General features: G+C 41.9%; 1 protein-coding gene across 1 annotated transcript; it reads right to left on the bottom strand.

Moving 5' to 3' along the window:
* Positions 1 to 36,464: 36,464 nt before the first annotated feature.
* On the bottom strand, positions 36,465 to 57,387 carry EDA2R (ectodysplasin A2 receptor). Its single transcript, XM_089675335.1, has 9 exons — positions 57,343 to 57,387; positions 57,134 to 57,244; positions 52,733 to 52,905; positions 50,936 to 51,021; positions 50,684 to 50,857; positions 46,657 to 46,794; positions 43,165 to 43,658; positions 40,713 to 40,755; positions 36,465 to 38,101 (listed from the first exon to the last, which is right to left on the bottom strand). The coding sequence occupies exons 1-9, from the start codon at positions 57,385 to 57,387 to the stop codon at positions 37,833 to 37,835; spliced, it is 1,533 nt and encodes a 510-aa protein (XP_089531461.1). The 3' UTR covers positions 36,465 to 37,832.
* Between the last annotated feature and the right edge of the window lie 14,702 nt (positions 57,388 to 72,089).

The following is a 72,089-nucleotide window of genomic DNA, read 5'->3' on the forward strand; positions in this document are numbered from 1 at the left end:
TTTTATTTATTTTTTTAAGTAATTGATTTTGCAATAAAAAGAATGATTTTGGTGAGATTTTGTTGGCAGAAACTTTCAAATTTCATTCCATTAAGCTACTAAGTTAAAATTGATATTCTTTTTTTGTTTGCTTTCAATTAGGGTAGTTATACATATATATATTTGTGGTTTCTTTTTTTTCGTGCATAGTGGATTGTAGGTTATTTACACTTCAAACATTTTTAGTATCTTTGTTATGTTTTTCATATATCTATCTACACACACACACACACACACACATACAGTGGGGCAAAAAAGTATTTAGTCAGCTACCAGTTGTGCAAGTTCTGCCACTTAAAAAGATGAGAGAGGCCTGTAATTGGCATCATAGGTAGACCTCAACTATGAGAGACAAAATGAGAAAAAAAATCCAGACAATCACATTGGCTGATTTGGAAAGAATTTATTTGCAAATTATGGTGGAAAATAAGTATTTGGTCACCTACAAACAAGCAAGATTTCTGGCTCTCACAGACCTGTACCTTCTTCTTTAAGAGGCTCCTCTGTCCTGCACTCATTACCTGTATCAATGGCACCTGTTTGAACTTGTTATCAGTATAAAAGACACCTGTCCACAACCTCAAACAGTCACACTCCAAACTCCACTATGGTGAAGACCAAAGAGCTGTCGAAGGACACCAGAAACAAAATTGTAGACCTGCACCAGGCTGGGAAGACTGAATCTGCAATAGGCAAGCAGCTTGGTGTGAACAAATCAACTGTGGGAGCAATAATTAGAAAATGGAAGACATACAAGACCACTGATAATCTCCCTCGATCTGGGGCTCCAGGGTCAAAATGATCACAAGAACGGTGAGCAAAAATCCCAGGACCACACGGGGGGACCTAGTGAATGACCTGCAGAGAGCTGGGACCAACGTAACAAAGGCTATCATCAGTAACACACTACGCCGCCAGGGACTCAGATCCTGCAGTGCCAGACGTGTCCCCCTGCTTAAGCCAGTACATGTCCGGGCCCGTCTGAAGTTTGCTAGAGAACATTTGGATGATCCAGAAGAGAATTGGGAGAATGGCATATGGCCAGATGAAACCAAAATAGAACTGTTTGGTAGAAACACAACTCGTCATGTTTGGAGGAGAGAGAATGCTGAGTTGCTTCCAAAGAACACCATACCTACTGTGAAGCATGGGGGTGGCAACATCATGCTTTGGGGCTGTTTCTCCGCAAAGGGACCAGGACGACTGATCCATGTACAGGACAGAATGAATGGGGCCATGTATCGTGAGATTTTGAGTGCAAACCTCCTTCCATCAGCAAGGGCATTGAAGATGAAACGTGGCTGGGTCTTCCAACATGACAATGATCCCAAACATACCGCCCGGGCAACGAAGAAGTGGCTTCGTAAGAAGCATTTCAAGGTCCTGGAGTGGCCTAGCCAGTCTCCAGATCTCAACCCCATAGAAAACCTTTGGAGGGAGTTGAAAGTCCGTGTTGCCCAGCGACAGCCCCAAAACATCACTGCTCTAGAGGAGATCTGCATGGAGGAATGGGCCAACATACCAGCAACAGTGTGTGCCAACCTTGTGAAGACTTACAGGAAACGTTTGACCTCTGTCATTGCCAACAAAGGATATATAAAAGTATTGAGATGAACTTTTGATATTGACCAAATACTTATTTTCCACCATAATTTGCAAATAAATTCTTTCCAAATCAGCCAATGTGATTGTCTGGATTTTTTTTTCTCATTTTGTCTCTCATAGTTGAGGCCTACCTGTGATGCCAATTACAGGCCTCTCTCATCTTTTTAAGTGGGAGAACTTGCACAATTGGTGGCTGACTAAATACTTTTTTGCCCCACTGTATATATATTATATATACATACACACACACACACACACACTATATTATACACACACCTACTATGTGATTTCTAATCAGCCAATCACATGGCAGCAACTCAATGCATTTAGGCATGTAGACATGGTGAAGACAACTTGCTCAAGTTCAAACCGAGCATCAGAATGGGGAAAAAAGGCGATTTAAGTGACTTAAGTGACTTAAGTGAACGTGGCACAGTTGTTGATGCCAGATGAGCTGGTCTGAGTATTTCAAAAACTACTGATCTATTGGGATTTTCATGCACAACCATCTCTAGGGTTTACAGAGAATAGTCCGAAAGAGAGAAAATATCTGGTGAGCGGCAGTTGTGTGGACAAAAATGCCTTGTTGATATCAGAGGTCAGAGGAGAATGGGCAGACTGGTTTGAGATGATAGAAAGGCCACACTAACTCAAAAAGCCACTCGTTACAACCAAGGTATGCAGAATGCCATCTCTGAACGCACAGCACGTCGAACCTTGAAGCAGAAGACCACATCGGGGAGCAAGGTGTACCTAATAAAGTGGCCAGTGTGTGAGCTCATGCATGCATGCATATGCGAAGCATTAACAACCTGGAAAGGAACCTGGATATTACCCAGCAGGTGCTGGTGGGGACCAGTAGAGAGGGGGGTGGGGATATGGAGATACAGGAGCTAGAGGTAGGTAGCTGGATGACAGAAGGAGGGGCAGAGGTAAGAGCCTGAGAGAGGCAAGTCCCGAGTTGGTTCATCCCAATAAATATGCCAAGCTGCACGATGTTTGGGATATCAGCTCAGGGGTGGCTGGAGCAGATCTCCTCCCCAAGCTGCCAGGGGAAAGATTGCTCTAGTAAGGAGGGAGGAAAGGTTAGGCAGATACTGGTGGTAGGGGACTCAAATTTTAAACTGACAGATAGGACAATCTGTCACAAAGATTGTGATCACCAAACAGCACTTGAGCTTGGCATATCGCAGATCGGATGGAAGGATTGTTGGGTGAGGCAGGGGAGAACTCCGCTGTCATGGTACATTTTGGAACCAATGACAAAGTAAGAGGTAGGTGGAGAGTCCAAAAAATGATTTCAAGGACTTAGGGGCTTAACTGAAGAAAAGGATCTTCAAGGTGGTATTCTCAGAGATACTGCCTGTACCTCGAGCCAACCCAGAGAGGCAGAAGGAGCTAAGAGAACGTAACAAGTGGCTGAGGAATTGGTGCAGGAAAGAGTTTCAGGTTCCTGGAGAACTGGACTGACTTCTTAGTTGGCTATTGGCTCTTTAGCAGTGACGGACTGTATCTTAATGGAGAGGGTGCAGCTCTGTTGGGGGAGAGAATGGCCAAAAAGTTGGAAAGGCTTTTAAAACTAGGTGGTTGGGGGGCTAACAAAATGGAAGAACTGGAGCTGCCGATACACGAGAATTACGACTTTGTGGCAACATCAGAAACTTGGTTGGACAGCTCACATGACTGGTTAGCAACTATCCAGGGGTATTCCTTGTATCGGAGGGACAGGGAGGGTAGAAGGGGAGGAGGGCTATACCTGTATATCAAAATTTATTTGCTAGTGAACATGCAGGACATCATTGCAAATGGGGCATGAGGGGAGGTGGAGTCCCTGTGGGTATAACTTCAAAGAGAAGAAACTAGGTGGGAAAACATTAGTGGGAGTATGCTAGCCTGAAGGACGTGGAAGAGTTGGATCTCCTATCACAGTTAGAAATGGCAGTGAGGCAGGGCAGTGTCATCATAAATGGAGGACATCAACTATCCAGATATTGACTGGGCAGAGGGAACGGCTCACTCATTTAAATTTCTTACAGGACAACTTCATGTGCCAATTGGTGGATGCCCCAATACGAAAAAAAATTCATTACTAGATCATATAATTACAAGCCACACAGATCTTGTTGCAGATGTGCAAACACAGGATAACTTGGGAACCAGTGATCACAGGATAATTACATTCAGCATACAATCATAGGAGAGGGAGGCATAGGGGGTATAGTACAAGAACACACAAATTTCAAAAGAGCCAACTTTTTTAAACTGCGCACAATACTAGCCAATATTAAATGGGATCAAATCCTAGAAACATTGAACACTGAGGAAAAATGGTAGTGCTTTAGGACCATATTAAATAAAAAAGGTATCATCCAGTGCATTCCAATGGGCAATAAAATAAAAGAGGGAAAATGGGTGGTTAGACTGTAATGTAAAAAAAGACAGATGAAGGAAAAAAAAAAAAGGCCTTTAATAAATACAAGGCAGTTGGGACCTCATCGGCATTTCAACACTACAAGGAATGCAATAAGAAAGCAATCAGGGTGGCTAAAATAGACGAGAGAGACATAGTGGAGAATTAAAAAAAAAAAAATACCAAGGAATTTTAAAAATATATTAACAGTAAAAATGTGTGGTCAGAGCATATTGTTCCATAAAGGATGATGAAAGGAAGTTGGTTACAAATGGCAAGGAAAAGTAAACTGTACTAAATGCGTTCTTCTCCTCAGATCTTACTAAAGAAAAAGGAGGGATATAGTAGTCAAGACTGTATCATTAGCAACATATCACAGAGAGTACCCTTGTGGCTAACAGAAGCCGGTGTCCAAAAAAAAAGACTTGAAAAGCTTAATGCGATTAAGTCCCCAGGACCAGATGGCTTACACCCAAAAGACCTCAAAGAAGGTTATGCCAGACCGCTATTCCCAATTTTTATGGACAGCATACTGACAGGAATGGTCCCATCTGACTGGCGGAAGGGCCAACGTGGTTTCAATATTTAAAAAAGGGCCAAGATATATTCCTGGAAACCATGGGTCTGTCAGTCTAACATCAACAGTATGTAAACTATTGGAGGGGATGGGAAGGGATCATAACCAAGAATTTGCTGATGAAAACCAAATCATTAGTAGTAGGATCATGGATTTATAAAAGGTCATTATTGCCAAACAAATCTGTTAACCACATGCCGCCCAGCCACCGCATATAAACGGTGGCAGGGCGGCGCTCGTAGGCAAAAGCACGTTTTAAAACGGCTGCCTTTCAAACAGGTAGGGGGCGCGCCCGCCCTGCCTGTCCCGCAGGTGTAAGCAGCGGGTCTCCGCCGCCGGGTCAGGGCCGGTTTTTACCAGCCGTTTTCCAGCGATGAGCGGTAATCACTGACACAGAGCAGGGCTGCATTGTTTACACACAGCCTGCTCTGTGACAGTTCGCCGACAAGCTGCAGAGGGAGAGAAGAGTTTCTCTTCCTCGATCAGCTCCCCCCTCCCTCCCCCCATCCAGTACACACCCCCGCCCCCTAGTAAAACACTCCCCATACACAGCAAATTCTAAAAATGTTAACCCCTTCCTCCCCAGTGACATTAGTACAGTTTCAGTGTTTTTTTTTCACTGATCACTGTATTGGTGTCACTGGGGATGTCAGTGACCCCAAGTCAGTTCCGCCCCCAGTGTCAAAATGTCCGCCGCAGTCCCGCCATATGTCGCTGATTGCCGCTATAGGTCGCTGATCGGCGCCATTATTAGTATAAATAAAAATTCCAGTATCTTTCCCACCATTTGTAAACGCTATAACTTTCACGTAAACCAATTAATTTACACGTATTGGGTTTTTTTTTTAGTAAAGACATGTCACAGAATGCATTTTGGCAGAAATTTATGACTAAATTTGATTTTTGCATTTTTTTTTTACTGGACATGTTTTATAGCAAAAAGTCCAAAATATTGTTTTTTTTTCCTCAAAATTGTCAGTCTTTTTTTTTTTTTGGCAAAAAATAAAAAAAAAAATAAAAAAAACGCACAGGCGATCAAATACCACCAAAAGAAAGCTCAATTTGTGGGGAAAAAAAGAATGTAAATTTCATTTATGTACCGTATTGCATGACCGCGCAATTGTCCGTTAAACTAGCGCAGCGCTGTATAGCAGAAAAATGGCGTAAATTGCAGTATTTACACCATAGTTTGTAGATGCTATAACTTCCACACAAAGCAATCAATATACACTTATTGGGATTTTTTTTACCAAAAACATGTAGCAGAATACATTTTGGCCAAAATTTATAACCAACTTTGAGTTTACTATATATTTTTTATAGCAGAAAGTAAAAAAATATTGTTTTTCTTCAAAATTTTTGGCCTTTTTTTTGTTTATAGCGTGAAAAATAAAAAGCGCACAGGTGATCAAATTACACCGAAAGAAAGCTCTATTTGTGTGAAAAAAAGGACGTAAATTTCGTTTGGGTGCAGCATTGCATGACCGCGCAATTATCAGTTGAATTAGTGTAGCGCCGAGTAGCAAAAAGAGGCCTGGTCATTAAGGGGGGTAAATCCTCAGGAGCTCAAGTGGTTAACATCCTACAAGGAAGCAAGTTGCCATCTAGATAAAGGGAGGCCAGTGGTATATCTCAATTTTTCTAAAGCATTCGATACAGTCCCCCATAAAACGCTTAATCTACAAATCGAGGTCCGCAGTCATGGACCATAGGGTTTGTACATGGAGAGAAAACTGGTTACAGGGGCGCATCCAGATGATGGTGATAAATAGCGCATACTCAGACTGGTCCAGAGTGGTAAGTAGGGTACCTCAGCGCTCTGTACTGGGACTAGTTCTGTTAAATTTATTCATAAATGATATAAAGGGTGGAATAAATATCTCAGTTTCAGAGTTTGCTGATGATACAAAGCCAAGTAGGGAAATAACCTCACGACAGAATACAGAAACATTACAAGAAGACCTCAATAAAATAAAGGGGTGGGCAGATGCATGGCAAATTGGTTTAATGTTGAATAATGTAAAAATCTTAATGCAAGTTACACGCTAGTGGAGAACCTATGGGGGAATCCAGCATGGAAAAAGATCTGGGGGTTCTAGTGGATGACAGACTCAGCAATGGCATGCAATGCCAATCTGCAGCAAGCAAAGCCAGCAAAATATCAGCATGCATAAAAGGGGGAATTTACTCCAGATATAAAACTATTATCCTGCCACATGGTTCAGCCACATCTGGAGTATACCGTCCAGTTCTAGTCACCAATCTGCAGGAAAGATGTGCTGGAACTGGAGAGAGTGCAAAGAAGGCAGCAAAACTAGTAAAGGGACTGGAAGACCTCAGTTACGAGGAATGACTACAAACACTAAACATTCTCCCAGGAGCAAAGACGCTTAAGAGGAGATATGATAGCTATATACAACTACCTCAGTGGTGATTCTAGCATAGGAAATAAACTATTCAGTCTCAGGGAGTATAGGAAGACACAGGGTCACTCAATGAAACTGGAGGAGAGGTGGTTTAGCCTTTAACTGAGTAGGGGGTATTTCACGGTCAGGGTGGTAAGGATGTGGAACTCCCTTCCACAATCAGTGGTATCAGTGGGAAGTATTGATGATTTAAAAAAAAAAAAAAAAAAACTATTAGATGGGCATCTTAGTGAACACAATATACAGGGATTTAATTTTCAAAATGCACACACACAAATTGAACTGAATGTTGGATGTACCAATTATGTAACAAAATAAATATTTATACACACTTTTTATTTTAATTATTAAAATAAATATAAAAAAAGCACAAAATACAATTTTAAAATTACGTTGAGAGGACATGAATCATTCCAGGGTAGGCGAGATGAACTTGTGTAACACAGGCAAAATAATAAAAACTAACCACCTTAATTTTTGACTCCAACATTTTGCTGAAATCTCTCAATTTTCAGTAAAGTTTCAGTGAAAAAAGAAAACAGTCAGCCACGCTCCTATTGGATCTTCATGCATAATTTTTTAAATAATCAGCGCATTGACTGCATACATACATACATGCATGTCTCCATCCCAAAAGCAGCCTTGGACGCGTTTCACCACTCCTGGCTTGCTCACAAGGATGGGGGAAGTCCTTACGCATCCACATTTTAAATTTCAGGAAGCACTGTCAGACTGCCCTGTGTTTCAGAGCTGTTCTTCAACATTTGAGTAACCCATTTCCTATGTTCCCAGGGCATCAGGGACACACCCCCTAGGGGTTATCATGTGGTCCTGGGCTCGCAGAACAAAGCTTCCAAAAACAGCACTGGTGTCTTAATTTCAGAGAATACCACTGATGTCCATCCTTTAACATAAAAGAAGAGACAGACCCTATGCATCACGAGGTCGACCAGAATATAAAATTATAAAAGGATAGGGGGGGGTGAAGGAAAAAAAAAAAAGGGACTTGAATGGAATTTCATAATTATTTTCAAAAGCTCATGTATAGAGACTAATTTTTTAAAATGCTAAGCGAGAAAAAAAAAAATTAAAATGCAAGAAATGTGTTTTCTAAAATGATTTGAAAAGCCTAATAAATTAGTCAGTCATTCAGGCTTACTACATTAATATTTGTTATTTTTACCATTAGCACCTACACATTCACCACACAATTAAAACAAATACGAATATGAATCTATTTGCGATGATGTACAGTAAATTACAGTGGAAGGCAGTGAAATAGAAGATGTGTGTTGTGAATTAAAGGTAGTGGGGAAAAAAAAAAAATTGGAGAATTGTATACTTTCAAAGCCATAGATTATTGGTGACGAGTGCCACCTAGTGGATGCAGGTATTAAAAGTACACCTAAAAGTTGTCAACCCCAAACAATTGTTACAATCTCATATACATTATATTGCCAAAAGTATTGGGCCGCCTGCCTTTAACAGTTGTACAAATATATTGTTTATCTCCTTTTTTTATTTTTAATTATCATTTGTTTTGTATCTCAAAAGCCTCAGTTCCCTCTTTTGGGATCATACATGTGGAATGACATACCAGAATTTGTCATAGGAATATACACTATATTACCAAAAGTATTGGTCGGCCTACCTTTACACACACATGAACTTTAATGGCCCCCCAGTCTTAGTCCATAGGGTTCAATATTGACTTGGCCCGCCCTTTGCAGCTATAACAGCTTCAACTCTTCTGGGAAGGCCGTCCACAAGGTTTAGGAGTGTGTCTATGGGAAGGTTTGACCATTCTTCCAGAAGCACATTTGTGAGGTCAGGCACTGATGTCGGATGAGAAGGCCTGGCTTACAGTCTCCGTTCTAATTCATCCCAAAGGTGTTCTATGGGGTTGAGGTCAAGACTCTGTGCAGGCCAGTCAAGTTCCTCCACCCAAAACTCTCTCATCCATGTCTTTATGGACATTGCTTTGTGCACTGGTGCGCAGTCATGTTGGAACAGGAAGGGGCCATCCCCAACTCTTCCCACAAAATTGGGAGCATGAAATTGTCCAAAATGTCTTGGTATGCTGACACCTTAAGAGTTCCCTTCACTGGAACTAGGGGTTAAGTCCAACCCCTGAAAAACAACCCCACACTATAATCCCCCCTCCACCAAACATTACACTTGGCACAATGCAGTCAGGCAAGTACCGTTCTCCTGGCAACCGCCAAACCCAGACGGCCATCGGATTGCCAGAAAGAAAGGCATGATTGGTCACGCCAGAGAACACATCTTCACTGCTCTAGAGTCTAGTGGCAGTGTGCTTTACACCATGGGTCTCCAAACTTTCTAGACAAAGGGCCAGTTTACGGTCCTTCAGACTTTAGGGGGGGCCGGACTGTGACCTTTGAGAGAAGAAAAATCACTTTGTCAAATGAGCAAAAACAATGCCCCATCGTTGGCGTCATTGGGAGGAAAAGCGCGCCGTTGTTGGCGTCAGTAGGGGGAATCATGCCCCGTCATTGGCGTCAGTAGGGGGAATCATGCCCCGTCATTGGCGTCAGTAGGGGGAATCATGCCCCGTCATTGACGTCTGTAGGGGGAATCATGCCCCGTCATTGGCGTCAGTAGGGGGAATCATGCCCCGTCATTGGCGTCAGTAGGGGGAATCATGCCCCGTCATTGGCGTCAGTAGGGGGAATCATGCCCCGTCATTGGCGTCAGTAGGGGGAATCATGCCCTGTCATTGGCGTCAGTAGGCCCCATTGTTGGTGTTATGGGGAGGAATTGTGCCACCATCCTTAGTGTTATGGGGAGGAATTGTGCCACCATCCTTAGTGTTATGGGGAGGAATTGTGCCACCATCCTTAGTGTTATGGGGAGGAATTGTGCCCCATTGTTGGTATCAGTGGTTGGAATAGTGCCCCAAGGGCCAGATAAAAGCAAGATAAGGGCTGCATCTGGCCCTCGGGCTGCAGTTCGGAGACCACTGCATCCAATGCTTTACATTGCACTCAGGCAAATACCATTCTCCTGGCAACCTCCAAACCCAGACATGTCCATCGGATTGTTGGATTGTCAGACAGAGAAGCGCGAGTGGTCACTTCAGAGAACACGTCTCCACTGCTTTAGAGTCCAGTGGCAGCGTGCTTTACACCACTGCATCCGACGCTCTGCATTGTACTTGGTGATGTAAGGCTTGGATGCAGCTGCTCGGACATGGAAACCTATTCCATGAAGTTCTCTACGCACTATTGTTGTGCTAATCTGAAGGCCACACCAAGTTTGGAGGTCTTTAATTATTGACTCTGCAGACAGCGGGCGACTTCTGCGCACTGTGCGCTTCAGCATGCGCTGACTCCGCTCTGTCATGTGACGTGGCCTTCCACTTGGTGGCTGAGTTACTGTTGTTCCAAGTTGCTTCCACTTTGTTATAATCCCACTAACAGTTGAGCGTGGAATATTTAGAAGCCAGGAAATGTCACGGATGGACTAATTGCACAGGTGACAACCTATCACGGGACCACGCTTGGAGTCACTGAGCTCCTGAGAGTGACCCATTCTTTCACAAATGTTTGTAGAAGCAGTCTGCATGCCTAGGTGCTTGATTTTTCTACACCTGTGGCCATGGAGTGATTGGAACACCTGACACCAATGATTTGGAGGGCGGGCCCAATACTTAGGGCAATATAGTGTAAGCTTTAACAGTTTGGTGTTGTCTCAGAAGTCATTTTAATTAGACAACTTTCAAAGATTCCGCCATGAAGTTGCTTGCTCAAGCAGTTCCAGTTATGAGGTTACAATGCTCCATCACTGTCTTCCAGTTCTGCAACCGTGTTGTCACCCTGTCACTTGGACTTCTGATGGTGACTACAAATGGCCATTCCAAAACATGTACATAGGAATTGGCTGTAACGAGGCTGCAGGAGGAGACCAGCAGAACTGAGACCAGCATTAAAGGATAAAGGAAATATAAACAAGATTTATCTGTGTATTTCTTCCTTATTCAACAAAATGATGGTGCAAAAAGTGACCCGTGTATATTTTTGTTTGTTGTTCTATATAAAAAAAATCAATAAAAAATGCTGAAACTCGACTGAACAAAATATGTAAATGAAACAAAAGACTGCACTGGCCTAGCGTAAGGTTCTCAAAAAAAAGAATTGATCAAAACTGGAGCAGCCAGAATCCGCAGCAGCAGTGCATGGCAACCACTTAGCTTCTACCTTTCATTTTCAATGCTTAAAGTGAATCTAAAAAAAAAATAAAAAAAAAAAAAAAGGTAAAACCCACCCCCCCCCCAAAAAAAAAAAAACAAAGTCAACATGGTATACTTACCTGCTGTTTAATGCTTTTGCACAGAGTGACCCCAATCCTCCCGTTCTCAGGTCCGCTGCTGGTGCAAGCTTCCCCTATACAGAGTACCCCCATAGCAAGCCACTTGCTATGGGGGCACGAATGCGTTCTAACTCCCGAGTTGGCTCTGTGCGTCCATTGATACATAGAGCCAGCTTGACTCTACCACCCACCCCCTGCACTCCCCATATCCCGTGGCCCCGGACCCTGTATTTACTACATCCCATGGCCCCGGACCCCGCATTCACTACATCCCGTCGCCCCGGACCCGGCATTCACTATATCCGCTCTCCCCGGACCCCGCATTCACTATATTTATTTATATTAGCACTGATCATTGTATTGGTGTCACTGGGGATGTCAGTGACACCAAGTCAGTCCCCCCCGGTGTCAGAATGCCCGCTGCAGTCCTGCGATAAGTCGCTGATCGCCGCCATTACTAGTAAAAAATAAATGAAAATATCCCATTATATATACCGCCATTTGTAAACGCTATAGCTTTCAAGTAAACCAAATAATTTACACATATTGGGATTTTTTTTTTTAGCAAAGACATGGTGCACAATACATTTTGGCCTAAATTTATGACGAAATTTGATTTTTAAATTTTTTAGCAAAAAGTAAAAAATATATATTATTTTAAATTGTCGATTGTTTTTGGTTATAGCACAAAAAAAAAAAAAAAACCGCACAGGTGATCAAATACTAATGAAAGAAAGCTCAATTTGTGGGGAAAAAAAAGGACATAAATGTCATTTGGGTGCAGCGTTGCATGACCGCGCAAAGTAATGCAGCGCCATATCACAAAAAAAACAAAATGGCTTGGTCAGGAAGGGGGGGGGGGGTAAATCCTCTGGAGGGCAAGTGGTTATTAAAATCCCCTCCATAGTGTGTGTGTATGCGTGTGGGGGTATTGGGAAGGGGGGGGGGATTAAAGTAATATTTGGCCTAAAATGATTTTTTTTTATTATTATTAAAAGGTATGAAAAAAAAAAAGGCAAAAAGCGGCTCTGGCGGCAAAATCATTAAAAGTGAGTCTTTTAGGAAAGGATAAAACTCAGCAAAAATAACCAATTTCCATTTCTAAGCTTGTTTTATTCCAGTATACAAATCTATCCCTGCGTCTATTACTGTCCCGGAAACGCACGGTAATCCATACACTACTCTTAAATCTTCTTGAAGTAATTATCAGCTAGAGCTTTTATTGCTTAGTGCTCCCGGCTTTGTATGCTGGATATAATTGCTGGCATGTGTTCCTATTCTTCCTGTAAGAGCGGCAGCTCGCTACCGTCTATGCGTCATACCGCAGCAAGGATTTTCAATGTTCTGCACATACATTCTAGGATCTCATTCTGCCATGGGCAGTTTTCCTCTGAAAAGAGGTTGGTTGAGCATAAAGCTGGCCATGCCATAGAAAGAATGTTCCATTTACTAATAGTCAGTGGGGTCAACCTGTTCCTTTTTGACCGTAGTAACAAGAACATTTTTCTCGAACGAATTGATATCTTACAGCCAATGACATTCACACAAGCAAACAATTGACTGCTTAAAGCAAACATTCGTCAAGTCAATAGTACTGAACAGAATGTTCCTACGACAGGGGCGGACTGACCATTTGGAAACTCGGGCACTGCCCGAGGGCCCGGGGTCAGTAGGGGGCCCCATGAGATGCCCCTGGTACCTTTTTCATAGGCTTTTTTGAGTTTGGGCAAGGACACAGGGGCCCCATGATCCCCTATTGCCCGGGGGCCCCATGAGTTGTCAGTCCACCCCTGTCCTATGAATGTAAGCCTAACCATTTCCCCTGCCAGATCTGTTTTTGCAAATAAATAAATAAAAATTGTATGCTTGTAGACCTGAAGATTAGGTTACCCAACCCCCCCTTTCCAGTCCACACTTTTTTTTTCCTTTTTTTTTTTTAATACTTTTTGAAACCCGGGGGGGGGGGGGGGGGAGATATGGGTGTAACAGGTTATAGAAGGAGAACTTATTATAAGTGCTTGGGTAGAAGTACATTTTTTTTTAGACTTTAAATAAATACAATTTTTTTACTAAACTTGTTTTCTTCATATAATGACACAAAACTGTATGAGATGCATTTTTGGTAACAGGCGCCCTTTTTCTTTTTCCTTTCTGTTTAACTTTGACAGTTAGCAGGGGGAGACGATATGGGTGTAACAGGTTATAGAAGGAAAACTTATCCTTTAAGTGCTTGGGTAGAACTAAATTATTTTTACACTTTAAATAAATAAAAATTTTTTACTAAACTTGTTTTCTTCATCTAATAGACAAAAAGAACTATATGAGACGCATTTTTGGTACCAGGCACACCTTTTTTTTTTTTCCTTTCTTCTTAATTTTGACAGTTAGCAGGGGGAGACGATATGGGTGTGACAGGTTATGGAAGGCGAACTTATCCTTTAGATGCTTGGGTAGAACAAACATTTTTTTTTACACTTTAAATAAATAAAAAATTTTTACTAAACTTGTTATCTTCATATAATAGAAGACAAAAAGTACTGTATGAGACGCAGTTTTGGTGACAGGTGCTTTTTTTTTTTTTTTTTTAATATTTATACATTTTTATTTCTCTCTTTAGCAAAGTCCATAGTACAGAAAAAGGGGAAAGCGTCTGCCTGTCAAGGCGGAACAAAGACAGTCATAATGTAAACAACGAGAACAGTGAAAGAGTCAGAACCGTGTCATCTTGTACACCTCTTAGAGAAATGATTACATGGAAAACATTAGTGCAAAACAAGGCTCCTAGAACGTAATTTGTGACCACGCAATACAGGTACATATGTGGGGGGTCCGACCCATGCAGGCTGAAGCCAAAAGAGCAACTGAATTATAGCAGATATGAGGATCAGGGAAAAAAAGTGAAAAAAAGAAAAAAGAAAAAAAAAAAGAAGTGTGTGTGTGTAGGAATAGGGAGTACAAGGAGTGGTGGAACACAAGCACCATCTGGGTGTAGTAGTAAAAACAGCTCTCTCCCCCCCCCCCCCCCAGTCATCCAAAGTAGTGTGATTACAGTGAATCACAATCACAGAGCTTACAGTAAAACAGCACACAGTTAACCCTTTGATCGCCCCTTATGTTAACCCCTTCCTGCCCCGTGCCCTTAGTACATTGTCAGTGCTTTTTTTTTTTTAGCACTGATACTGTATTGGTGTCACTGAGGATGTCAGTGACACCAAGTCAGTTCCCCCCCCCTCCCGTCCCGCTATAAAAGTCACTGATCGCCACCATTACTAGTAAAAATTAAATCAACAAAAATAAAAAATATCTATACCGCCATTTGTAAATGCTATAGCTTTCACGTAAACCAGTCAATTTACATGTATTGAGATTTTTTTTTTTAGCAAAGACATGCAGCAGAATACATTTTGGCCTAAATTTATGAAGAAATGTGATTTTTAAAATTTTTTTTTTTAAATTGGTTTTTTTTGTTTATAAAAAATAAAAAAAATGCAGAGGCGATCAAATACCACAGAAAGAAAGCTCTATTTGTGGGGAAAAAAAGGACGTAAATTTCATTTGGGTGCAGCGCTGCATGACTGTGCAGTTAAAGTAACGCAGCGCCGTATCGTAAAAAATGGCCTGGTCAGGAAGGGGGGGGGGGGAGTAAATCTTTTGGAGGGCAAGGGGTTAATGGGACATCACGGGTCTGGAAAAAAAAAAAAACCCTGATGTCTCATCCGCTCTCCAATGAACCTGATGGAGTGCAGGTCGCACTTTATTATCTTCCTCCCCGGCCATCCTAGCTGAGGAAAAGGGACGATGGGGCAGTGTCCCGGAGTGGGGCTTTAAGAACCAGTCCAACTTTAGATAAATAATGTAAGGGAGGGTTATAATCCCCCTCTTTTTTTTTTGACAGCTGCATTCCTTCAGAGAGACTTCCCTTCACTTCCTGTCCCAGAGCCACAACAGGATACGAGAGGAAATCCCTGCAAAGTGAGGGTATCCCAGAACTATTGTCCTCATTGGAATATTTTCCAAGACGGCCAAAGACTGGCACATGGAAGAAGACAGCAAGGAACCTCATGGGCGTTGGACTTCAGAACGGGAAAAAGTATTGCTGCCCTTAGGCTCCATTCACACCAGGCATTTGTGGAATGCACACAGAAAATACATGCTTTGCCGCATGTTTCAGAAATACGCTGCAGGCCATCAATTACTTAAGGCACCCCAAGCAAATGGTACCACGCTAAAATGCACCAAAACATGCGGGGACGCAGAAAAAAAAAAAAGCACCGTGCTCCACTCCATAAAGGGTTCTAGAGCTTCTTCTGGGCGTATGTCGTGCTTTCACATGAATAGGCTGCCCTATCTGCAATGAGCGGAGATGTTCGGAGAAAAAAAAAAAACGCAAGCAGGAAAACGAGTCCCGGCTATGCTCAGATGTGAATGGTGCTCGTTCCATTTGAACAACTTAAGGACTATATGTACTGCAGATGGGCAGCCCATGCAGGCAAAGCAGTGTACTGGTACGTCGCTACCTGCTTCCAGGCTTAGAGACGTGTGCATACATGCCTCCCCACCAACGCCCGTTGTGATTGGACACAGCCGGAGTCTGTCAGCAGGTTCCAGTCCATGATTCATGGGCGGGATCTGCTGATCAGCTGTGTCCAATTACAGCCCAGAGCCCTGTGTTGACAATCAACACAGAAACTGTGTACAGAGGGATCGATCTCTGCGTTTCTTCTCCCTGCAAAGTGGAGAGGAGAAACAAAGAGATCTGTTAGTAAACACAGCACATAATACACACATTACACATGGTTAGGCACACATTTAGGCTCCATTCGACTTTAAAATCGTGCGATGTTCATTGCGACTTCAGAGTGCAACTTGATGCGAGTTTGGCTTTGACCAAGGATGATGGTTTGTGCTCTACAAATTCGCATACATATATATATACATACACATACATATATATATATATATATATACATACATATACATACACATATACATATATATACACATACATACACATACATATACACATACATATACATATACACATACATATACACATACATATATATATATACATACATATATACACACATACATATATACTGTATATACATACATATATACACATACATATATACACATACATATATATACAGTGGGGATCGAAAGTTTGGGCACCCCAGCTAAATATTTGTATTAATGTGCATAAAGAAGCCAAGGAAAGATGGAAAAATCTCCAAAAGGCATCAAATTACAGATTAGACATTCTTATAATATGTCAACAAAAGTTAGATTTTATTTCCATCATTTACACTTTCAAAATAACAGAAAACAAAAAAATGGCGCCTGCAAAAGTTTGGGCACCCTGCAGAATTTATAGCATGCACTGCCTCCTTTGCCAAGCTGAGACCTGCCAGTGTCATGGATTGTTCTCAATCATCGTCTGGGAAGACCAGGTGATGTCAATCTCAAAGGTTTTAAATGCCCAGACTCATCTGACCTTGCCCCAACAATCAGCACCATGGGTTCTTCTAAGCAGTTGTCTAGAAAACTGAAAATAGTTGACGCTCACAAAGCTGGAGAAGGCTATAAGAAGATAGCAAAGCGTTTTCAGATGTCAATATCCTCTGTTCGGAATGTAATTAAGAAATGGCAGTCTTCAGGAACAGTGGAAGTTAAAGCAAGATCTGGAAGACCAAGAAAAATATCAGACAGAACAGCTCGCAGGATTGTGAGAAAAACAATTCAAAACCCACGTTTGACTGCACGATCCCTCCAGAAAGATCTGGCAGACACTGGAGTTGTGGTACACTATTCCACTATAAAGAGATACTTGTACAAATATGGTCTTCATGGAAGAGTCATCAGAAGAAAACCTCTTCTACGTCCTCACCACAAAAATCATCGTTTGAACTTTGCAAATGAACATATAGACAAGCCTGATGCATTTTGGAAACAAGTTCTGTGGACCGATGAGGTTAAAATTGAACTTTTTGGCCGGAATAAGCAAAGGTACATTTGGAGAAGGGGCACAGAATTTAATGAAAAGAACCTCTGTCCAACTGTTCAGCATGGGGTTGGATCAATCATGCTTTGGGGTTGTGTTGCAGCCAGTGGCACAAGGAACATCTCACGAGTAGAAGGAAAAATGGATTCAATAAAATTTCAGCAAATTTTGGATGGTAACTTGATGCCATCTGTGAAAAAGCTGAAGTTAAAGAGAGGATGGCTTCTACAAATGGATAATGATCCTAAACACACCCCGAAATCCACGGGGGATTACATCAAGAAGCGTAAACTGAAGGTTTTGCCATGACCTTCACAATCTCCTGACCTCAACATAATTGAAAATCTATGGATAGACCTTAAAAGAGCAGTGCGTGACAGACAGCCCAGAAATCTCAAAGAACTGGAAGACTTTTGTAAGGAAGAATGGGCAAAGATACCTCAAACAAGAATTGAAAGACTCTTGGCTGGCTACAAAAAGCGTTTACAAGCTGTGATACTTGCCAAAGGGGGCAGTACAAGATATTAACTCTGCAGAGTGCCCAAACTTTTGCAGACGCCATTTTTTTGTTTTCTGTTATTTTGAAAGTGTAAATGATGGAAATAAAATCTAACTTTTGTTGACATATTATAAGAATGTCTAATCTGTAATTTGATGCCTTTTGGAGATTTTTCCATCTTTCCTTGGCTTCTTTATGCACATTAATACAAATTTTTAGCTGGGGTGCCAAAACTTTCCATCCCCACTGTATACACATACATATATATTTACTACGTGATTTTGCCGCCCACCTACCCGTGCTGTCATTGGCTCCCTGACATGCCAGTCAGTGGGTACCGGCCAATGATTCAACTGACAAGAGAGAGATCTGTGTTGGTTGGCTTTTGTCTCCCTGCAAAGCACATATCTCACACATCACACATAGTCAGGCAGCACACAGTTAACCCTTTGATCACCCCATATATTAACTCTTGACGCCGACGTCACACAAATATGCAGCCTCACGGAACTGGGCTTTTTTCCGTGGGACCGCATATTTGCGTACTTGTCTTTCTGCTGGGAGCGCGCTGCTCAGCACGCTCCCAGCACAAAGACCACGGTGTCACCGAGAGCCCCGGGTCACATGATCGCTGTGATAGCCTCTGATTGGCTATCACAGTGATCAGTCACTGTACAGCCCGACCCCTTGCTTTTTTCTCTCTCTATGAATAGAAAAGAGAGATACATTTGTCATGGAAATTTTGTATTTACAGGTTGAACTTTAAATGTGTCATATATTAGTGTTATTCATATGTCTCTCGTGTGGCTTAATTAAAGCTCTGAAGGCTGCAATTGGGCCATGCGCATTTACAATGTATGTATTACAGTACTCAGCTCGGTAACGGATGAGATGGCAGATCTGCGCTTATAGACCGGCGTGTATACCACCACGGCATTCGATGCGAATGCCGCCGGCGGTAGGTCGCGGGCCTGTATCCACATATCAGCAGCATAGTACCACATGGACTTCATACCGCAAGGCGCCAAGCAGTGCGAACTCTGTGTGTAGGCTCATGTATATCTTACAAGCCATTACCGACCTGAAACTGTATCTGGATGGATGTGTTTTAATAAAGATCGTATCGGGCCCATTCAGATACAGACTGACACTGTTTAATCTAGGGGATGCTTGTACAGAGAATTTACATACCACTAGGAGCTAATAGGAGGGGGAAGGTTGCTTCCCTCAGAGAGCTCATGGAGGGAGGGGAGGACTGGTGATAGATAGGAGGAAAGGCTACGCTCCAATCGGAATGTACATCCTGTGTATAGGCACTCCCCATGCATTGTTCTGTGGGAGGGGATTGACCTGTCTTATGTGGGGGGCGTGTGTGTGTTTGTAATAAAAATCGGAGGCTGGGGTTGGATCCGGCTCTATGTGAATTCCAACAGCAACCTAAGAGTGTCGTGTGATCATTCCTGGGTACCTGGAGCTCCATTTCCCCACATCTCGAGATAGCTAACCCAGTTGGAGGCGCAGGAATCGTGGAGTTTAGCTGCAGTCGCGGTAAGCGAGATTCGCACAGCTTTATGAGGGATTGCTGCGCATCCAACTGCGAGTACTCACGGTAAGGAGAAATTCATTAAAAGCGAATTTCCAAGACACATTGTATCTCTCTAACTCCTGGCATGGAGAAAAAAAAAAATGTTTGTTAAAAAAAAAAAAAGATAAATAAATAAATATTAAAAAAGAAAAGAAAAAAGAAAGAAAAATACCTAGATCAAGGTTTGATCTAGTTCAGTGTCAGGGTTAGTGTTTGCGTCAAGGTCAAAGGTTAAAGGTCAGGATTAAAAAAAAATTGGTAGCAGTGTCAGTCAGTTTAAATGTCAGTGTGTTTTAGGTAAAAAAAAAAAAAAAGAAAAAAACTAAATGTGCACTATTGTTTCTGGGCTGTACTACGGGTACAGACAACAAAAAACATACACATACTGTATATATATATATATATATATAGAGAGAGAGAGAGAGAATATATATATATTCTATGTTTGGGGGGGGATTCTATGTAATTTTCTAGCAAAAGAAAAAAAAAGAAGCATATTTTTACATGTATGACAGAATATTCAGAATTTGCTCGGGAAAGCTAGTTGTTAGGAAAAGAGCCAAAGAAAGAAAATGATTTTTATTTATACTGTTTATATTTGAAAACATTTTTTATAAATAACATACACATATATGATATCGCTGAGATCATCAAGAGCTGGAGAATTTATTTTGGGTTGTTCTTTGGTGGTAGGTTATGGTAGTAACAAGAAACACACAGCTAAATAAAAAAAATGTTTTTTTTTTTTACTATTTTGGGCCAGTTTTCCTTTGATAATAAAAAAAATCAGGAGCTATCCATTACCATTTACCGCCAAATGAAAGCCCAATTTGTCCTGAAAAAATCAAGGTATAATCCACCTGGATGTATAAAGTAGTTGTGATGATATGTACGGTTTTACTAACACATGTCAACGTTGCAAAATTGTGCTTAGGGATTTAGATTTGTTTTACCTTTAGGCATGAAGGGGTTAACCTCTTCCTGAGCAGGCCGATCTGCTGATGGGTCCACCCCATCTGAAACTCTGTCTGTCTCCTATTATCCTCCTTAGTTGTGTATTAGTACCGCCTTACCCCGCCCATATAGGCTTAGGCACCAATAGAAATGGGAATTGCCATCTTAGCCAATCAGGTTTGACAAAAGAGCTGATTGGTGCTCCGAAACACATTAAAAAAGAGGTTTGGTAAAGGAGCTGATTGGTGCTCGGAAACGTGCTACCTAGGCAATGGACTCACCTGCTTGACACCACTTCCGTCCACGGTGGGTTTTTGACATCACTTCCGGTCCACGGTGGGGGTTTGACATCACATCCAGTCCACGGTGGGTTTTTTACATCACTTACGGTCCATGGTGGGTTTTTGACATCACTTCCGGTCCACAGTGGGTTTTTGACATCACTTCCTGCCCACGGTGGGTTTTTGAATCACTTCCGGTCCACAGTGGGTTTTTGATATCACTTCCGGTCCACGGTGGGGTTTTTTTTTTACATCATTTCCGGTCCACAGTGGGTTTTTTACATCACTTCCGGTCCACGGTGGGTTTTTTTTTTACATCACTTCCAGTCCACAGTGGGTTTTGACATCACTTCCGGTCCACGGTGGGTTTTTTGACATCACTTCTGGTCCACGGTGGGTTTTTGACATCACTTCCGGTCCACGGTGGGTTTTTGATATCACTTCCAGTCCACGGTGTTTTTTTTACATCATTTCCGGTCCACGGTGGGTTTTTGACATCACTTCCGGTCCACGGTGGGTTTTTGACATCACTTCCGGTTCCGTGGTCCTTCCCAAACATAGGACCATCTGGTCCTGGATGCCGCTACATACACACCACCTGACCAGAGGCTTTGGTCCTCACACTTCTGGTTTTTTTTACTTCACACATGTGAGTGCTATATTTATGGTTCATTAAATTATTTTTAAATACGCCACTTAGAGTCATGTTGTGATCTTTTTAGCCAGTGTCAGAATGCCCTCTGTACTATCACATCCCCGCTACAAGTCGCCACCATTGCTAGTTAAAAAAAAAAAAGTTCCGGTATATATAACGTCATTTATGGATGCTATCATTTTCATGCAAATCAATTAATTTACATTTATCTGGATTTTTTTTTTCTTTGCCAAAGACGTGTAGCAGGATGCATTTAGACCTAACTTTGTGAAAAATTTATGTTTTTTAATTTTTTTAATGGGATATGTTATTTTAGCAAACAGTAAAAAATATTGTTTTTTTTTTCAAACTTTTTGGTCTTTTATTCATTTATAGGACAAGAAAAAAAAAGCCCAGTGGTGATCAAATATCACTAAAAGAAATTTCTACTTGTGTGAAAAAAATTATATAAATTTCATTTTGGTACAGCGTTGCATGACCGTATAGCAAAAAATGGCCTGGTCATGAAGGGGGTTCAATCTTCCGGAGTGCAGTATGCATATGGGTGCCATGTTCCCACATGGAAGAAAAATATATTTGAAATCTATTTTAAAAATATTCTTTCCAAATATATTGACATATATGTGAAATGCTACACTTTTGGCCATATTCAATATATTTCAAAATAGATTGCAACATATACATATACATATACACACACACACTGTATGTTGAAATGCTTTTTTTATTACAAAATATATGAAAAATATTTTTAAAAATATATTTCAAATATACTGTATGTCTTTAAAAATACAAATCTACATTTTTGGGATACATTTACAAATGTATATATATGTAAAAATATATGTTAAAGTGACTTTTTTATATGTTGAAAAAAAAATCTGAAGAATGTATATTAAAAAAGATATTTAAAAAAAATATTTTTTTAAATATATTCTTCAGATTTTTTTTAACATATAAAAAAGCCATTTTAACATATATTTTTACATATATTTGTAAATGCATTCCAAAAATGTAGATTTGTATTTTTAAAGACATACAGTATATTTGAAATGTATTTTTAAAAATATTTTTTGTATATTTTGTAATAAATATGCATTTCAACATGCAGTATATATATATTTATTGAAATATATTTTGAAATATATTGAATATGGCCAAAATTGTAGCATTTCAAATATATGTCAATATATTTGAGAAGAATATTTTTAAAATATATTTCAAATATATTTTTCTTCCATATGGTGTTTGGTGGGACTTCTGTGTCACCTGTGCGTCACTTCACTTGGGTAGTGCTCAGAGCAGAAGGATTTCACTAGGTAGTGCCAGATTGTATGCCGCTAGCGCCCCAGGGAGCGACTCATGGATGCAGGTTCCAGACAAGTGGTCTGAGTATCCTGGTCAGCAGACAGACAATTAGAGCAGAAGTAGACATAGTCTAGATCTGCAGGTAGGTACATGTTTGGTGGACCGACACACAGACTGGTGGAAACAGACCAGAGTGAAAGAGAACCTGTTGTTTAGACACAGGTTTGAAATTCTCACCTCACTATAAAGACAACTAATGAGGTCAGCTCAGTACTAAAGAAATCACAGCAGATAGTGGTAAAGACCAGGACCCAGCAACTCTTAGGCTAGATTTACACCTACGCAGGTTGCGCTTGACCCGTTTTTGCATTGCGTTTTTGCACCTGCATTTTTACCGCGTTTTAGATGCGTTTTGATTTTTTTCTCTTTTTTTTTCTTGTTGCTAGGCAGATTTAAAATGCATCAAAAACGCAATATGTGCTTTTCTGCAGCGTTTCTATTGCAATCTATTGAACCAAAAATGTAACTTTTTGCATTAAAAAAAGTCCCGACCCTTTCCAAAAAACGCAACAGGTGAAAACGCAGAGACGTGAACCTGTCCCATAGGAAATCATGTTAAATTGACTGTATTGCGTTTCTGCAAGATGCTGCGCAAAACGCTTAAGTGTGAACCTAGTGGTAAGGCTGGATTCACAGTTAAGCGATTTGTAGCTCGAAGCTCCAAAACTCTTGAGGAGGAAAAAAATCAATTATTCTCATTGGAGATGGTTCACCTCTCCTCTCCAAGTCACATGAAGCCAAATGCCTTAAGTTCAAAGTTCTGGAGCTTTTCTTTTCCGCTCAAATCGGGCAGATTTGTGCATTTTTGAGAGTTTTTATTTCTATAGAAATGAATGGAAATGCGTGTTTTTCTGCTCAAATGAAAAAATGTGTTAAAATAGTATATAGTAATATATGAATAACTAAATGTAAAATAAATACGCATATAAAAAAAAATCATAAATAATAAATAAAATAAATTATTAATATGTAATAATAAATAAATAATAATTAACCCCCTAACCCTTAAAGAAATTAAATAAATTGAGTTTATTTTGTGTTTGTGTATTTATTTAGTTATTATTAAAAATAATAATAATAATAAATTTTAAATGTTTTTAAGGATTAGGAGGTTAAGGTTAGTGGTTAATTATTCTTTGTTTAGTATTATTATTATATATGATTAATTTATTTTATTTATTATTATACATTATTCATCTGTTTTATTTATCTATCATTATTTTTATTTGTGTATTTATTTTACATTTATTTATTCATTTTTATTAATAATATTAACACTCTAACCCTAACAAAAAAATGTATAAATAATAAGACAATAAAATATTAACCCCTTACCCTAATCCTAACCTTAACTCTAACCCCTTACCCTAACCAAAGAAAGATAATAATAAAAAAATAAATAAAAGCTGATGGAAAAGCTAAAAAAGCTGAAAATCCTCGCAACAAATGAAGCAACAGTTGATTATTTTCTCTATTGGCTACTAAAAAAAATGCCAAAACTCAAAAACGCCTACAAAATGCTATACGAAAACGTGCATAAACATGCATAAATGCATGAAAAATGTTTAAGGACGCTATGGCCAAGTGTGAATCCAAAAAAAAAAGTGTACAGATACATGCAAAACTGCATGTACATTTATTCTTTGTGAATGCCAGAAAAACTGAATGCCACTAAACTATTTTCTCTCTGGGGCAGATGTTTTTCACCCATAAGGATAGCACGAATCAGGAAAGTTCGACATTATGGCTACTAAATGGAGCTGATGATCATAGTTTTTTTTATTAATCAATAGAGAAAAACATCATCTGTTGTATCATTTGTTGCGAGGTTTTTCAGCTTTTTTAACTTTTCCCTCAGCTTTTTTTATTTTATTATTATTATTATTATTATTAATTTATTATATTTATTATGATCATCAACTCCATCCAGTAGCCATAATGCAGTAAAAAAAAAATTATAACCCCCCCCCCACGAAGAAACAGCAAATAAAAATAATACAAAAACATGTATAAATAAAAAAAAAGGGGGGGGGAGCAGACTAGATGGACCACTTGGTCTTTTGTCTACTATCACTTTTCTTTGTTTCTATGTTTTTCTAAACCATTTTGCATGAATGAATAACATTCGACCTGAAGAGAAAATAGCCCAGGAACTTTCTAATTAAATTAAAACAGAAGGAGAATATCTGTAATTTCTCAGCGCTGTTAGTTCTATATTTTTTATGCACACACTGCGGACGTTTCAGACTGATCATTACAACTGTCATGGCCTAACTAGAGAACAGAGGCAAGTAAGGATCAGCAATAAAGGTTGCTTTGACATGAAGAGGATTGATTTTTCTCAAGAGGTCTTTCGCTTTACCTATCAAGAGGTTCAAGAAACTACCGAGAGGTTCAAGAAGAGATTAGAACATTCTACAGATGTGGAGAAAACACCTTCAATATTCTCCTCTTCATGTGCAAACGTGTCAATCAAACACTTGGACATAAAAAAAAACTCCCACAATGGATGTAAAAAAACTCACAGTTTATTTTAAAACAAAAAAATGTTTTTCTGTACATTTTGATCACATAAAACAAATGTCATTGGTATAAATCGAGGCTCACAATGAGATACAGTACAATCAGTCTATTCTTTACAACTCAAAAGCAAAAAATATGTCAGATGTAAATATATATATATATATATATATATATATATTTTATTTTTTTTTTTTTTTTTTTTTTACACAAGCGCCAATGTATTTCAAGATCTTGCACATTTTTATTAATTGCTTGTAAACATCATTCACAAAAAATTTGCGCATATGTCATAAAAAACAAAAAAAAAGATCAATCATTTGAAATGCATACAAGTTCAGTCAATTTTCCCCTTTACAGAAATTTTATTAAAATTAGCCTCAAATTTTGCCATGCTAACTGCTTAGTTTTATGTTTTTTTATATTTATGTTTTTTTGTTTGTTTTTTTTAATTACAAAGTAATGTGATCACCATGTCAGCAATTATGTGGTGATCACATGGCTTTGTTGATAAACAAAGACATATCACTGACAGCTGCCACTTTTTTTCTTGGTGCACTTTAGGAATATACTGTTCCAAATGTGGGCCAGCACCCAGTTAACAATATTATTAATAATAAAAGTAATTTTTAATTAAAAATGTATTTTTTTTTTTAGATTGTGGCCCTCACATTCCTTCTGTACTGAAATGTATTGTAATTGTACTGTCTTATTGTAAAGTGCTGCGCAAACTGTTTGGCGCTATAGAAATCCTGTATAATAATAATATTGTTTTTTCACAGAGTCTTTGTTAGGGATGCCAGCACCCAGTTAAAAATATTATTAGTTGTTTTTAAATTAAAAATCCTTTTTTTTAAAGGGCTGTGTTAGGGACACCAGCACTCAGGTAAAATAATAATAATAATTTTTGTTTTAAAATTAAAATATTTTTTTTCATAGGATCCGTGTTGGGGTTCCTGAATCTCTAAGCTTCCCAGGGGCCAATGTTTGGTATAAAATCATGTACAGGTTGGATTAGAGGAGCTTCTGCAATATTTTGGAGGAATGTAAAGCCTTTTTTACCCTTAAAATCCACCAAAAATCCCTTTATTTTCTCTTTCTCCCTTGATTGCAACATATTTTGGAAAAATGTGCCATTTAAATTCCACTGAACCCCTAAAATCCAACAAAAGTCCTTTGAATTTCTATTTCCTTTTGGTTCAAATGCATTTTTCCAAAAATGTGCCATTTAAGGCCCATTGTACCCTTAAAAACCACCAACAATCCATTGAATGTCTCTTTCTCTATTAACTCCAATGCATTTTACCAAAAATTGCCATTTAAAGCCCACTTGACCTACAGATTGGATTGGAGGAGCTTCTGCAATCTTTTGGAGCCATTTAGAGCCCATTGTACCTTTGACCCCACCAAAATCCCTGGAATTTCTCTCTGTTAGTTCCAATGAAGTTTGTCAAAATCTGCCATTGAAAGCCAACTGTTCCCCTAAAATCCAACAAAAATCCCTTGAATTTCCCACTCGACTCCAATGAATTTTGCCACAATTTGCCATTCAAAGCCCACTGTACCCTTAAAAACCACCAAAACACCTTTAAATCTTTTTCTCCAATGATTTAAATGCATTTTGCCAAAATTCGCTATTTAAAGCCCAATGTTCCCCTAAAATCCATCAAGAGTCCCTTGGATTTCTCTTTCTCCTTGGACTTCAATGCATTTCCCAAAATGTCCCATTTAAATCCCACTGTTCCTCTAGAACCTAACGCAAACCCTTTGAATTACTCTTTCTCTATTGTTTCCAATGCATTATGCCACAAAATGCCATCTAAAGCCCACTGTACCCATAAAATCCATCACAAAGCCTTAAAATGTCTTTTTTTCCAGTGACTCCAAAACATTTTGCCAAAATTTGCCAAATCTAATCTCTTAATGTAACCATAAAATCCATCAAAAAGCTTTAAAATGTCTCTTTCTCCATTGACTCCAGTTCATTTTGCCAGTATTTACCATTTAAAGCTCACTGCCCCCTTAAAAACCACTGAAAATCCCTTGAAATTCTCTTTCTTCGTAGAATCCAATACATTTTGCCAAAATTTGCAATTTAAAGCACACTGTATCTGTAAAAACTATCAAAAAGCCTTTTAATTTCTCTTTCTGTGCCTCCAGTGAATTTTGCCAAAATTTGCCATTTAAAGCCAATTGTTCCCATAAAATCCAACAAAAACCCTTGAATTTCTCTTTCTCCACTGATTCCGGGGCATTTTGTCAAAATTTGCCATATAAAGCCCACCGTACCTGTAAAAACATCAACAATCCCTTGAATTTCTCTCTCTCTCCTTTGACTCCAATGCCATTTGCCAAAATGTCCCGATGCCACAAATATACTTTTGTACCAGGGCTGGATCTAGGGGGGAGCTGTGCCCCCCAGATTTTAGCTATGCCCCTCCCAGGTCTCTGAGAGTGCATCCACTAATCCATGAGCCAGTCTGATGCAGACAGTTGATGTAAGGGGGCCCTCGGATGGTAATAATACCTGTCATGGGGAACTCTGATTCGGACACCTGATGTAAAGGAGGACACTGATGGGGACACCTGATGTAAGTGGGACTCTGATGGGGACATCTGATGTAAGGGGAGACTCTGATGGGAACCTGGAAGCAAGGGGGGCTCTGATGGGGACCTGGAAGCAAGGGGGGCTCTGATGGGGAGCTGGAAGCAAGGGGGGCTCTGATGGGCACCTGGATATAAGGAAGGCTCTGATAAGGACCCAGATGTGAAGGGGGGGGTGCCTAAGATGGACTCTGATGTATCAAGAACTCTAATGGGGAAACCTGATGTAAGGGGGCACTCTGATGCAGACACCTGATATAAGGGGGCACTCTGATGGGGACATCTGATGTAAGGGGGGACTCTGATGGGACCTAGATGTGAAGGCGGGGCTCCTAAGTTGGACTCTGATGTATGGGGAACTCTGATTGGGACTGTAATGTTAGGGGGACCTTGATGGGGACATTGATGTAAGGGGGCACTCTAATGGGGAAACCTGATGTAAGGGGTACTCTGATGGGGACACCTGATGTAAGGGGGCACTCTGATGGGGACACCTGATGTAAGGGGGAACTCTGATGGGGACACTTGATGTAAGGGGTACTCTGATGGGGACACCTGATGTAAGGGATACTCTGATGGGAACCTGGAAGTAAGCTGGCCTCTGATGGGGACCTGGATGTAAGGTGGGCTCAGAAGGGGACCCAGAAGTAAAAGGGGGCTCTTAAGCTGGGCTCTGATGTATGGGGGACTCTGATATGGACTGTGATGTTAGAGGGGACGTTGATGGGGACATTGATGTAAGGGGGCACTGTAATGTGGAAACCTGATATAAGGGGGCACTGTGATGCAGACATCTGATGTAAGGGAGCACTCAGATGGGAACCTGATATAAAGGAGGACTATGATGAGTACTCCTGATATAAAGGGGGACTCTGATGAGCACTCCTGATATAAAGGGGGACTCTGATAGGGCCATCTGATATAAGGGGGCACAGGTTATTTTTAATCACCTTTATCTAATACAGCCTAATACATACTGGTGTTCCCCAAGTGATGACACTGTGTATGACAGTCGGGGACTCAGTGTTGACATTATGCCCCCTGACTTTTATTTTTACTGCCCCCCAGATCAGAGCTGCCGGATCTGCTCCTGTTTTGTAAAACTGGGACAGCTACAATGATCCTGAGTACAATATTAGGACTGAATCCCCTGCAGGCCTGCCATTACCAGAACAAGCTGCTATTTCCTCCACATCTCCCACTGCAACTATCCAGCTCTTTTGTTCGCTCCGGCGTATTGAACATTTTGTCATCACCCCTTAAATTTCACCTTGGGGGGGGGATTGGTGGGAGAAGGTGAATGGGGGGGCGATAGGGGCAGCGATCAGAGGGCCTGCAATGCAACATGGGTAGGATTTCTTTGTTACACAAATGTGCCCCAAACAAGACATAATTCGGCTATTTCTGGAGCAGTCGCTCTGATTCTGTTCGGAGCAGGGGCGGACTGACAATTCATGGGGCCCCCGGGCAATAGGGGATCATGGGGCCCCTGTGTCCTTGCCCAAACTCAAAAAAGCCTATGAAAAAGGTACCAGGGGCATCTCATGGGGCCCCCTACTGACCCCGGGCCCTCGGGCAGTGCCCGAGTTTCCAAATGGTCAGTCTGCCCCTGGTTTGGAGCGATTTGTTGATCTTTCCTCTACACACAACACTCTTCTCTAGGCCAATGGGCTACATTCTCATGACTGAGGCTCCGTTCACACCCACGCAGTTTGCTTTTTGTCCATTTTGTAGTGCTTTTTGCAGTCTGTTTTGCATTTTTACGCATTTTGTTCAGCTTTTTTTTTTAAAGTGGAATTTTTTTTTTTGCTGGGCAGAATATAAATGCAAAACGCGGCAACAACACACTCCGCCGGTCCATACAGGTCTACGGATGGTCCGATCGAGTCCGCCTGAAAAACTGACAGGTGGACCCCACCGGACCGTCAGTGTGAAAGGGGCATTAGGCTCGGGTCACATATCTGCATTTTGGATTTGATGCTTTCTCCAGTGCTTTTTTGCAGTTTGTTTTGCGTTTTTCTACACGTGTTTTGGCGCATTTTTACAGCGTTTTGTTCAGCTTTTTTTTTTGTTAAAGTTGATTTTTTTTTCTTACTGTACAGAAAAAAATGCAAAACGTGGCAAAAACGCACTACCATGCATTTTCAGCAGATTCGCCATCGAACTCCATTGTAGCAAAAACACCGTGTTTTGCTTTAAATAAACTCCCTGACCCTTTCCAAAAATGCAGCGGCTCAAAAAAAGCCTAGATGTGAACGTGTCCCATAGGAAAGCATGTTAAATGGGCTGTAGTGCGTTTCTGCAAAAAGCACTAAAAAACGCATCGGTGTGAACGCAGCCTGATAGAGATGGCGCTGCCCACATGGCCGACTCTCAAGGTGCCCGAGACATTCAAGAGAAGGCAGAGTGGATCCTAGTAATTCTTATACCAAATATCTAACCCTTTCCTGCCCAGCCCTGGTGTCTCTTTGTATGGGTCTTTATACTGGGGGGGGGGGGCATGGCAGATTGGCTGTCACAATGGTCACATGATCGGGAGCCCGTCCCGCCGGCTCCTGATCACGACTAGAGACTGACAGCTGTCTAGAAAAGCTTAGGCATTGTGCTGCAGTGAGCACGCTCTCAGCTCAGGAAACTTGGCCAACCATGGACATGTGGGCAGTAAAGTGATTGTAAACCTCAAACATGAAAAATAAACAAAGGACACCCCTCTATAATGTGTACTTGTCTCAATCCAGAGCACTACGTGTCATTTCTGTCTGTTGCTGTTTCCGTCCTCTGCTATCAGCAGGAGCTTCTTCTGAGATGTTTTCATGACACCAATGAAAAAAAGGTGTCAAGGGAGGGAGCTGCAGCACTCAGCCTGCGATTGACAGCCTCAGCTCTGTTCCTGTGTGCGCTGTGAAATGGGGGTGTGTCCCTTCCTTCCAATCAGCTCTCGCTGAGCTCTGCAGAGTGTACATTTTTCAGCTCCCCGCACCTGCTTTCTGAAAGCTCAGACAAGCTGTTTAAATTCTACTCTTTGAACAACCGGAGAGGAGAGAGGGCTGCAGATAAACAGGTACAACTTATGTTGGTATCAGCTCTGCGTATCACCTGGGGCCACTCACTTCACTGGGTATATGGAAGGGTTTACAACCACTTTAAAGGCCACCATGTTCACCGACGCACATATGCGTTACATGGGAGTCCAGGAGGTCAAACGTGGGATTAGTCCTTTCCATTCCAACCGCACCGAGCCACCTCCACTTCCTATAACCTCACATGAATTCCATCCAATCAGAAAGATCTGTGGAGACCATCCTTTAACCAATCAGGAACCGCCTATGTAAACAGGATCGACTCAAACAACATATAAAATGGTAATACTTTGCCGATTGCCGTAAAAGTTACCAAATCCGATATAAAAGTTTTACCATGTAATTGAAAAAAAACCCAAAACCTGCAGCTTTCAATAAAATAATCCCCGGTGATCCTGCCATGAAGGTCCTTGCGCAGGCACTTCCTGTTATAGGGTGACAACGCTCTGTGCCTGTCTTCCAATTGTGCTCCTACATTGTCACCCTGCCACGCGAGCTTCTGAAGGAGGCATTTCAACACACATTACACAGGCATGGTCGTCATGCGGAACCCCGCCCTGAGACATGCCAATGCGCCCATCGCCAGAGCGCACGCAGGCAGGAAGTGGCTGTCAAATGGCTGCAGGAGATCAGCAGCACTGAGATATAACAAAGGATTAAAAAAAAAACACACAGTAAAAACAAGTATTATATATATATAAAAAAATTAAAATGGCATTTTTTTTTAATACACTATTATTTACCAAGCGAAACATTTAGTCACAGCAGTGTACAGCTACGTTAACCGGCTGCAAATACAATAGTGTATGAAATGGACAGCAAACACTTTTTTTTTTTGATTGGTGTAGAAAATGTCACATAATAATAATAATAATAATAATAATAATAATAATATAAAAAAAAAACCATCACATGCACCACATGGCCTGAACAGGAATCTGCCTATCATTGACTTCAATGTACAGATATAATATATTCTAGGTCTGCCATCTAATGGTCCTTAGTGGAATTACACCCAGTTCATGCACAGAAAAAAACCCTTCCCCTATGTCAGTACAATATATACAAAACACTATAATAAAGGATGACTAAAGTCAAGAAACAATTGTCGTCTATTGCAGCATACCAGTCCTTAGATGTGGCGGCTGTACTCGTTTTTTTTCAGGCTTTAAAAAAACATTTGCAAAGACAGAAAATACCTGTTGATCCTGCCAGAAATGCAGTGAGTTGAACTGAAAGCCTAAAGCAGAACATAAAGTCTCACTAAACACACAACAGTAAAATCAGTCTGTATATGCAGTACAGCATGCTTGTTATACTCACTGTGGAACCTAAGGGGTTAATCCTCTGCATTGTGTAAAAAGGCTGTTTGATTCTGTCTTCTCTGAGCCTCCCCTTCTTCCAGTGTCCCCCTCTTGTCTCCTAATAAGACATATCGTGTGGAGTCACTCTGCACATGCTCAGTTTGGTGTGAATTGCTAGAGAGGTTTTTTTTGTTTTACTTGGGAGGGTGCATGTGATCAGCACAGGGCCAATCAGCTCTGTCCAGACAGAGGTCAGGGGTTCTGCATCTTCCTAGAGCAGAATGAAAACTCCTTTGTGCTGGGCTGGACACTGACAAAAGTCACAAGACTGCTATATACTGCTGATGAAAAGGTATTTAGCAGTTTATATTTACTAAAATAATTGTACTGCCATGTTGTGTGTACTGTGGGAGACCAGATATAGTGAATGCAGGGTCCAGGGAGAGCGGATATGGTGAATGCAGGGTTGGGAAGGCCGGATATAGTGAGTGCAGGGTCTGGGGACTCCGGATATAGTAAATGTGGGGTCCGGGGAGACCGGATATAGGGAATGCAGGGTCCGGGGAGACCGGCTATAGTGAATGCAGGGTCCGGGGAGACCGGATATAGAGAATGCAGGGTCCGGGGAGGCCAGATATAGAGAATGCAGGGTCCGGGGAGGCCAGATATAGTGAATGCAGGGTCTGGGGAGAGCGGATATAGTGAATGCAGGGTCCGGGGATACCAGATATAGTGAATGCAGGGTCCTTGGAGAGCGGATATAGTGAGTGCAGGGTTCGGGGAGACCAGATATAGTGAGTGCAGGGTCCGGGGAGACCAGATATAGTGAATGCAGGGTCCGGGGAGGCCAGATATAGTGAATGCAGGGTCTGGGGAGAGCGGATATAGTGAATGCAGGGTCCGGGGAGAGCAGGTATAGTGAATGCAGGGTCCGGGGAGACCGGATATAGTGAATGCAGGGTTCGGGGATACCAGATATAATGAATGCAGGGACCTGGGAGACCGGATATAGTGAATGCAGGGTCCAGGGAGAGCGGATATAATGAATGCAGGGTCCGGGGAGAGTGGATATAGTGAATGCAGGGTCCGGGGAGACCGGATATAGTGAATGCAGGCTCCAGGGCGAGCGGATATAATGAATGCAGGGTCTGGGGAGAGTGGATATAGTGAATGCAGGGTCTGGGAAACCAGATATAGTGAATGCAGAATCCGGGGAGACCAGATATAGTGAATGCAGGGTCCAGGGAGACCAGATATAGTGAATGCAGGGCCAGGGAGATCGGATATAGTGAATGCGGGGTCCGGGGAGACCAGATATAGGGAATAGGTTGAAAAAAGACAAAAGTCCATGTAACTGAAAAATTAAAAAAAATAATTTTTTAATTCATTTAAAATTTAGAAAATGAATTATATTTACCCTATACAGGATGAAAAAAGACAAGTCCATGTACAAAGAAGAATTATATTAACCCTATACTCTAACTTAAAGGAAAGAAGCCTGAAAATTATTCAGCCACCACATTTTTGGTCTGGTAAGCTCCAATATATTGCATTTTATTTGTTTACAAATGTTTTAACATTCTGCACTTTTACAGCATACAAAAACAATGGTCATCTATGCATCTCGGATGCTTCAAACTAATACTTTGTTACATTTATAATTCCAGCATGTAACCCGAGAGTCTATTCAGACTGAAACTATTATTTTTATTAAAATACTTACAATTTTTGATGTATCTTGGTTTCTAGTCCCTGATGAAGGGGGATGTGTGGCCCCCGAAACGCATTGGTTGTCTTATATCATCCTGTTATATCAGCAAAAATTGTTGTGGACTCTTAAGCTGGCCATACACTAGTAGAACTTTGCTGGAAATGTTTCATTTTCCAAACATTAGTTACATTTTCTAATCGTTAGCGGGGTCAAATTGACATTAATTTTTTACTGCACTGACAAGAAAATGCGAAAGAACAGAAGGGAACATTTTTTTTTTAACAAATTTCTAACAGTGACCGTTGCTTTTGTTTGGGAAGTTTCATTAATTCCAAAATCAAATGTTAACCACTTCAATACAGGGCACTTTCACCCCTTTTCCTTCCCAGGCATATTTTCAGCTTTCAGCTCTCTCACACTTAGAATGACAATTGCTTGGTCAATTAAATAAAAAATTATTAAAAAAAAATAATAAATTAATAATATTATCCTAAACATGTTGAGAAAAACACAAGTCCATTTAACTGAAAATTAAATAAAAAAAAAATAATTGAAAAAATGTATTATATTACCCTATACAGGTTGAGAAATGACAAAAGTAGATCTAATTAAAGAAAAATTAATACAAAAAATAATAATAATTAATTATATTATCCTATCCAGGTTGAAAAAAGACACAAGTCCATTTAATTGAAAAATGAAAAAAAAAAAAAAAAATAATTGAAATAATGAATTATATTACCCTATACAGAATGAAAAAAGACAAAAGTCCATCTAACTCAAAAAATGAAATAAAAAAAAAATTAAAAATGAATTAAAAAAATGAATTATATTACCCTATACAGTGGTACCCATATGAAATTTTTATCATCTTTTGAGACAGATAGAGCTTTCATTTGGTGGTATTTATTCACCACTGGTTTTTTTTTATTTGTTTGCTAAACAAATGAAAAAAGATTGAAAATTAAAAAAAAATTAAACAAAATAAAGTTTTATTTGTTTCTGTTATAAAATTTAGCAAATAAGTAATTTTTCTTCTTCACTGATGTGTGCTGAAGAGGCCGCACTGCTGGGTACTGATGAGGCTGCACTGATGGGCACTGATGAGGCTGCACTGGTAAAGTACCGCTGTGAATGGTTCTTTACTGTGATCTGTGATCAGCTGTGTCCAAAGGACACAGAGCTCACAGAGGTGGCCCAATGAGTGCCCCAGGGGCTGAGAGGCTTGCCAAGGATGCCCTTCCAGAACTGGGGAGCTGCGCTGTAGCCATCTTTCCCATATAGTGCGGTAGGGAAGTGGTTAATTTTGAAGCTTGTTCAATTGGCATTCGTTGAGTCTTTTCTGGGCCCATCGAATGTACCGCCACGATTTTCTGCACAAACGTTCACATGAACATCTACCAATGTATGGCCAGCTTTAAGATGACACCAGCTGGCGCTCCTTTTGTTGATTTATCAAAATACTGAATTTGGACCTAACAGGTACTGCCATTGTAATGTTGGCCTGCATCAAATACATAAAAATCCAGCCTAGACCTTTACACAGCTTTTATGAACATAAATCACTTTAAAGTAGATCTAAACCCAACCACTAACGATGTAATCCCTTCTGAACCCGCGCCTGCTTCCCTTTAACTGGGTCTTTACGTCCAGCGGGCAGGAAGGACTGACTGATCAGGTGACCACTGTGACTGGCTGATCAGGAGTCTATCCCAACAACTGCCAATCATTTCTAGAGACCAGCAGCTGTATAGGACAGCTCGGTCATTGTGCTGGAAGCATGCAGTGAGTGCCATCTTAGCACAGAAACCTTGGTCCTCCATGGACGCACATGTGTGGTATGTGGGCGTTAAGGCCTACCTTCTTTGCTGCCACACATATAGGTCAGGTGGACGTCATTATAGCTGAACCCTGGAAATAAGAAATAAAACTTCCCTTCCCCACATAGAAAGGGTTAAATGCTCTTTTAGTCCAGAGGTCCAGGGGTAAGGTGTACTATTTACTTTATCTCTGGCTCTGGCAGGGTCTCACCATCCATGCACCTCCCACATAGAAGAAAAATATATTTGAAATATAATTTAAAAAATATTCTTCCCAAATATATTGACATTTTTGAAATATTAAAATTTTGGCTATATTCAATATATTTAGCAAAAAAAAAATATATATATATATATACATACACACAGTGCATGTTGAAATGCGTTTTTTATATATTACAAAATATATGAAAAATATTTTTAAAAATATATATATTTTAAATATATTCTTCAGATTTTTTTTTCAACATATAAAAAAGTCATTTTAACATATATTTTTACATATTTGTAAATGCATTCCAAAAATGTAGATTAAATGTATTTTTAAAGATATACAGCATATTTGAAAAATTTTTTTCATATATTTTGTAATAAAATGCATTTCAACATGCAGTGTATATATATATATATATATATATATATATATATTTATTGAAATATATTTTGAAATATATTGAATACGGCCAAAATTGTAGTAGTTCAAATATATGTCAATATATTTGGGAAGAATATTTTTAAAATATATTTTTCTTCCATATGGGCTGCGCCCCCAATGTGTCCTTTCTAAGCCTCTTCGGGCCACGGTCTTGCCACCTTACATACAATGCAGGGTTTTTAACCCTACAATGTGCATAATGGCATCAAGGGACACAGCATGGAGCTTGAGGACAACACTAGGGCCTTTTGGAGCCAAGAATGAGGTAAAAACATCTTATCCCAGCACCACCAGACTAAACAAACATTTAACCCTTGAAATGAGAGAGCACTGCTAGGGTAGATTTTGTCTCATTCCAGGAATCCAGATTTAAAATAATCCCTGGTGATCCTGTCATGAAGGCCCTTGTTCAGGCACTTCCTGTTATAGGGTGGCGATGCTCTGTTCCGCTCTGTCTTGTGCTCCCGCACTGTCACCTTGTCACATGATACCCTGGTGGAAACTACAAGCGTCCATGCTGACAGTCACAGGCATGGTCCACCATTGCATCAGAAAGCCAGTCCATGTACATCCAAAACTGGAGCAAGAGCATACAGAGCAAGCTAAACACAATCCAGTTAGGGTTTAGGTCTACTTTAAATGCAATATTTGTAAGGATAACAAAGTGAACAGACGTATTATCGAAACCATTCCAAAATGGAATATAAAGATGCTACAGGTTTCAATATATAATCCAGCCTTTCCCAACCTCAGAGAAACCCTTGAAATAACGTTGAGGTCTCGAGAAACCCTACCAAAACCAATTCATTGGAAGTCAGTGGGGAAAAGTGCCCCTTACTTTGGTGATTGGGTGGAAGAATGCTCCTTACATCGGTGGTCAGAATGTCACCTTTACAGGCAGCTAAAAAGATCACTGGTGTCATACAGCTGGCTCATCCAAGTGGTACTGGCTCCAGAACTTTGCAGACACCATTAAATGGAAGGTCAACCAGCCACAAGGAATCCCTAGGAAACACTGGAAGGAGTTGAGAATAACTAGTCTAGTCTCTGATATTCCTTGCAGATCTACAATGTACATTCTCATGAATTTCACAGACAAATCACTTTGATTGGTTCATCTTGTAAAAAAAAACAATTCATCATTGAACAAAGAAAATTCACCGTAAATCAACGTTGTAATTTGAAAATCCTCTGCATAAGGAAGCATCTGCTGCTCCACTTGTTTGGCTTTGCATCACCACACGTATAATCTTTACAGGCTCTGTCCCTAAAATCATTTGACTAGGATGTTGCACCATCCAAACACCACAGATTCTACACAGAGTAGTGCATAGGGTTTAAGTGATCTAGCACTCGCTATGCTTTAGGAATCTCAATGACAATTTAAAGTTCTGGAACATTCTCTACTGACCAAAATGCAAGCAAATTAAGGTTAGGGCATCTCTCCTCTGCAGTCTCTGAAGAGTCTGTACTAACCGCCGCAGTGTACAGGACACACTAGTGGACAAGTGAGCGTGCAAAGCTTGGAATCCTTCCATGCGATCCACAAGGAAGGGTTGTACTCCTAGTGCCAGTCCGACGTCTTTGAAATCTTTGTGTCCAGGTGCAGAACTGTCCAGTTTTAGTGCAAGTAGGGCAACCAAGGAGTCTGGCATCTGAGAAACTGGAAGTTCTGACAAAGAAGAGAAGATAGGTTATAGGTTGACCCCAGAAAAAGAACATCATATGACAGCAACACAATACACTATATGAACATCACACCTTTATCAGCTTTTGAACATCCCATTCCAAAACCATGGCCATTAATATGGAATTGGTCACTTTTGAAGTTATAGCAGCTGCCACTCTTCTTGGAAAGCTTTCCTGAAGAGCTTGGAATGTCTATGGGAGTTTGAGACCATTTGTGAGGCCAGGTATTGAAGTTAGAGGAAAAGACCTGTCTCATAATCAGCATTCCAATTCATTCCAAAAGTGTTTAGTAGGGTTGAGGTCAAGGCTCCCTGCAGGCCATTCAAGAGTCAGAAGTATCGTAATATAAAAGAAATGCAGCAAAATATTTAATAGTACCAAAGGATTAAATTTTTGATAATCCAGATAAAAGAATCCACACCAAGAGGATGTAGGGCCCTTATAGAGGAAAGTTTTACCATGTTTGTTGTTGAGGGGTTTTCTTGTCATTTAGGTTGCCCACACTGGAGGTAAATAATGAGTTGTTAGAGGAGTCAAGTGGGCCATGGTATAGCAGTTTCCTAAGGGATTTTTTTTATTTTGTGAAGAAAGTGGCCAAAGAGAAATACCATGTAGGTGATTCGAGCTGAGGCTCACCTTTGAGGAGAGGGGATAGGAGTTCCACCCTAGAGAAGATTGGAGAAGGGGAGTAGGGCCGTTACCTCTGAAAATGGGGGAAAGGAAATCTTATGCATTTGGAATTACTATTGCTGAAGAATTGTTGTCCTCATAAACATCAAAATAGGGTGCTTTGGCAGGGGGTTCCCCTCTGACAATGTACCCTCCTTCTCAGTTTGAAGGCATGTGGCCTGATATGGCTAAGCAAGAATGGATGGGGCCTTTCTTTGCCTGCCAGAATGCATGCTCAGATGCAAGTCTGGTATGGATTCTGGGGGAAATACCTGACCCCGTGTGAGTTTTGCTGTAGTAGGTTGTATACATTGTACTTTTGCATTTTTAATGTTGCACTTTCAGCATTATTAAATTCAATGCTCCCTGTCATGTCCCCCAACCCCATCAGTGTCCAGCCCTTATGCCTTTTGTTTGACAATCCCTTGCCTTGAAAATGGCCATTGCTGATTTCTAAGATTTGGCTCAATGGGGTTCGGATTCGGCATTCAAACCACCCCAAACCTAACTTGTATGTTTGACTCCTCACTAACTCTTACAATGAACTAAAGTCTTTATGTATTTTTAGTTATTTGAGAAAAATAATCCTATCAATGAGTGATGTTTAGTATATAGCATGCAATTATCTACATATATGGAAGCCACCAGAAATCATGTGATTTAGGCTTCCAAGGCTAGGACCTGGGAAACAGCAGATTATTTAGTTTATGGCAACACAGATGTACACTTTTAACTTGCTTGCAATAGCTCCATCAATGTGGGGGAGCATAGCTGGGTAAGTATACACAGGGGGAACATTTAATTTTTCTTGTAGAACAGTTCTTGGTCCCAAATGGACAATCACCAGGTCCAAACACTGTCACATGGGGGTTGCCATGGTATTTTCTCCTTGTCTAACATCAGTCAACACTGAAATCTAGACAGACAGGGATGTCGCAGTTGGGAAGTTGGTTCTGGTCAGCTCAGTGGATTGCTTTAAAAAAGCCCTGGATACTTTCTTGGATACACAGAATATAACTGGATACTAACATTTATAGGTAAAGTTGATCCAGGGAATATCCGATTGCCTCTCGGGGATCAAGAAGGAATTTTATTCCCTGCAGGAGCAAATTGGATCATGCTTTGCTGGGTTTTTTTGCCTTCCTCTGGATCAACTGTGGGTATAGGATTATAACTTTTTTTTTTTTTTTTTTTAATGGTTGAACTGGATGGACTTTTGTCTTTTTTCAGCCAGACTAACTATGTAACTAAGTGGCAAGAGAGCATGGCTGGGTGAGTATACATGACTGAGGGTGGAAGGGGACCATATGAAGATACTGTCACATTTGACCAGAATGGGAAAAGTGACAGTGTTTCTTTAAGCTACCACATTCCTTAACCCTTCTACTGCCACCTATGTAGGTAGTATGTTGGTGGCAGCGAAGGGTGTTTACACACACTCCTAAACTGATGACCTTTAGGGATTTTTAAATTGTTGCCCATGAAAAATATAAGGTACTGATGAAGTTTGTTGCTGTTTCACAGGTGCATGTGATTTTAAGGCTTGGGATGTTAAGCATCTATTTATTCGACACAACCTCATCTTTTATATTTTACCAAAAACAGGGTAATATATTGTGTTTTTGTGCCTTAAAATTCACTTTAGTGTATTTTCTTACTGAGATTGTGTTTTATAAACTGTTATGTTAATACTTTATGCCATAAAACATTGGAACTACCACTACCTTATTCTCTAGGGTGTCTGCTTTCAGAAATTATGTAATTTTTGGGGATTTTATGTAATCTTCAGGCCTAAAATGATTTTTTTTAAATGTGTGTGCAAAAAATGCAAAAAGGGCTCTGGCAGCAAAGGGGTTAAAGCAGACACAACCAAGCGTTTTCATATACTCCTAATTTGTGGAAAACAGCAAAGCTCTGATACTTACCTAGAGTGGCAGTGTTCAGGCAGGAGGGGACGTCTTCCCTTTTCTATAAAAGAAAATATGTATTGTCATGTCTTATTGCTAATAGTACAAAGAATGCATCAACAGTGCTGTAAGAACTGCAGTCCAGAAGGTATCAACCACAAGCAAACCCATCCTCCTTTCATTAAAAAACCAAACATAACTATGGAAAACCTAATCTCACAATAAAGGCATCAGCATGGGTGCGCTATCCTTGTATGGTCCCCAACATATCCGGCAGCTAACTGTTTCAGTGATCCACACTAGACATGTGCAAAATGGAAATATCAGTTTAGTTTTGTATCAACTCGTTAAGTTACTAGTTTCGTTTCATTGCATTCGTTTCACTGGTCAGTGAAACCCAGAACAGCCCAAAGCAATCATAAACTGCTCCAATGATTACAGGGAAGCCAAAAATGACTACATTTACCTAGCCTATCTAGCAACCTATCTAGGAGGACAATATACAACCTAGGAGAGGAAGTGTGTTACTGGCACACCAGGTTAAAATATATATGTTTTCATGTACAAGTAAATCTATTAAGATTTTGGGTTCTTCTCTCGGGTTGTCTGCTCCAAGAGAAAAAATGTTGGAAGCACCAATCCCCTGTCAGTGTGTAGATTGGTCTTTATTACACATACCAGGCAACAAAGGAAAGCCAAAGCATTTTGGGGGCTACAAAAGTCCTCCTTCATTTGGACTTAGAAGTGTTAGTTAGGGATAAGTTTGGGTTCAGTCAAAACTGGCCTGAGCCCAAAAGTTAGCTTCCCTTGCTGGACCAATGAGATGAGGATGGGAGCTGCACGTATAGAAAGGACTATGAATGCTTGTGACATTACTAACCTAATGTAACTCATCCTCTAAAGAGCCACTGGTGAAAGTAGTTCCCTTCCCCCAGTTAAATCACACACAGCCAGACACACAGCATTTTCCTCACTCTTCCACTGGCTCAAAGGAACAGTCTAGGGGTGTGTTTTTAGGATTTTTATTGGAATGGTGAACTTGGATGGGGTGAGGGGAGCATGGGATACCTCAAAACTGGTGAACTGAACACTTTGAGGACTCCTTAGCTATCTTGCTGAACTGTAAAAAATGTTCACAGGATCTCTACGCAAATGATGACTATGACTTCTCAAATGGACCAAATGCTACACACAGTCACTGACTTCCCAGCACTTGGGTCATCTGCTCTTGCAGCCACAAGATCGTCGGTTGCCTCCTTCTGATATCCACCAGGCTCACACCACCATAGGACAACTGGACACTTTTCCCCCCAACTTCCTCCTGGTTCTCTCCAGTGAGCTTCTCTAGATCCAAACTCATTCCAGGAGCTAAGCTTGTGAATAGGCCCCCCCAGCTAAGGCTTAGGTGGGACCTCAATGTCTTCTTAGTGGCACTTCTAGCAGTCCTGTACCAGGGACAGAGCCCCCACATAGGGGTCTCCTCCAGCAGGACTGGACTAAGGAAGTCTCTCTCCCTACATCAGACTATTTATGGGCTCTCAAACCATCTACAGGGCACACCTCCCAAGGGATTGGCTAGAGTTCCATAAATATTCAGGCTGTTTACTTTGTTTTTCCTCCCACTAAAGTTCCAGAATCCCCTAGAATACAGGGGGAAGCAATCAGAGCAGCATCTTCTGAGACACTGAGCAGCCCTGAACAAGCAAACCATGCTCCACTGATTACAGAGGAGCTGACTAAATGTACCTAACAACCTAAGCTACTCTAGTAGGGTGCTACACTAATATGGTCACATAATCATATTAGCTCAATGGCATTGAATCGCCCACCCAGAGCTCATTGACCCAACAAAGACAGCTAACTTCAGGGTTCAGATTGAGCCCATTCTCATCACTAGTGCTGCTTGAGTGCTATTAGTGATGGGAAATTTTTGTTCCCATGAAAACCAGCAGTTTGGCAGTGGTAAGACATATTTCCACCAAACCCCCAGAAGAAGCCCAGCCCCGCAAGCTACTGGTCATTGCCTACAATAGGGAGCTGGTGGTCCAGCAACGATCACATGATCTATAAAGCGGAACTAAACCCATCAATTTAGTGGTTACCCAAAGCAGTTATGTTAATGCTGTGAATAATAATGGCCACAGTTGGTTATGCTCTCAACCAAACTATCAAGCCATCAAATGGCTCGTGTCATAGCTGATTACTATAGCTACTGCACGTCAAACAGAGGCCAAGATGGCAGCTTACTTGGCTGTAAAGGAGAGGAGGGTTTAGTTCCACTATAGGTCCCAATGTACAGAACCCCTAAAGGGCCAGCAAAGGGTCAATAGCTCTCAGTGCCATTATCCTTTGCATTCAGGAGCACTTTACCTTTAAGAACAAGCTTTGTTACTACATTCATTGAAAATATACTCATCACAAAAATGCATAATGCCAAGGTTCATTCTAGAACTTAGAAGTGTGCTTGTACCTGGTAAGGTATGTTTCCACAGCAGCTTGACCTTGGCTCTTCTGCAGATTTTGTGCAAGGATCATCTTGCGTACTACATGAGCAGCTGTGGGGTTTTGTCACCGCATGAGACTTCTGGTTGTCTCCTAAGTGATCTTGGCCGCTGGTGTGGGAAAATCCCTCTTCAGATGAAAAGTTCTGTAAATCCAGCTCTGTACATTCCACAGGGGCATGGGACCAGTGCTGGCGCTCTGATGCACAGGAATGAGCTTGTTTGCTGGGCTCTACTGTTCCTTGGCTGTATTCGGTGGAAGGCCCACATCCTGAGAAACAATCACTGCAGCCTGAGTTACGGATCAAAGGTTGAGTTTCTGAGATGTTCCAATTGTACTTGGGTTTGTCGAGGGAAGGAGGGAGGGCACACAGCTCCACGGATGGTGGAAGTAATGCGCTGGACGTCAGGCAGGGGCTGGAGGAGACAAGGTCTGAAATCACATGGACTTCTTCTACTGGACCTATTATCAAATCAAAGCCAATATCAATAAAATAATTAATCATTTAAAGATGAACTCTGGGCAATCAACAACACACAGATGACTTACATTGGTAGGAATTTGTTTACCTGACAAAAAAATCTAACTTCTGAGACATACACAACTCTGCCACAAAGCACAGCCAGGAAGAAAATGTCCCTTGCAGATAAAGCATACCGTGGTGTCCGCTCTCCACTCCTAGCCTGCTAAATGGATAGTGAAGGAGCAGAGGGAGTCTGATGAGACCCTCCTTCGCCTTCTCACTCTGCTCTTTCCTCTGATTAGCACATTCCTAATCAGCAAATTTGAATTTGGAACACCTGATTTGCTCCCAATCCTATCCCTCCCTCTCCTAGTCTTAGTGCTGCTCTACTGCGCATTGCAAGAAGTTGAGACTAGGTACTAACTAAATCAGAGCTGCTATTTTGGCCTTTTACATGTACCTGGAGTTTAGCTAACTATATACAGTAGGTATGATTTAAAGCAGCCTTCTCAACCTTTTTCCCCCCTTAGGAATCCTTAAAAAAATTCTAGGTACCTGGGTACCTCTGTGAAACCTAATTCATTGAGTGTCAGTTGGAAGAATTACTTACATTGGTGGTCAGTGGGAAGAATGCCTCTGACACTGATGACCAAAAGGAAGAATTCCCCTTATATTGGTGGCCAATGAAAAGAATGCCCCTTACATTGGTGGCCAATGAAAAGAATGCCCCTTACATTGGTGGCCAATGGTAAGAATGTCCTATACATTGGTGGTCAATGTGAAGAATGTCCCTTACATTGGTGGTCAGTGGGAAGAATGTCCCTTACATTGGTGGTCTGTTGAAAGAATGTTCCTTACATTGGTGGTCAGTGGGAAGAATGCCCCTAAACTGGTGGTCAGTGGGAAGAATGCTTCTTACATTGGTGATCAGTGGAAAGAATGTCCCTTACATTGGTGGTCATTGGGAAGAATGCTCCTTACATTGGTGGTCAGTGGGAAGAATGTTCCTTACATTGGTGGTCAGTGGGAAGAATGTTCCTTACATTGATGGGCAATGGAAAGAATGTCCCTTACACTGGTGATTAGTGGGAAGAATGCCCCTTACAATGGTGATCAGTGGGAAGAATTCTCCTTATATTGGTGGTCAGTGGCAAGAATGCTACTTACATTGGTGGTCAGTTGGAAGAATGTTCCTTGCATGGATGATCAATGGGAAGAATGTTCCCTATATTTGTAGTAAGTGGGAAGAAAGTTCCTTACATTGTTGGTCAGTGGGTAGAAGGCTTCTTACATTGGGGGTAAGTGAGAAGGATGCCCCCATTACAGACAGCCTAAAAGATCATCGATATCAAGCTGCTAACCCAGTCAAGTGGCATTGGACCTGGAATTATGTAGGCACCATCGATGATAGGTTGATCAGCCACAGCTTAAAGAACCCCTAGCAACCTCTAAAGGAACCCTGGTGGAAAAAGGCTGACATCAAGTATATACAACAGGTGAATGTATCTATAGATATACAGTACGTATTTAAAAAGTTGCAGGTGGGAGGACCTAATATACAGTATACATTGTTCCAGTAACTTTAGATAATGTATTACTGAATAGCTGAGATGCCAACACCCCCAAAGATGTATTAGTATCCACCATGTGAAGAATACAGTAACTCCACTCATCCTCCCCAGTCTAGGATGAAGAAGGTGCCGACAATGGAAGCCCATCCCTGCTCTAACGCATCACAATATCCATCAAGGAAGAGTGCATACTAATGATGACGTCCATCCTTTAGAATAAGTTTATTCGTGATCTGTTCACTGAACGTCTTTGCCAGTAGCCACCCTCCCCTTTCACCGAAGCTTTCCACTTTTTTTATGAAAATAAAACCCCACACCATAATCCCCCCTCCACCAAACTTTACACTTTGCACAATGCAGTCAGGCAAGTAACGTTCTCCTGGCAACCGCCAAACCCAGACAAGTCCATCAGATTGCCAGACACAGAAGCGTGATTTGTCACTCCAGAGAACACGTCTCCACTGCTCTAGAGTCCAGTGGCGGTGTGCTTTACGCTACGCCATCTGATGCTTTGCATTGCACTTGGTGATGTAAGGCTTGCATGCAGCTGCTCAGCCATGGAAACCTATTCCATGAAGCTCGCTTCGCACTGTTGTTGTGCTAATCTGAAGGCCACATGAAGTTTGGAGGTCTTTAGCTATTGACTCTGCAGACAGTTGATGACTTCTGCGCACTGTGCGCTTCAGCATGCGCTGACCCAGCTCTGTCATTTTACGTGGCCTACCACTTTTTTGGCTGAGTTCCTGTTGTTCCCATTTGCACCGTCTTTGTTATAATACAGATAACAGTTGAGCGTGGAATATTTAGTAACCAGGAAATGTCACGGATGGACTTATTGCACAGGTGTCAACCTATCAAGGGACCACGCTTGGAGTCACTGAGCTCCTCAGAGCGACCCATTCTTTCACAAATGTTTGTAGAAGCAGTCTGCATGCCTAGGTGCTTGATTTTTCTACACCTGTGGCCATGGAGGTGATTGGAACACCTGAATCCAATGATTTGGAGGGCTAGCCCAATACTTTTGGCAATATAGTGTATAATGTAAATAAGATATGCTATACGTTAAGAGTTGCTCCATTACCCACTTTTGCCATTCATCTAGTTATTCCATCTGACAGCACCAGTGCACAGTGCCTGATAAAGTTCTTTATTGCTCCATCTCTCACATTGCAGCTCTGCAGCAATCCCAAGGTAGCATCTGTGAAAACTCAAACTGCAAATATTGGAGGTAAAACCAAATATTAAAGTCTTTCTGAAAACAATGACACTGCCCTGCCTTTCCAAATTGACTGAAACTCTTCATTTATTTTCTATATGGTGAACCCAGTCTTGGACAGCGGTGTTTGTTGGCGCCATCATCTCAGGTCTATGGGTAATTTATAACTGCCATTTGAAAGTTCTCATTAAATGCAGCTTACAAGCTCACCTGCCATTTGTCCAGAAGTATCTGTGGAGCCAAAGCAGAATGCAGGGATTGGCTGTTCCTCACAGGGGGTGCTGGTAGATTCCGACTGTTTGGTTAATCTTCTTGGCTGGCCTGCAATAGCATGCGATCTTTGGAGAGCTGGGGAAAAATATTCACAAATGAGTCTCATAGGTATTATTTATTATGTCTATATCTGATTTTTTTTGTGTGTGGGGTATGGTGTAGAACAGAGGTTTCCAAACTTTTCAAAGGGCCAGTTTACTGTCCTTCAGACTTTGGGGAGTAGAAAATGCTTTGGGAGTAAACAATGCCCCATTGTTGGTGTTAGTGAAAGGAATAGTGCCCCAACACTGGTGTCAGTGGGAGGAATACTGCTCCATTACTGGTGTCGGTGGGAGGAACAGGGCTACCATCACTGGTGTCATTGGGAGGAATAGTACCCCATTGCTGGTGTCAGAGGGAGGAATAGTACCCCATCCCATGTGTCAGTGGGAGGAATAGCACCCCATCCCTGGTGTCAGTGTAAGGAACAGTACCTCATCACTGGTGTCAGTGGGAGGAATAGGGCCACCATTGCTGGTAACAGTGGGAGGAATAGTAACCCATTGCTGGTGTCAGTGGGAGGAATAGTAGTCCATCACTAGTGCCAGTGGGAGGAATAGTGCCCCATCGCTGGTGTTCGTGGGAGGAATAGCACACGATTTGTTGGCGTCAGTGGGAGGAATAGTGCCCCATCACTGGTGTCGGTGGGAGGAATAGTACCCCATGGCTGGTGTCATTGGGAAGAATAGTACCCCATCCCTGGTGTCAGAGGGAGAAATAGTACCCCATCCCATGTGTCAGTGGGAGGAATAGCACCCCATCCCTGGTGTCAGTGTAAGGAACAGTACCTCATCACTGGTGTCAGTGGGAGGAATAGGGCCACCATTGCTGGTATCAGTGGGAGGAATAGGGCCACCATTGCTGGTATCAGTGGGAGGAATAGTGCCGCATTGCTGGTGTCTGTGGAATAGTACCCCAACCCTGGTGTCAGTGGGGGGAATAGTACCCCATCCCTGGTGTTCGTGGGAGGAATAGCATCCAATTTGTTGGCATCAGTGGGAGGAATAGTGCCCCATCACTGGTGTCAGTGGGAGGAAAAGGGCTACCATCACTGGTGTCACTGGGAGGAATAGTACCCCATGGCTGGTGTCATTGGGAGGAATAGTACCCTATCCCTGGTGTCAGTGGAAGGAATAGTACCCCATCACTGGTGTCAGTTGGAGGAATAGAGCCACCATTGCTGGTTTCAGTGGGAGGAATAGGGCCACCATTGCTGGTTTCAGCGGGAGGAATAGTAGCCCAGTGCTGGTGTCAGTGGGAGGAATAGTAACCCATTGCTGGTGTCAGTGGGAGGAATAGTAGTCCATCACTAGTGTCAGTGGGAGGAATAGGGCCAGAATAGTGCCCCATCGCTGGTGTCTGTGGAATAGTACCCCATCTCTGGTGTCAGTGGGAGGGATAGTACCCCATCACTGGTGTCAGTGGGAGGAATAGGGCCACCATTGCTGGTTTCAGTGGGAGGAATAGTAGCCCATTGCTGGTGTCACTATGAGGAATAGTACCCCATCACTGGTGTCAGTGGGAGGAATAGTGCCCCATCGCTGGTGTCAGTATGAGGAATATGGCCCCCGTTTCTGGTGTCGGTGGGAGGAATAGAGCCCCACTGTTGGTGTCAGTGAGAGGAATTGGACAGGATCTGTAGGAGAAAGTGTGTCCTCGTGTCTACTACTGACAACTGAGATGGGGGGAAAAAGAGAAGCACAGGATCTGGAGGAGGAATTCTGTACTCCTCTCTGCTTCCGACTGCTGATACAAAGTGGGGGACGCGAGAAGGGGCTATTGCAGCTGCAGGAGAGGTGTGAGGGCCACATGAAATGGCCTGGTGGCCAAATTCAGCCTTTGGGCCTTGTGTTTAACACATGTGGTCTAGAGGAAAGCTATTAGTTGTTGGCGTAGACCACAGTTTTTAACTACAATTTCATTGCGGAGACCTGGTTCATTTTAGTCAGTTGAGATGGGAACGAGGGACACCTATTCGCAAAAGTATGTTAGCGTAGGACACCCCCCCCGACACGCCCCCCTCAAAGGAGGATTATAGGAAAAAATGATCGGACAATCCCACAAGTGCTTTTTTTAACCACTACTATTTCTTTATATTGGATTTTGAAATTTACAAAAAGAGCAATTTAGAAGTTGGATGAAAGGTTTAGCACTGTAAAGCACTTTTAGGTACATAAATAGTGCATTTCATATACAATGATATAGATCAGACCAAAATGGGGGACAAATGAGGAGGAAGGAGGGACAGAGGGACTTTGTTCAAAATCAGGGACAGTTCCTTGAAATCAGGGACAACTGGGAGCTATGGAAAACCTTTAATAAGTAAATAAACAAACACAGCACGGTAAAGTGCATTTTTAATACTCACTGGTACTGCCTCACTTGTAGCTGATCTTCACTTTCTTGCAAAGTTAGAAGCACTGGTACAGGGGCGGACTGACAACTCATGGGGCCCCCGGGCAGTAAGGGATCATGGAGCCCCTGTGTCCTCGCCCACACTCAAACCACACCCAAAAAAGCCTATGAAGGGTACCAGGGGCATATCATGGGGCCCCCTACTGACCCCAGGCCCTCGGGCAATGCCTGAGTGCTCGAATGGTCAGTCTGCCCCTGCACTGGTAGAATATTTAGCATCTGAAATTTTTGGGGTGTTCGATGCTTGCGCCCCTCCCCCAGTGTGTCTCCCTCCCCCACAACTGCATGCAACAGGTGGAACTATAGTGCATAGCAGAGTGAAACTGGCATCTGTCACATCCGGAAGTTGAATGCTAAAAATTCTACCTGTGCAGGGACTGGCTTCAAGGGAAGAGGTACTGGTGGGTTTTATAAATGTGCTTCGTTATGCTTTGTTTACCCTTATAGGGTCCATGTAAGTTTCTGTTGGCTATATGGATGGTAGTTCCATGTCTAGACCATAGACATGCCCATAGACATGAGGTTAACTCATACACTGTATGGTTAAATGTTCGTGGACATCTGACCATCACACTTATATAAGCTTGTTGGCCATCCCATTCCAAAACCATGGCCATTAATACAGAGTTGCCATTTTTTGGCTATAACAGCCTCCACTCTTCCTAGATGGCTTACAAGATGCAAGATTTTAGAGAGTTTGGAGTGCGGTAATTTGAATCAATTCTGCCAGGAGACCATTTTTTAGTTCAGTTACCAATATTGGATGAGAAGTTCTGGGTTGCAATCAGAGTACCAATTCATGCCAAAGGTGTTGAGGTTGGGACTCTGGTCAGGCCACTCAAGCTCTTCCACATCATACTGGTAAAACCATATCTTTATGGAGCTGATTTTATATACAGGGGCACAGTCATACTGGAACAGAAAAAGGTTTCCAACAAACTGTTTTATGCTGTAGCATTAACAGTCTCTTCCACTGGAAACATCTGAACTCAATCATTTGCAGAAGGGTCAACATACTTTTGACCATTCAGTAAGTATGGTGGTCAATTGTCGACAGACTTTTGGCTATATAGTGTACCCATGCTTAACTGCTCTCAAAGCAATCTGAAAGAGATGCCTGATCTACATACAATATACACAGTTATCTGCCTAACACAACTGTTTGTCTATCTCCATCCACTCCACATGCATAGCTCAATGCTACAATATATTGCCATAATGTATAGTAAATCATTCAATTTGTCCCCATATATTGATATATTTATTTAACTTACATAGTTAGTCTGGCTGAAAAAAGACAAAGTCCATCCAGTTCAACCACTAAAAAAAAAAAAGTTATAATCCTACACCCACAGTTGATCCAGAGGAAGGCAAAAAAAAAAACAGCAAAGCATGATCCAATTTGCTCCTGCAGGAAAAGAATTCCTTCCTGATCCCCCGAGAGGCAATCAGATATTCCCTGGATCAACTTTACCTATAGTTAGTATCCAGTTATATTCTGTGTACTTACCTCGTTGACATTGGCTCTTAAAGAAACGTCCACAGCAGATGACCGAAAAAGTCACCAAGGTAACCAAAATTAATGCCAGGGCCACCATTATAATCGCCACTAAAATGACAGGATCCCGAGAAGGAGATGGAGGATCTGTACTTGATGGCTGACCAAACCCCGGGCTAGGACGACCTGGAAGATCATTATTCACAGTCAACACATACACATTCATGTTTCTACCATTCTGTTCTAGAAAGTTAGCCAACCTACACTGAGTTTCTGTGCGTGGCGTGTGAGATGTGCATGGGAAGCATTCCAGCTCCTGGAGTCCTCCAATACGAGTCTTGCTATAGAACCTAGGACAATACAGACAACATCATGAATGTCTGCACCCACCTGTGTGCAGGGTGAGCTAAAATTCAAATTTTGAAGTATATAAATAATCACACACTTGTAAAACTGCAAATGTGACATTTGTTGGAGTGGTCAGGTCAAAGAACAGTTATTATGTTAAATAATGTAACATAATTATAAAGTCACAGCGCAACTAACTAAACTGATGACTAAATATATTATTGCTTGACCACCATACCCAATTCTATGACCAGGGCCGTTGATAAGGGTGTAGCACTGGCCCTCCTGTACTGCCCTGGGCAGCAGGGAAATCAGATGTGGGCAGGAGAGGGGGTGATTGGTACAGTGGGGGAGCAAATAAAGGAGTTGATCCCTTGTGTCTCCCTGCAGCAGCTTAAAGCCGACTTCTCTTCCTCTCCATCCCGCTGACTTTCAGCTGTTGCAGGAAGAGAGACACAGGGGATCAGTTTGGGTAATTGCTTCCCCAATGCATCGATAACCCTCCCTGCCCTTATCTGATTACCCCTGATGCCTGTGTCCCCCCCCCTCCTTTCCTTCCCTGCAGCACTGCCCACTTCCCTCCACTCCCACCGACTGCTGTGGCACACATGGTGGGGGATCTTTTCAATATGTCCTATTTACTGGCCTCTTCTTTTTCTGAATGAACACAATGATCGATCAGTCCTGATCACTCACTGTGTTGATTCATAACTGAAGCATAGTAAACTGTGTGGACCTCTCAGTGCTTAAATGTATATGTAAGGTTACGTGTCCTCTGGTCGTGATTCCATTATGGCACATGTTCTGTGATTGGTATAACGACTGTATTGCAATGTAAAATTGATAACGTCTACACCAAATTCATGAAACCATGTCCAAACTCGTGAAACCATGACTCTATAGCCAAACAGCCTTCAAAAAACATAATTAAAAAAGAAGGAAATAAAATAAAAATATTGTTGGGCCAAATGCCAAACCCCAGCATCATGTATAGTACATGAGGTTGTTGGACATTCCATTCCAAAATCATGGGTATTAATATGAAGTTGGCCCCCTTTATGGCTATAACAGTCTCCGTTTTTCTAGGAAGGCTTTCCACATGATTTCTGAGGTTGTCTATGAGAATTTCTGCCCATTCATCCAAAAGAGCATTTGTGAGGTCAGGTACTGATTTTGGATGAGAAGACCTGACCCTCAATCGTCATTCTAATTCATCCCAAAGGTGTTTAATAGGGCTGAAGCCAGGCTCATTTGAGTTCCTCCACACCACACTGGTCAAATCCTGTCTTTATGAATCTGGCTTTGTGCACATGAATATGACCATGCTGTAACGGAAAAGTACCTTCCCTAAACTGTTGCCAAAAGACTGAAAGCACACAATTGTCTTAAATGTTTTTGTATACTGTAGTATTACCAGTACCTGTCACTGGAAACAAATGAACTCTACTTCCTACAGTAACCATTCTCAACCAGGGTTCCTCCAGAGGTTGCTAGGTGGTCCTTGAGCTGTGGCTGACTGACCTACCATCTGATGGTGGCTGCAAAATGTTTTGGTCCAATACCACTTGACAGATCTCTTTAGCCATCAGAGGCATTCTTCCCACTCATTCCATGAATTATTTTTGGAAGGGGTTCCCTGAGACCTGATTATTTTAAAGGCTCCTCATAAGTAACAAGGCTGAGAAAAGCTGCCACATAGTTAAGCACACTCACCCCGGTAGACAGTCACCGCACACTGAGTTTGTAGTTGGAGTGCAGTTAACTTTTAGCACTCGGTTGATAATGACACATGGGAGACATCTAAGACAACGCTGGTGACTGCGATCTTCCTTATACCTCCCAGTTCTACATGGCACACAACGAATGTCTCTTGCACTGCTGCAGTCCTGTAAAAACACATTCCAAGTTATGTTACATTTTATTAGGAGCAATACAAACTAGGCGAAAGAGTATTACTTCTCTGAGACGAGCCTGTGATATTTATGAGGGCTACCAATGGTACTAGACCTCAGGTTGTCATCCTATATCCTAGATTCATTACTAGAGATGGAAAAACTCCACCATTTGTGGTTCAGGCAAACTTTTAAAAAACTCACAAGCCTTTTGACAATCAGAACAAGCATCCTGAAAATCCCACTGAATGCAATGAGAGTCATAACAAGGCTTCAAAAAGTACATATTGTGCAGAATGGTTTAACCACTTGCATTTCGGACACTTATACCCCCTTCCTGTCTAGGCCAATTTTCAGCTTTCAGTGCTATCACACTTTGAATGACAATTGCGCGGTCATGCAACACTGTACCCATATGAATTTTTTTAGCATTTTTTGAGACAAATAAAGCTTTATTTTGGTGGTATTTATTCACCACTGGGATTTTTATTTTTTTTGCTATGTAAATTAAAAAGTCCCAAAATTTTGAAAAAAAGTGTTTCTTATATAATTTCTCCAATAAATAGTATTTCATCATAAATCTTGGCCAAAATGTATTCCGTTATATTTTTAGTAAAAAATTAGCTTATAACCAAAAATTATAATTTTTAAACTTTTTTTACATTTTATTTTTATTTTTTTTATATTATTTTTTAATTATTATTTTTTTTTTTTTTTACATACTGTCACCCTAGCAGTACAATGTCACCATGGTGGGTGTGATGAAGATTTTTTTTTTTTTTACACTGATTGCTTTTACACCCATAAAGGATGTAAAAGCAATAATTTCTCCTTCTCTCTAGCTGCATTCTTGCAGCCATTGAGAACTGCTGAGTGAGCTGTGATTGATCACAGCTTGTCACATGGTACAAGGCTGTTGTGAATAGCCTTGTACCATGTGACCTCTGTGATCATTCACAGATTTCACAGGTAGTAAGCAATGATGTCACAAGTGACATCTTTTTTTTTTTTTTAAAGAAAATGTATTAGGATTTTACAGTCATACATTGAAAATCGACCATAAAGTAAAATATAAAGGTAGCATATATCACAAAAACAGATCCATAAGATAATACACAACTAAGTAGGAATAAAGTCTCAGTTAGATGAAGTAGTTGTTACATCAACTTTGGTACTACCAAGGAAGAGAGAGGTGGGGGGGGGGGGGGGAGATGGTGAAGTTGAAGAGGGGAATGAAAAAGGGAAGAAATGGAGTGAGGTATATGGAGGGAGTTGCTGTGGTAGTGTGAAAATATTAGCTTAGGGGGGATAATGTTGAGGATAGGGTGGGGAGAAGGAAATAGGGAGATGGAGTTGACTGAGGTATGCCCCGAGAACCTCTATGTGCGCAGAGATGCAAAAAGAGGAAGATGTCAAATAAAAGATACAGGCCATGGAAGAGAGATTTGAGGTGAAAATCAGTTCTGACGTGTTAATAGGTGTTGAATGGTGAGTACGGTTGGGAGTATAACATTTGTTCTCTCAGTGATATAGGAGGAGAGCGATGAGGAGAGAACTCTCTCCTATCTGTTAGCTGAGATGCGAATGGTAATTCGGGTGTGAGTGTATAGGTTATGTGTAGTATTATTAACTGAAGCAAAGCATTTGGTTCAGACCACTACTGGATCCCAAGCCGCTAAGAGATCCAAAAGTGGGAAGTGGGAAATGAAGGCAGAGAGTAAGGCAAGAACTATGCTCAAGAAAAATCACATAACCAACATCTTACATATGGGTAGTACTGTAACTAGCAGGGGTTACATATCATGACACAAAAAGTTTTTCACCCTGAAGGAAAAATTTCTGCTCTTGCGGGGAGAGTGTTGCAGACACATATGAACTCCATTTCCTGATGTAACAAGTAACATCTTGCTTACTACTCTGCATGTGATCACTGATTGGCCAATCAGTGATCACATGATCGGGACCTCGTACAGAGGTCCCGTCCGACGATCGGTGTTCCACTGTGCCCGGAGGACACAGCGGGCGACGGATTGCAGTGCTGCACGCTCCCAGGGAGCGCGCACATGCAGGGTGCGGGGAGACCATTTATAAACGGCCACCCGACCCTGCACTGCCACTGTCCGGCCGTTTATATACAACGGCCGGACGGGAGGTGGTGAAGAAGCTCCTGCAAGTCCTGCTTGGTGAGATGATGGAGTCAAAAACAGCCCAAGCCACTACTGAAGCCAGAGGGTCAACACACAAGCATTTTTAGAGGGAGGTCATTATGGAAGTCCTGTATTTTTGACTTGATAGGTACATTTGAACTCCTACCTTGCACATAAATTCCAGGTCAAGGACTAAGTGGCAAAGGGACAGGATGACAGCCTGGGGTCTGCACCTTTAAAAACAAGTTAGCGATGGAAGTTTTCCTCCATTCTCACATATTTATTTTCTTAAATAAGTATTTGTTGCCTTTAAATGTTTAATTTTAATTTCTTTTTTAAGTATGTTTCCCTTATTTAGAAAATGTATAAAAAATAATAAAAAAGGATTTAAAAAACACTTCCAAAGCCATCATGGGACCCCCTTGAAACCATGAGATGAGGTTCATGATAGGTGCACAGCGACACCGTCTTTGGAGACAGTCCTATGGATCCCCCATCGCCAAGGCCTACTGTTTTCATATTGTATGGGCTGAAATCTAGCTAGACCTCTGTCTGGATATTTGTTTATCTTTATGGTGTTCTGTAGACCTAGCTGCTATACAAAGCCTTCAACTCCTGCAACATGTAACGTATTGCCTCCAATGTTGAATGTTGAAATATACAGTATAGCACAGTGGCTAAATGGTTAGCCCTTCTGCCTGGCAGTACTAGAGTCATTGGTTCGAATCTCAATCATGGCACCACCTGCCTGGAGTTTGCATGTTCTTCATGTACCTGCGTGGGTTTCCTCCGGGTACTCCAGTTTCCTCCCACACTCCAAAGACATGCTGGTAGGTTAATTGTCCCCCGTCTAAATTGGCCCTAGTATGTGTATGTATGAATGTGAGTTAGGGACCTTAGATTATATGCCCCGGACTGAGTGATCTCAATGTACAAAATATATGTAAAGTGCTATGTAAATTGACGGTGCTATGTAAGCACCTGTAATAAATAATAAATAATAATCATGTTGAACACGTGCTACAGATTTTTCACTGGCTTTGAACAGTAACCTACCATTTCACTGAGGGTACACATCACATACAGTATATGGTCATGTGGACCCATGGTGCTTGTGGACACCTGACTATTACATCTACATACATGGCTATGTGGACCCCCCTCCAAATGAAGTTGATGGGTTTCCAGTGAAGGGTCCTGTTAATACTAGAGCATAAAAGGACTTCTAACCACTTCTACCCTTGTGGCAACACTTTGGGGAAGGATCTTTTCCGTTTAAAGCATGGTTGTGCGCCCATACTCAAAATCCAAATCCATAAAGACATGGTTGGACCTGTGTGGAGTGGAGGAACTTGAGTGGCCTACACAGAGTCTTGACCTCAACTCTACTGAACATTTTTTGGATCAATTGGAACGCCAACTGCATCCAATATCAGTATCTGGCCTCACAAAGGCTCTTTGATTATAGCCATGGTTTCATGAGTTTGGACATGGTTTCATGAAAGTGGTGTAAAGTAGTGGCCTCCAAACTGCCACCTTGGGGCCTGGATGTGACCTTTGCTTGCCTTTATCTGACCCTTGGGGCACTATTCTGCTGACACCAATGATGGGGCATTATTCCTCCCGCTGACACCATCAATGATACTATTCTTCCTACAATGGGGCACTTTTCCTCCCATTAATACCAATGATGAGGCACTGATGCCAGGGCATTTTCTACTCTCACTCACCACAGTCCAGCAATCCTAAAGCCTGAAGGGGGCCAACTTTGTGAAGGTTCTCATAATCAGAAGGAGGGCCAACGTTGTGAAGGGTTTCATAATTACAAAGGGGGCTAACTTTATGGAGGCTTTCAAATCAGAAAGAGGGCCAACTTTGTGGAGGCTCTCATAATCACAAAGAGGGTTGACTTTATGGAGGCTCTCATAATCACAAAGAGGGCCAACTCCATAAATAATGCCCACAAATTTAGAATGGTATGTCCAACAAATTCATAGAAGTGTGATGGTCAGGTGTCCACAAACTTTTGCCCATGTAATGTATATACTATCCAAATTAAATTTTGATAATCTCACCTCGGAAAGCTCCTCGCCCGGCCCACACTGCGTACATGGGACGCAGTTCCCTCGTTCATCTTTATATTCGTTTATTTGACAGCTGGCAATGACTTCACATACCAGAACTAACTGTAACAACAAAAGAAATTGCTTGTAACACCTTTTTTATTACTCGAAAACATCAACAAGCACAGCAGTCAACTATCAATCCAGTCATAAAACCATACCGTAAATATGAAAAGGATACACATCAGGTATGTGCGTGCCATCATCCTTGAGGATCTGTGATTGCTTTAAAAATAGACTGGCAACTGGCAAACAGCAAGCCGTGGGTCTCCAGTTTTCTAACCCTGTAATAAAGAAGGTTATTGTGGAGTCAGCCTGTCTGTATGCAGATATGAAGATATGAACATGTATGTTTGCATGTGATTGTTCACATATTTCATTTAAAAGATCATTTGACCCAAAATTAAAGTCGATGTAAAACCAATCATTGAATGTCATAAAGCCTTAACATGGTAAAGTAGAACTAAATTAACTTTTTTTTCCATTCTGCACAGAGTAAGGGAGGGTTATATCCCCTGGCGATTTTTTTTGCCATCTGTGTCCCTTTGAAGAGATTTCAATTCATTTCCTGTTCCACAGCCAAACAGGAAGTGAGAGGAAATCCCTGGTTGTCACCAGAACTAGTGTCCCAATAGGAGGATTTCACCTTTGTTCCTGTTCTGGTGACAACCCAAAATATGTGATTTTCTTTCACTTTCACTCTCAATGATAACAGTAAACAGGACACATAAAGAGGGTGAATCTCCCTAATGGGGGCATAGACAGCAATAGAAACCTGACAGGGGTTCTATTCCCTCTCCATGCTATCCAATGCTAAAAAAAACATTTTTCCTTTAGTTATACTCTGAGCTTTTATTCAGTGGGAACCAGGAGTGTATTTACCACAAGGCAAACAAGGCATTTTTCAGGGGGGGGCAGCACTGCCCCTCGGAAGAAGGGTCACACGTGGCATGGGGACCTGGTGGGTTCCGAGAGAGGTTGAGGATTTCATGACGGTGTATGCACAGCCCGACTCTCGTTCCCGGGGATGTCTGGAACTGTGAAGGCGAGTGTCTCTCTCTCTCTCGCCATGGGGGATGGTGGATAATGTATGGGGGGCAGTGGTACTGGAAGGCTTGGGTGTAGGGCAGGGGTGTTCTTGGTCAATGTCAGGCTGTTTCTGTGGGGGGGGCACCAATTTTTGTGTTGCCTAGGGCAGCACAAAACCTAAATACACCACTGGTGGGAATGCAGTACTGACACCTTCAGCACTGAAAGTATGCATTGGCAAGGGCTACTGAGGCATGCTGGAGGGTCTACTTTGTTGCAGGGGGGGTCTATAGTTGTGGGGGGTCTTATGGTGCTTGGCAGGGGCAGTTGTTGCAGGGAGGGATCTACTGTTGAGGGAGGGGTCTATTGTTGCTGGCTGCTTGAGGGTCTATTGATTCTGGCTACTTGGGGATCTATTGCTACTGGTGGGAATCTATTATTGATGGGCTGGATCTACTGTTATTGGAGGGGGTATTGTTGTTGGGGTAGACCCTGGGGCGGACTGACAACTCATGGGGCTCCCGGGCAATAGGGGATCATGGGGCCCCTGTGTCCTTGCCCACACTCAAAAAAGCCTATGAAAAAGGTACCAGGGGCATCTCATGGGGCCCCCTACTGACCCCGGGCATTGCCCGAGTTTCCAAATGGTCAGTCCGCCCCTGGGTGAATCTATTATTCGTGGGGGAGATCTATTGTTGCTGGAGTGGATCTATTGTTGCTGGAGTGGATCTTTTGTTGCTAAATGCAGGGGATCTATTTTACTGATTTTCTTGTTATCATTAGCACATTCCATACAAATTACCTAGCACCACTTGCTTCTGTTTTCTCTAAAAGGGTCAATACTTGGAGGTAGGTGGGGGATGAAGGGACAGTATTTGGAGGTGGGTAGGAGGTAGCGACACCTACTCTCTGAAAAAAAAAATCCCTAGTTATATTTTAACATAATTGCAAAACATATTTCTGTTAAAATCAGTTTATTGGTTAATAAGAGGAAATAACAACAGCGTCGCCCATGCAGGGGCTAAAACATCTGATAGGAATAACAATCCATCAGGGTAATAATGAACATTGATAAGCATTCAGAATATATATGAAAATAATGTTAGGGAGCCCTTTAGGGGCCAGTACTTTATTTTATTCATTTCAGGTACTTCTACAGCGTCGTCAATTTACACAGCGCTTTACATATATATTGTACATTCACATCAGTCCCTAACCCTCAAGGGGTGTACAATCTAAGGTCCCTAACTCACATTCATACATACACATACTAGGGACAATTTAGACAGGAACCAATTAACCTACCAGCATGTCTTTGGAGAGTGGGAGGAAACCGGAGTACCTGCAGTAAACCCACACAGACACAGGGAGAACATGCAAACTCCAGGCAGGTGTTGTCATGGTTGGGATTCGAACCAACAACCCTAATACTGCCATTTAGCCACTGTGCTGCCCCAGTACTTACATGACCTGATCCAGTAAATGTGAAAATAGGACCAGAAGAAGGGTGGGAGGAAGTGTTTAGGGGGAGACAGGAAAAGAGGAAGACAAGGAAAAAGGAAAAGAACCGAGGCAAATCATCAGGGAGCAGAAAGAGAAGTTGGGAAACAAGGACAAAACAAGGGGATGGGTAGAAGAGAAGGGACAAACAAAATGCTCACAGACTCGGGCCCCGGGGCCAAGCAGGGAACTATAAATAACCCAGATTAATAAAGACTAAAGACACAAAGGCAAAAGGAAGCCAAGGTTCTCATTTTTTGTAGAATACACGACAGCATCTTATTCTGTAACTTCTAGAACATGTGTCAAACACAAGGCCCATAGGCTGGATCCGGCCCACTAAGTCAATTCACATGGCCCTTGCACCTCTCCTGAAACTGCGGCACCCCACTCGTCTCTGCTCCTACCTTGTCTCAGCAGTTGGCAGAAGAACAGCCTTAGAACCCTTAGAACAGCCATTCTCAATCAGGGTTCCGCCAAAGGTTGCTAGGGGTTTCTTAAGCTGCAGCTAATTAACCTTCCATCTGATGGTGCCTTCAGGCCCATTGCCTCTTGCCAGTAGTCAGTAGGATGACACCAATGGTCTTGACTGTAGGGTGGCATTCTAACCAGCATGCTATAACCCAACCCACTCATTGTGCACCCTCGACTCACTTTATACCCTTATTGTGCCCTCCAACTCCAAAAACGTACCCCTCCATTGTGCACTCCATACCATTATTGTTCACCTCAATTCCATATAACACCCCCGTCTCCCCCAGATTCACTGGTAGGGGGAGGTGTTCCACTGCATGGCATCCTGATTGGCAGTGGTCCTTCGGAGGAGAGAAGAGAGGAGAAGAATAGTGATCAAAGTCAACCTCAACTGCACCGAGCGGTGCGCTTCCATGCACTCGATGCCTCTTTCTCTCCTCTACTGTCCAACTCAGCCTAGAACTGGACCTACCCACACAGCCTAAGAGGAAGACAGGTGGAAGCGCGCCGCTGACAAAACCAGAATGGAAGTGGACACAGACCAATCTCCCACCTCTTATCAGACTGAATCCTTACTAATTTTGCAGCCCAAGAATTTTGCACCCAGGGAAACCACCCTTGTAGTCCTGCCCCTGGTACGCCATTGATGAAACCTTTCCGAGTGCAGCTATGCCACAATACATACAGTGAGGAACAGAAGTATTTGAACACCCTGTGATTTTGCAAGTTCTCCCACTTAGAAATCATGGAGGGGTCTGAAATTTGAAATTCACAATGTAGGTGCATTCCCACTCTGAGAGACAGAATTAAAAAAAAAAATTCAGGAAATCACATTGTATGATTTTTAAAGAATTTATTTGTCGTGCACTGCTGAACATAGGTATTTGAACACCTGAGAAAATCAGTGTTAATATTTGGTACAGAAGCCTTTGTTTGCAATTACAGAGATCAAACGTTTCCTGTAGTTCTTGACTAGGTTTCCACACACTGCAACAGGGATTTTGGCCCACTCCTCCACACAGATCTCCTCTAGATCTGTCAGGTTTCCACTCCTTGGTTATCCTGGCTGTGTGCTTCGGGTCGTTGTCATGCTGGAAGACCCAGCCACGACCCATCTTCAATGCTCTGACTGAGGGAAGGAGGTTGTTGCTCAAAATCTCATAATAAATGGCCCCATTCATCCTCTCCTTAATACAGTGCAGTCGTCCTGTCCCCTTTGCAGAAAAGCACCTCCAAAGCATGATGTTACCACCATCATGCTTCATAGTAGGGATGGTGTTTTTGAGATGCAACTCATCCTTTTTCCTCCAAACACGACGAGTGAAGTTTAGACCAAAAAGTTCTACTTTGGTCTCATCTGACCACATGACTTTCTCCCATGCCTCCTCTGGGTCATCCAGATGGTCATTGGCAAACTTCAGATGGGCCTGGACATGTGATGACTTGAGCAGGGGAACCTTCCGTGCAATGCATGATTTGAAACCATGACGGCGTAGTGTTCTACTGACAGTGACCTTTGAAACTGTGGTCCCACAGTTACAAGCTGACAATATTGGGACATGGACACAAAAAATTGTGTCCATGTCCCAATATTTATGGACCTGACTGTATATATACAGTGAAGGAAATAAGTATTTGATCCTCAGCTGATTTTGAATATTTGCCCACTCACAAATAAATGATCAGTCTACAAATCGAATGGTAGGTGTATTGTAACACTGAGAGACAGAATAGCAACAAAAAATTCAAAAGAAATGCATGTCTAACAAATTATGCACTGATTTGCATGTCCATATGGGAAATATGTATTTGATCCCCTTCAAAAAACATGACTTAGTACTTGGTGGCAAATCCCTTGTTGGCAATCACAGAGGTCAGACGTTTCCTGTAGTTGGCCACCAGGTTTGCACACATCTCAGGAGGGATTTTGGCCCACTCCTCTTGGCAGATCCTCTCCAAGTCTTTAAGGTTTGGTGGCTGACGTTTGGCAACTTGAACTTTCAGCTCCCTTCACAGATTTTCAATCGGATTAAGGTCTGGAGACTGGCTAGGCCACTCCAGGATCTTAATGTGCTTCTTCTTGAGCCACTCCTTTGTTGCCTTGGCCGTGTGTTTTGGGTCATTGTCATGCTGGAACACCCATGCACGACCCAATGCCCTGGCTGAGGGAATAAGGTTCTCAGCCAAGACTTGACAGTACATTGCCCCATCCATAGTCCCTTTGATGCGGTGCAGTTGTCCTGTCCCCTTAGCAGAAAAACACCCCCAAAGCAGAGTGTTTCCACCACCATGTTTGACAGTTGGGATGGTGTTCTTGGGGTCATAGGCAGCATTCCTCCTCTTCCAAACACGGCGAGTTGAGTTGATGCCAAAGAGCTCGATTTTGGTCTCATCTGACCACAACACTTTCGAGTCCTCTGCATCATTCCAATGTTCAGTGGCAAACTTCAGACGGGCCTGGACATGTGCTTTCTTGAGCAGAGGGACCTTGTGGGCACTGCAGGATTTCAATCCTTCTCGGCATAGTGTGTTAGCAATTGGTTTGTTAGTGACTGTGGTCCCAGCTGCCTGGAGATCATTGACAAGATCCTCACGTGTAGTTCTGGGATGATTCCTCACTGTTCTCATGATCACTGACACTCCACAAGCTGAGATCTTGCATGGTGCACCAGACCTAGGGAGACTGACAGTTGTTTTGTGTTTCTTCCATTTGTGAATAATATCACCAACTGTTGTCACCTTCTCACCAAGCTGCTTGGCGATAGTTTGGTAGCCCAGTCCAGACTTGTGTAGGTCTACAATCTTGTCCCTGACATCCTTGAGAGAACATGCAAACTCCAGGCAGGTGGTGCCATGGCTGGAATTCGAACCAACGACCCTAGTACTACCAGGTGGAAGTGCTAACCATTTAGCCACTGTGCTTCCCTAATATGCATTCCTTTTGAATTTTTCGTTGCTATTCTGTCTCTCAGTGTTACAATACACCTACCATTCGATTTTTAGACTGATCATTTCTTTGTGAGTGGGCAAACATTCAAAATCAGCAGGGGATCAAATACTTATTTCCTTCACTGTATATATATATATATATATATACACATACATACATACACACACACACACACACACACACACACACACACACACACACACACATATATATATATATATATATATATATATACATATATATACACACACACACACATATATATATACACACACACACACACACACACACACATACATACACACACACAGTGGGGATCAAAAGTTTGGGCACCCCAGCTAAAAAGTTGTATTAATGTGCATAAAGAAGCCAAGGAAAGATGGAAAAATCTCCAAAAGGCATCAAATTACAGATTAGACATTCTTATAATATGTCAACAAAAGTTAGATTTTATTTCCATCATTTACACTTTCAAAATAACAGAAAACAAAAAAATGGCGTCTGCAAAAGTTTGGGCACCCTGCAGAGTTAATATCTTGTACTGCCCCCTTTGGCAAGTATCACAGCTTGTAAACGCTTTTTGAAGCCAGCCAAGAGTCTTTCAATTCTTGTTTGAGGTATCTTTGCCCATTCTTCCTTACAAAAGTCTTCCAGTTCTTTGAGATTTCTGGGCTGTCTGTCACGCACTGTTATTTTGAGGTCTATCCATAGATTTTCAATTATGTTGAGGTCAGGAGATTGTGAAGGCCATGGCAAAACCTTCAGTTTACGCCTCTTGATGTAATCCCCCGTGGATTTCGAGGTGTGTTTAGGATCATTATCCATTTGTAGAAGCCATCCTCTCTTTAACTTCAGCTTTTTCACAGATGGCATCAAGTTACCATCCAAAATTTGCTGATCTGGTCTTCCAGATCTTGCTTTAACTTCCACTGTTCCTGATGACTGCCATTTCTTAATTACATTCCAAACAGAGGATATTGACATCTGAAAACGCTTTGCTATCTTCTTATAGCCTTCTCCAGCTTTGTGAGCGTCAACTATTTTCAGTTTCAGTTTTCTAGACAACTGCTTAGAAGAACCCATGGTGCTGATTGTTGGGGCAAGGTCAGATGAGTCTGGGCATTTAAAACCTTTGAGATTGACATCACCTGGTCTTCCCAGACAATGATTGAGAACAATCCATGACACTGGCAGGTCTCAGCTTGGCAAAGGGGGCAGTGCATGCTATAAATTCTGCAGGGTGCCCAAACTTTTGCAGACGCCATTTTTTTGTTTTCTGTTATTTTGAAAGTGTAAATGATGGAAATAAAATCTAACTTTTGTTGACATATTATAAGAATGTCTAATCTGTAATTTGATGCCTTTTGGAGATTTTTCCATTTTTTCTTGGCTTCTTTATGCACATTAATACACATTTTTAGCTGGGGTGCCCAAACTTTCGATCCCCACTGTATATATATATATGTGTAAAGCGCTGTGTAAATTGATGGCGCTATAAAAGTACCTGAAATAAATAAATATATACTGAATGTTGAAATGCGTTTTTATTCAAAATATATAAAAAATATTTTAAAAATACATTTACAAATATACTGTATGTCTTTAAAAATACAAATCTTGTTTAAATACAAAAATACAAATTACAAATATATGTAAAAATATATGTTAAAATGACTTTTTCATATGTTAAAAAAAAATCTGAATATATTTAAAAATATATATTTTAAAAAATAATTTTCATATATTTTGTAATATATAAAAAACGCATTTTAACATGCAGAAAAAAAAAAAAATTATATATATATATATATATATATATATATATATAGAATATGGCCAAAATTGTAGTATTTCAAATATATGTCAATATATTTGGAAAGAATATTTTTAAAATATATTTCAAATACATTTTTCTTCCATACGGGGAGCCCCCCACGATGCCAGGGCCATGGTCTGTAGGCAAGAGGCTAGCCTGTAGTCCCCTCCAAAGCCCCCTGTCCCGGTTGAGTCTGCCACAGCTTCTATCTATGACTCTCCATGAACATTGATGGTAGACAAGTGTCACCCAGAGGACTCTAGTAAACAAGGAGTACACTGTAACCAAAAACTGTGAAGTTATTGCGAGGTAATCAGTCTAACTTGAACTTAATCTGCAGCCGATAGAGTTCCTGTGCTTATCGTGTATTATCATCCAACCCACTCTGGTAGCTCAGCCTGAAAATCCTGGGCTCTCAGCGTGGACGGAGACAGCAGTGGGGAGCCAAGATGTGGGAGGGTGGCAGAGGATATGTTTTCAGGGACTGTGTGGGAGAAAACAGGTCAAACACTTCAAACTAAAGCCTCGTACACGCGATAAGAATATTGGACGAATGATCGACCATTTTTTTTAAATTTTTTTGCATGCTAGTCTCCATCTCAAAAATGAAGATGGTGCTAAACTCACAAAAATTCTTGCACAAAAGAAAATAATTTCAAAAGTGATGTATTGTATTTTTATTGAGTTTTCCAAGATTGACAAAGGAGTGCGAGAGTCCGCTGTGGACCTGCATGCTCCGAAACACAATGCAGCCCACTGGTGACGTCATGTCGCCGACGCTTGTGTTCTAAAGTGCGCAACATCTCCCGGCTTCCAGTGACAAGAGGCGCCGACCAGCTCCCTCTACGCACGCCGTACTTAGACACCACTCATTGCAGCGATCGTGGCATCGCATTACGGACCTGATTCCCTGGCTTTTTATGAGTTTTTTTACAAGTCACTTTCATGTGAGTTGCCTTAACCTACATTATTAAAATTAACCCCTTCATGCCCAGTGTCATTAGTACAGTGTCAGTGCTTTTTATTAGCACTGATCACTGATCACTGAATTAGTGTCACTGGAGATGTCAGTGGCAGTTAGTCAGTTCCCGCCAGTGTCAGAATGCCCGCCGCAGTCCCGCTATAAGTTGCTGATCGCCGCCATTACTAGTTTAAAAATTTTTTAATTAAAATTCCAGTATATATCCTACCATTTGTAGACGCTATAACTTTCACATAAACCATGTTGCAGAATACAGTTTGGCCTAAATTTATGAAGAAATTTTATTAACTATTTTTATTATTTTTTTATTGGATAAGTTTTATTTCAAAAAAGTAAAAAAATATAGTTTTTTTTTTTCAAAATTGTTGGCTTTTTTTGTTTATAGTGCAAAAAATAAACTCAGAGGCAATCAAATGCAACCAAAAGAAAGCTCTATTTGTGGGAAAAAAAGGACATACATTTAATTTATGTACCTGCTAGATTGTAAGCTCTAATGAGCCGGGCCCCCTGTTTCCTCTTGTACCAAATTGTATTGTAACTGTAATGTCTACCTTCATTCTGTAAAGCGCTGCGCAAACGGTTGGTGCCAGGGGCGGACTGACCATTTGGAAACTCGGGCACTGCCCGAGAGCCCGGGGTCAGTAGGGGGCCCCATGAGATGCCCCTGGTACCTTTTTCATAGGCTTTTTTAAGTTTGGGCAAGGACACAAGGGCCCCATGATCCCCTATTGCCCGGGGGCCCCATGAGTTGTCAGTCTGCCCATGGTTGTTGCTATACAAATCCTGTATAATAATAATAATGTACAGCGTTGCATGACTGCACAATTGCCAGTTACAGTAACGCATCGCCTTATCGAAAAAAATGGCCTGGTCAGGGGGGGGGGGTAAATCATCTGGAGGGCAAGTAATCTTTAGGCCTAAAATTATTATTTTTTTCTTAAAGATATGCAAAAAAAAAAAATCCTCTGGAGGGCAAGTAGTTAAACTCACCTGGTGACTTATCGCATTAAATCAGCCCCACAACCTGTGTAATTAATGTGTTCAGTTTTAAAGGGATGACGTGGCAACCCTAATGAGGACGATGGCAATACGTACTACCCTCTCAGGCTGCCATTGTCTAGGTTGGTACAGCTTATGCCAATCGGTTGTGGCGTGATCCCATTCACCTCAATGAGGACAACATGCCGTATAACATGACATGCTGCATCATTTCTGCTGTGCTACTTAGATAAGCATCACAGCTTCCGCAATCTGCACGGAACTGTCCTGCTACAATGCCAACCTGTCAGTGGGCAAGGAGAGGTAAAAATGCGCATCAACCTGTTTTTACCACTCCCCTCCCTCCCAAACCAATGCCTATGTGTCTGTGTGGAGGAGATGGAAACTGCAGCCGGCCATTTTAGCACAAATCACTCAGGCATGGTCCACTGTTGTCACCATCAGGAAACGCTCAGTGGGAAATGCCATGTAGACATCATTGGAGTGCATGTAGACATGTGTCTGCAAAGAGGCTACAGGGGATCAGCAGCACAAAGATGCCACAAAGAATGAAAAAAAAAGTTTTATGGTTACATAAAAGAATGAAATTAAATGTCATACCGGTGTGATTTATATCTACTTTAAGACTGTATTTTTGGATAATGGTAACCCACATGGAAGAAAAATATATTTGAAATATATTTTAAAAATATTCTTCCCAAATATATTGACATATATTTGAAATACTACAATTTTGGCCATATTCAACATATTTCAAAATATATTTAAAAAAAATATATATATATATATATATACTGCATGTTGAAATGCATTTTTATTACAAAATATATGAAAAATATTTTTAAAAATGCAAATACACTGTATGTCTTTAAAAATACAAATCTACATTTTTGGGATGCATTTACAAATATATGTAAAAATATAAGTTAAAAGGACTTTTTTATATGTTAAAAAAAATCTGAAGAATATATTTAAAAAAAGTAATTTTAACATAAATTTTTACATATATTTGTAAATTAATTTAAAAAATGTAGATTTGTATTTTTAAAGATATACAGTATATTTGAAATTTATTTTTTTAAATATTTTTCATATATTTTTTAATAAAAACGTATTTCAACATGCAGTATATATATATATATATATATATATATATATATATATAAATATATTTTGAAATATATTGAATATGGCCAAAATTGTAGTATTTCAAATATATGTCAATATATTTGGGAAGAATATTTAAAAAATATATTTTTTATATGTACATATATATGTGGGAAGAAATGGGATAGATCAGATGTACAATAATAAACTATCACCAATACGTATCTGAACTGCCTGTGTATTGGTAGGAGGTGAGAGGTATGTAACCTTTATCTGTGCCAGAATCACAGCCAAGGAATTATGAGAATGCAGGTTTATGATTGCGGTATTTATTGCATATGGCACATGAAGAGTGATATCACATGTATTTCAGATATTGGTGTCATTTTTATAGAAATAAAGAATATATACGGTGACAGTGCTAGGTCCTGCCACTGTGTGAGTATAGGGAAAAGCGACACAGGGTTCACACTACTGCATGGTGCAGGGCTCAGGAGTATTGTGTCTGAGTGGAGAAGACTAGGGTTTCAGTTTTCTATGGGTTTTGTAATCCCCAATCATGGTCTGGAGCTTGGAGACTTCAAAGAAATTTGGGTTGGAAGAAGTTTCCAATCTTTTGTCTTACTGGAGACCTGCAGGTTGTTAGTGTGCAGGTGTTCATACTTGTTGTAAGCAAGGCCTGGCCGAAGCTAAGGGTTCCCGTCAGGAGACAGGAGTGTGCAGGGGCAGACTGACAACTCATGGGGCCCCCGGGCAATAGGGGATCATGGGGCCCCTGTTTCCTTGCCCTAACTCAAAAAAGCCTATGAAAAAGGTACCAGGGGCATCTCATGGGGCCCCCTACTGGGGTCCTCGGGCAGTACTCGGGTTTCTAAATGGTCAGTTCACCCCTGGGAGTGTGCTCCACCCAGGAGACTGGTGTGTGCTCCACCCAGGAGACTGGTGTGTGCTCCACCCAGGAGACTGGTGTGTGCTCCACCCAGGAGACTGGTGTGTGCTCCACCCAGGAGACTGGTGTGTGCTCCACCCAGGAGACTGGTGTGTGCTCCACCCAGGAGACTGGTGTGTGCTCCACCCAGGAGACTGGTGTGTGCTCCACCCAGGAGACTGGTGTGTGCTCCATCCAGGAGACTGGTGTGTGCTCCATCCAGGAGACTGGTGTGTGCTCCATCCAGGAGACTGGTGTGTGCTCCATCCAGGAGACTGGTGTGTGCTCCATCCAGGAGACTGGTGTGTGCGCCATCCAGGAGACTGGTGTGTGCGCCATCCAGGAGACTGGTGTGTGCGCCATCCAGGAGACTGGTGTGTGCGCCATCCAGGAGACTGGTGTGTGCTCCATCCAGGAGACTGGTGTGTGCTCCATCCAGGAGACTGGTGTGTGCTCCACCCAGGAGACTGGTGTGTGCTCCACCCAGGAGACTGGTGTGTGCTCCACCCAGGAGACTGGTGTGTGCTCCACCCAGGAGACTGGTGTGTGCTCCACCCAGGAGACTGGTGTGTGCTCCATCCAGGAGACTGGTGTGTGCTCCATCCAGGAGACTGGTGTGTGCTCCATCCAGGAGACTGGTGTGTGCTCCATCCAGGAGACTGGTGTGTGCTCCATCCAGGAGACTGGTGTGTGCTCCATCCAGGAGACTGGTGTGTGCTCCATCCAGGAGACTGGTGTGTGCTCCATCCAGGAGACTGGTGTGTGCTCCATCCAGGAGACTGGTGTGTGCTCCATCCAGGAGACTGGTGTGTGCGCCATCCAGGAGACTGGTGTGTGCGCCATCCAGGAGACTGATGTGTGCTCCATCCAGGAGACTGGTGTGTAATCCACCCAGGAGACAGAAGTGTGATCCACCCAGGAGACTGGAGTAAGCTCCATCCAGGACACAGGAGCGTGCTCCATCCAGGAGACAGCAGTATGTGCTCCATCCAGGAAACAGGAGCGTGCTCCATCCAGGAGACACAAAAAAATTCCACTTTAACCACCAAAAAAAAAGAGCTGAACAAAACACAACATGCGGTAAAAACTGGAGAAAGTACTGGAGAAAGCATCAAATACAAAATGCACTTACACTATATTGCCAAATGTATTGGGCAGCCCTCCAAATCATGTGATTCAGGTGTTCCAATCCCCTCCATGGCTACAGGTGTATACAATCAAGCCCCTAGGCATGCAGACTGCTTCTACAAACATTTGTGAAAGAATGGGTCGCTCTCAGGAGCTCAGTGACTCCAAGCATGGTACCGTGATAGGTTGCCACCTGTGCAATAAGTCCATCCGTTAGATTTCCTGGCTACTAAATATTCAACAGCCAACTGTTAGTGGGATTATAATAAAGTGGAAGGAACTGGGAACAACAGCAACTCAGCCACCAAGTGGTAGGCCACGTAAAATGACAGAGCGTGGTCAGCGCATGCTGAAGCGCACAGTGCGCAGAAGTCACCAACTGTCTGCAGAGTCAATAGCTAAAGACCTCCAAACTTGGTGTGGCCTTCAGATTAGCACAACAACAGTGTGTAGAGAGCTTCATGGAATGGGTTTCCATGGCCGAGCAGCTGCATTCAAGACTTACATCACCAAGTGCAATGCAAAGCATCGGATGCCGTGGTGTAAAGCACGACCCCACTGGACTCTAGAGCAGTGGAGACGTGTTCTCTGGAGTGACCAATCACGCTTCTCTGTCTGGCTATCCGATGGACGTGTCTTGCCTGACTGCATTGCGCCAAGTGTAACGTTTGGTGGAGGGGGATAATGGTGTGGGGTTGTTTTACAGGGGTTGGGCTTGGCCCCCTAGTTCCAGTGAAGGTAACTCTTAAGGCGTCAGCATACCAAGACATTTTGGACAATTTCATGCTCCCAACTTTGTGGGGAGAGTTTGGGGATGGCTCCTTCCTGTTCCAACATCAGTGCACAAAGCAGGGTCCATAAACACATGGATGAGTGAGTTTGGGGTGGAGGAACTTGACTGGCCTGCACAGAGTCCTGACCTCAACCCCATAGAACACCTTTGGGATGAATTAGAGTGGAGACTGGGAGCCAGGCCTTCTCATCCAACATCAGTGCCTGACCTCAAAAATGTGCTTCTGGAAGAATGTTCAAACCTTTCCATAGACACCCTCCTAAACCTTGTGGACGGCCTTCCCAGAAGAGTTGAAGCTGTTATAGCTGCAAAGGGCGGGGCCAACAATTGAACCCTATGGACTAAGACTGGGATGCCATTAAAGTTCATGCGTATGGAATGGCAGGCCGACCAATATTTTGGCAATCTAGTGTGCCTAAAAGTTGAAGTTTATCTGAAATAACATTTTCTTCTGTACAGCTTTAGTAACATTACTTACCAGTAATGAAGGATGTCGCATACTGTGCAGGCTACTGGATTCTGTAGAAATCTTCATTGCAGGGCTGCCCTGTCCTCTTCCTGCTGTTGAACTTATGGCGCTGTGGGGGTTAACAGCTTCGGGTCTCCAGGCTCAGCTGCAATAAAGATGATCTCCTGCCCTTTCCTCCAATGAGGACTGAGGAAACCCAAAGTCGGTAATCCCTGAAAGCCGAACGTTCAGCAGCAGGAAGAGGACAGGGCAGCCCCACAGTGAAGATTTCTAAAGACTCCAGCAGCCTGCCCATCACGGGATATCCATTATTACAGGTAAGTATTGTAATGTAACTAAAGCCGTAGCTGTAGATTGAAAAAGACTTTTGAAGTGACGATAACGTGTTACAGCTTACATGAGATCTAAGTGTAGTACTGGCTTGTAATGACATGCCGAGTTTAGGTTGTTGCAGTCATGTATCCCTTATATATACATTTTAAACGGAGGATTGTTTATACTGTACACCTCCATGATGGAATGTAACATCGAGCGCTCTCCATGAATGTTCCCTGAAAATCACAACAGTAACAACTAGTCTGCTGTGTGTCATCAGCCTTACTGATCCCTGAAATTTGCAGAAAAACTGACTCTTCTGGGATTGTCAATCCCTGGGTCCCCCAAAGTTTTCAAAGATTCCTCCTGCTGACCTCACCCTATTACAATACAGAGTAGTGACACAGTGGTCAGAGGA

The sequence above is a fragment of the Staurois parvus genome, unplaced genomic scaffold (assembly GCF_062004578.1).
Source record: "Staurois parvus isolate SC_StPar_1 unplaced genomic scaffold, SC_StPar_1.0 ptg000154l, whole genome shotgun sequence".
In the NCBI taxonomy this organism is placed as follows: domain Eukaryota; kingdom Metazoa; phylum Chordata; class Amphibia; order Anura; family Ranidae; genus Staurois; species Staurois parvus.

Excerpts from the sequence above, each read along its gene's own strand:
- EDA2R (XM_089675335.1), bottom strand. The coding sequence starts at position 57,387 with ATGATGGCACGCACATACCTGATGTGTATCCTTTTCATATTTACG. Across the intron at positions 57,245-57,342 it reads GTATCCTTTTCATATTTACG|TTAGTTCTGGTATGTGAAGT; the intron begins GTATGGTTTTAT and ends TTGTTGTTACAG. Across the intron at positions 38,102-40,712 it reads CCTGAACACTGCCACTCTAG|AACTTCCAGTTTCTCAGATG; the intron begins GTAAGTATCAGA and ends CTTCTTTGTCAG.